The 60,645-nt window shown below is 46.7% G+C and overlaps 3 protein-coding genes and 1 non-coding gene across 4 annotated transcripts; 2 read left to right on the top strand and 2 right to left on the bottom strand.

Moving 5' to 3' along the window:
• Positions 1 to 3,358: 3,358 nt before the first annotated feature.
• Positions 3,359 to 10,860, bottom strand: Snip1 (Smad nuclear interacting protein 1). Its single transcript, XM_028885456.2, has 4 exons — positions 10,583 to 10,860; positions 9,340 to 9,442; positions 5,680 to 6,269; positions 3,359 to 4,789 (listed from the first exon to the last, which is right to left on the bottom strand). The coding sequence occupies exons 1-4, from the start codon at positions 10,792 to 10,794 to the stop codon at positions 4,525 to 4,527; spliced, it is 1,170 nt and encodes a 389-aa protein (XP_028741289.1). The 5' UTR covers positions 10,795 to 10,860; the 3' UTR covers positions 3,359 to 4,524.
• A 581-nt stretch (positions 10,861 to 11,441) lies between these two features.
• Dnali1 (dynein axonemal light intermediate chain 1) lies at positions 11,442 to 22,205 on the top strand. The gene is made up of 6 exons (XM_028885459.2): positions 11,442 to 12,045; positions 12,508 to 12,653; positions 14,366 to 14,535; positions 17,884 to 18,062; positions 18,370 to 18,534; positions 20,752 to 22,205. Exons 1-6 carry the CDS (start codon positions 11,965 to 11,967, stop codon positions 20,785 to 20,787), a joined length of 777 nt encoding a protein of 258 aa, XP_028741292.1. The 5' UTR covers positions 11,442 to 11,964; the 3' UTR covers positions 20,788 to 22,205.
• Gnl2 (G protein nucleolar 2) lies at positions 22,165 to 49,972 on the bottom strand. The gene is made up of 16 exons (XM_028885457.2): positions 49,778 to 49,972; positions 45,610 to 45,694; positions 44,590 to 44,684; positions 42,570 to 42,709; positions 38,871 to 39,055; positions 36,528 to 36,594; positions 35,566 to 35,724; positions 34,960 to 35,073; positions 32,745 to 32,873; positions 31,534 to 31,638; positions 30,621 to 30,779; positions 30,348 to 30,461; positions 25,600 to 26,063; positions 25,070 to 25,149; positions 23,886 to 23,971; positions 22,165 to 22,358 (listed from the first exon to the last, which is right to left on the bottom strand). Exons 1-16 carry the CDS (start codon positions 49,839 to 49,841, stop codon positions 22,206 to 22,208), a joined length of 2,199 nt encoding a protein of 732 aa, XP_028741290.1. The 5' UTR covers positions 49,842 to 49,972; the 3' UTR covers positions 22,165 to 22,205.
• LOC114704318 lies at positions 22,994 to 23,100 on the top strand. Its single transcript, XR_003736250.1, has one exon. It is a non-coding gene; the product is annotated as a U6 spliceosomal RNA (small nuclear RNA).
• Positions 49,973 to 60,645: the final 10,673 nt, after the last annotated feature.

Here is a 60,645-nt window from a genome sequence, read left to right as displayed (position 1 = left end):
CCACTGCTTCCCCGACGGTGCCAGCTGGTACAGGGCCCTCTCCTACCTGTTCAAAGTCCCTCTCTGCTTTCAGACAATTGTCACTCGTCACCCCTTCCAGGAGCATCCTGCTTCGGCCTTGCTGTGTCTAACCCACACTCGCAAGCCACACACTCGCAAGCCACACACTCGCAAGCCACACACTCGCAAGCCACACACTAGCATGCTGTGCTCATCATACAACTGAGCCGCTCCAACTTTTCAGTAAGTGAACTCAACTGGTGTCACTTTGTAAACTATATTGCTGTGGAGTAATCGTTCTGTACACTGTGAAGATGTGTTGCTCTCATTGTTAATAAAAAAAAAAAAAAAAGCTGATTGGTCAATGGCTAGGCAGGATTTTGGGGGCAGACAGGATGCTGGGGAGAAGCTTGGAGCCAGAGGAGACACCATGAGACGCAGAGCGAGCAGGATGGGAAGTATGTACATGAGGTAAATGAGCCTCGGGGCAGCACATAGAATAATAGAAATTGGGTAATTTAAGTTATAAGACCTAGCTAAAAACAAGCCTAAGCTATCAGCGAGCATTTATAATGAATAATAAGTCTCTGGTTATTTGGGGAGTGGCTGGCGGGACAGCGATTGGTGTCTAGGCAGAAAACTCTGCCTACACTACATTTTTGAAATTGTTACTTGAGACAGGGTCTTACACTGTAGCTCTGGCTGGCTTCAAACTCCTTATGTAGACCAGACTGATCTCCAACACATCTGTCTGCCTCTGCATCGCAAGTACTAATAGTGAAGGTGTGACCACCACACCCCGCTGTCTCACCATTTTTTTTTTAAAGTCTTCAGTGCTGGAAACTGAACTCATGCCAGGCAGGCACTCTATTAAACTAATCCCCAGCCACTTAAAATCACCCTCACACACAGGGGAGGCTGTTTAATGGGCTCAGGTCAAAATAAAAAACTTTCTCAGGACTGGCCATAAGAGGTGGCGGCGTGTAGCTGGGAGGTGGGGGCGCTTAGCCTGGGAGACATAGGGTTGGATACACCCTGGGATTCAAGGGGTGGACCCTAGCAGACTGGGACTGTATCCCTCGCAGCTGTATGTGGTCCAGGGGCTGGAGGGTACACTCCTGGGGCAGGAGGGGACTGAACGGCCAGCAGGTGTACTGGAGCCTTGGAGTGAATCCCAGCTGATGAGAGAGGGTGAACACCTGGGGCTAGTGGGCGACTCCTGGGTTTGATGGGTGGAACCCTGTTACTGGGAGGTGGACCTAGAACCAGTTGCAGCATTTGGAGAGGCACAGGGGGGCAAAGGAAGACGTGGAAGGAGAAGGAAAAGGCCACCAGACAGGGTGGGGACAAGGGCTTGGAGGTCAGGTAACCAGCAAGCAGCTCATGAGCATCAGTGGGAACTGCTTGACATGGGTGAGGCAGGGCAGCTCCACCTTAATGTGAAACTGGAGGTAGAACTGCTTAGTCTTAAAAGGTTGCAGTGGGTTTAAGACTCATTCTCGGCCTTGTCAATCTCCTAGCCAAGCTGTGGTCTCATAGGGCTTGACTCCATGGGCCTCGATCCTCTGCTACTAGGTGAACGTGAAGCAGCTGTGTAACATGTTTTCCATGTCACATTTTCGGGGTAGCTGATCTGAAATAGCAAGCTCTGCTGATCCATTTCCATGTCCCTTTGCTTGATCACTTGGTAGCCCTGCTGGTCAACTTTTATAAACTTCACCTCCACCCTGACCTAGGGTACAAGCCTCCTTGGCAACTTGCAGAGCCAAGTTGGTCTGATGTTTCTTTCCTTGGGTATGAGCCAGGTAGCTGTCCTCATTATGCAGCATCAAGCAGGGCTTGCATTCAAAGGATGCCACGTGTTTGTGCATGAAACACAGGACCTTGTTGATGTTGATGGTTTGTTTCTAGGGCCAGTTCCTTTGGGTGCACAGATTGACGCTGGAAGACCATAGTGAAGACCTGGAAGTGTTACCGGACGGGGAGACACTTGCTGAGACAGGACTGCCAATAGTTTAAGGATGGACTGGACTACAAGGTGAATTCCAGACCAGCTTGAGCTATCGTATCCTGTTTCAAATACCACTATCTCAACTGATTATTCCTGTTGTCCACATACCACCGAAACACACAGTACAAGTATCTGAAAGAGCCATCAGCATTTGCACTCAATGAGCTATCTCTGATATTGTCAGAACAAGGCAAACAACTGTAGCTGAGAACATCGGTGAGGACTTTTATATTATTTATCTTGTGTGCATACACAGATGTGGAGGGCTGAGGACAGCTTGTGAGAATTGCTTGTCCTTCCATCATGTGGGTTCTGGGGATCAATTTCAGGCCTGGTGGCAAGCGCCTTTACTAGCTGAGCCCTCTCAGTAGGCCACATCTAAAGTCTTTTTCCCACCTCTGCAAATCTGGGGACCACCAAGGAGAGATTAGTGCAGGAGCTCAATAGCAAAGAGCTGTTTTGCACACAGCTGTACTTCAACAGGGCACGGGAAGACAGATGAACAAGGACATCTTCCCAGATGTCTGACATGAAATTAACCTAGGACGCCATTGCTCCACTCAAGCAAACGTTCACAATCGATAGAATCGGGACATTTTTGTTGGCCAGCAGGTGTACTGGAGCCTGGGAGTGAATCCCAGCTGATGAGAGAGGGTGAACACCTGGGGCTCTAGATGAAAGATAGATGAAAGTCTCACTATGTAGACCAGGCTGCCTCACATTCCATGTCTCCTAACATTTGCAGCAATCCTCTTCAATCAGCCTCTCCAGGGCCATAATTACAGGCATGAGTCACCACTTCTGGTTACTGGGACCTCTTTACTAAAAGGTGTAGGCAAAGTGGTCATCTGCCAGTGTTTGTCAAGAAAGCAAATCCCCAGACTATGATTGGACAAGGAGGCCCTGGAGTAGGATGGCATTTTCTTGTGGAATCCCAGACAGAAAACCTTGTCTGGATTGAAAAAAGTCCATCCAAGTACAATCTGCTTTCTGGACACAGCAGGGACTGTGCTGCTCTCTCTGAATGCATTCCTGAGTTGCCCCTGCTGCACTAGCCAGCCTCTAGCCCTTCGTACGAGTGAGACGGCGACGGCGACGACGACGGGACGGGAAGCAAAGACAGTCTATTTATCGGCACCCTAAATTCTAACCCCAGGAGGAAGTTAAGAGGCACTGGCGATCCCACTGACCCATGCCCTCCTTGCTGATATGAGGTTCCTGTCCTCAGTACTTCTGGGTCTCTCTCCCCAATTCCCTACACACATACACTTGAACCTCAAACACTGATACAAAGATTCCTTTAGGAGCAAACACACCTATGAATAAAAGTCCTTTATGCTAGGAAAGTATTACCCTCTAAAATGGGGCTATATTTACAAATTTTATTTTTTTACATCTCAAAAATACATATAAATGAAAACCTGCTCTCCAAATGCAGACAGGCCTTTGCCTATCATGTGGTATTATTTCTATCACAAAACAGTGTCATATGAAGATCAGCACATAGCTCTGAAACACACCATTTACAAGCACACATACTGTAAGTAATGACTTTCTACTTACACAGACAGAGCCCAGATGGTAAGTTCATTCAGAAGCTGGGCTGCCCCTAGCTTTCCACCCTTGGGAAGTAAATACAAACACATGGTCAAAGATGAAACAGAAACGTAGAAGTACAAACCTCCTTTAGACACATACACAGGACCTTAGGCCACAGCAAGGCCCCTGCTACAAAGTCAACGTCAGTGTGTTTCTCAAAGGGAGAAAAGAGAGGTAACATCTGAATAAAAATGCAAAGCTGAAGAAAAAGACCAGGTGATCAAAACTGCCATGTCCGTGTTTCATGGGGAATCAGGAGTCCTCACAGGACGCAGCTGCACAACCCAGTGCATGTGACACCAGCACCCACTGGTAGAAGCCATGACCTCCCTACACAGTCATGTCTACACAGGCGTTGTAGAGTGTCTGTTTAGCTTAGACAGTCAATAATGAGGTCATGTGGTAAATTGTCACCCCCCAAAAACGAAGTGCAAAATCAGCTTCTATGACTCAAGAGCTGACCCGGGTCAAAGCTTTGGTATATGCTGGAGGTTGTTTTGGTGACACCCAAAGCTTACTGAGATTCTCTGCTCCAGGGTTTGTCCCCAAAACAAAACTCCTGGTCCACAAAGCTCAACGACGATATAAATAAGAAACTGTACAGAGAGAACAAGCCACAATCCCCTTTCCGAGGGCTTAATGTTCCTGTGCAGCAGTTCTGAAGGCGCCCACTACAGCCACACACTCTGACCGAAACTCGACATGCTGTAATTGGTGAGATTGTTCTGAAAACAAGCGCCAACAGGCAGGCGGCTGCTGTGCCAAGTTCAACAAAACACGAGGTGAGAGTTCTCATACTGCAAGACAGCTGGGCAGCAACAGGGGAAAGACTTAAGGCAAGAAGAGGCGCTGGAGAGTCAACCCCACGGCCTCCATTAGGAACGGTTTCTAACAGTGGGGGTGCTTCTCAGTTGCTAGCTGTCAGACACCATCTCCTCCTCCTCCTCATCTTCGTCTTCCTTCCTGTCTACTTCAGAGGTGTCTGAAGACTCATGGAGCAAGACATATTCTCTGCTGCTGAACCCAAATTTAAGGACATCTTTTTCCTTCAGTTCATAGTATCTCTGTGGCTCAATTCGCTTGTTGTTCAAGAAGGTTCCGTTGCCTGAGCCGAGGTCAATGATGTAGGGCTTGACCCTCCGACCAACTGTGCCATCAGCACGCGTGTGCTCCACAAGCCTAGAAGAGACCAGGGAGAGAAGCCCGTGAGCCAAGTCCTACCAGAGACCATCTCCTCTGAAGCTCTCTGCTACAGCTCTAGATGTCACCGACCTGGAAGGTCACAGGGAAGTACTGCCCTGGATAGGGAAACTGGGAGCAGTTTAAATATACCTAAGTGAAAGGTAGAGCTGGCTGGGAGTGGTAGGCGGGGTTGGAGGGCCATGAAAGATCCCAGTGTAGAGCTCGAGGCCTCTTGTTAGGTCTACTAATATACTTCCCCAATGCTGTACACCTATTTTAGCACCAGTCCAAATGGGGAAAAAACATCAGAATTAGGACTTGGGAGTCAAGGGCTAGATAGGATACCGAGTTCTGCTCTGAAGATCATTTACTGCCATTAGCTGACAGTCTTGGCTGTCAGATGAGGATGTTAACACTGGTCCTATTTCCTCAGGGAAGTGTTTAGGATCAGTTGGTAAAGGTGTAAGGTCCAAACAGCAGATTCAGCCAAGGTATACCTGGCATTCTGACTCTGGCTTCTACTGGTCCTCATTACAGTCCTGGGGGGCAGGTGGACACAGGTCCAGAGTGGGGCATGACTTTCTTTCTTTTTCTTTTGAGATGGGGTCTTGGTACATAGCCCATACCTAGAGGGTAGGCCAATCTTCCTGCTTGGCCTCCTAAGACCTGGATTACAGGCCTGCACCACCGCAATGGTAGGGGCTAATATCTGTGTTTCTGATCTCAAGTTCAAGACTCTCATACAAACGGTAAGAGATAACTCAAGGGCTGCCAGACTCTTTCAGCCCAGCTCATTAGATACAATGGTAATGGGCTCTTCTGCATTTCCACACACAGCGAGACACTCACTCCAGCTCCCTTTCCAGTTCTCCCTCTGGTCTACCTACCGGTACTGGAAGACTGCATGCTGCTTTGAGCAAGAGGGATGGTCGATGGGAATGTCGGCGATGCGGCGGTGTCGACCCAGAAGGTAAGCACTCTGCCGATGGATGTACATGACCGGAAGCACCTCATCGTTTTTAAAGGGGTAGAGACGCCACCGTTTTTTGGGGATCCGGGCTTCTGGGGGCTCACTATACTTAATAACCACACCCCGGAAAGTATTGGTGTCCTCAAGAAGTGCTCCAGAGAGTTCAAAGCTTGGTTTTTCTTTAACAGGCACCTCTTTGCCTCTATTACCAGCAGGACGAGGGATCACCTCGTGAGCCTCACCACCAGCACCTTCATTCTGCTGGCGATGCTCCCGGCGCCTGGCATTATGAAAGTCCCTCTCTTCTTCCTGGGCCTGGAGATTCTGGCTGTCTCGATCCCGACCCTGCCCACTGACAGGCCTCTCATCAGAGCTCCTCTTTTGGCGGGAATGGCCCCGGTGCCGGTCTCGCTCACGCTCACTGTTCCGAGCTCTCCTTTGCTCCTGTTCTGATGGCTCCCGATGCTGCCGATCCTCTCGTCCTCTCCTTGGATGGTCCTCCCGTTCCTGAAATTAAGATGTATTCAGTAAAGGAAAGATGGCTTCAACTCTATGAATAAGCTGCCAGGGCTGGGAGATGGCTCAGCAGTTAAGAGCACTGACTGCTATTCCAGAGGACCCAGGTTCAGTTCCCAGCATCCACATAGCAGTTCACAACCCTCTGTAACTACAGCTTCAAAGGGATCCAATGCCCTCTTGTGGCGTATGTGGACACTACATCTATATAGTACACAAACATCCATGCAGGCAAAACACCCACACATAAAATAATTAAATCTCCAAAACACAACACCACATCTGTGACCTGGATGCTGGTATTCAGAACAAATTCCTATCCACACAAAACTCTCTGTGGTAGTAGTTCTGTTCCCCTAGAGGGCCATTAAGACTCTATATTCTATGTTGTTCCTCAAATAAAGGCCTGATAGCCCAAGCCCACATCCAGAGCCCTCAAAACAAGAGGCTGACACAGATAGGAGAAGGAGAAATAATATTCCCTTCAGTCATCTGCAGGCAAACTCACAAGGCAGCATGTGTAGAAAATAGCAGAGTAGCTGGGCAGGCAGATCACCGAGTGTGAAGCCAGCCTGGTCTACAGAGTGAGTTTCAGGACAGCTTGGGCTACCTGAAACCCCGCCCCCCACAAAAAAAAAAAAAGGAATTAAAAAAAAAAAAGAAAGAAAGAAAACTTTAGAATGGTCACATTTAAGATATGTAAAGGAAAAAGTTAACTTCCTCATAAGTCAAAAAGGAAACTGAAATAATCTCAAAAGCTCCAACTTCAACAATTAGAAAGATTTTCAAACATCTAGGAATAAACTTCAGAAACATGAAAGCCTCAAGAAACCTACAAGAAGGTATTACTCGGCAGGTTCCAAACTTCTGACAAAATGGAGACACATTGAAAAATCAGCCTGGCAAAAACCACAATACACATCACACACCAGTAGATCAATGAGAGCCGGCCGGTAGTGGCACATGCTTTTGAACCCAGCACTCAGGAGGCAGAGGCAGGCAGGCCTCGGTGAGTTTGAGGCCAGCCTGGTCTACAGAGTTCCAGCAAGTTATTACACAGCAAAGACTATTACACAAAGAAACCCTGCCTGGAAAAAACAACAACAAAAATGGACCAATGAGAAATCAATCAGTAAGGCAAGCAGTCGCAGGCAAAGCCTATCAAGAGCAGTCTCCAGAAGCTAACACTTAGTAACACCCATCTTAACAGGAACCAGAGCATCAATGCTAAAAGAATACACATTTTCTCAGATTAGCAAAACTAAAAAGGTCAGGAATAGCTACTATCAAAAGAGAAGGGCCTGGGGCCGCACACCTTTAATCCCAGCACTCAGGAGGCAGAGACAGGGTTCCATGCCAACCAAGTGATCTAGCGAGGAAGAGAAATTATCTGCACAGGGGAGGGGACAGATCACTTGTGGAGTCTGATTGATGGTACACCCATAATATCAGCACTCAGGAGCCCAAGGCAGGAGAATCTAGTGTTCTAGGCCTAGCCAGGTGGTGGTGGCTCTCGGCTTTAATCCTAGCACTCGGAAGGTAGAGGTCAGAGTAAGTTCCAGGACAGCCAGGACTGCACAGAGAAACCCTGTCTCAAAAAACCAGAGTTCTAGGACTGGAGAGCTGGCTCAGGGGTTAAGAGCACTGGCTATTCTTCCAGAGGTCCTGAGTTCAATTCCCACAACCACATGATGGCTCACAACCATCTGTAATGAGATCTGGTGCCCTCTTCTGGCCTGCAGAGATACATGCAGGCAGAACACTGAATACGAAATAAATAAATAAACCACCCCTTTAATCCCAGCACTCGACGACAGAGCCAGGAGGATCTCTATGAGTTCAAGGCTAGCCTGGGCTACAAAGTGAGTTCCAGGAAAGGCGCAAAGCTACACAGAGAAATGCTGTCTTGGAAAAAAAAAAAAACAGAGTTCCAGGCCTGCCTATGCTGCCTACCAAGCAAGTTTCAGGGCAATCTGGCCTAGTTAGCAGCAGATCTACTGTCTCAACTACAAAGATGTGGAATCATACCATTTTTGTCTTTTTCCACCTGGTTTATTAAGCAAGTCATCAGGGTTCAGACATCTTGTAACATGTGTCAGAATTTTCTTCCTTTTATGGCTGAGTAATATTCCATTAATATAAATACATACGTAATGGTAATGGGACAGGAATTCAGGCCAGGTAAGCACTCTACTTCTAAACTTTAGCCCCAGCCCTCTTTACTTTTGAGACAGTGTCACTTTTTGAAAAGCTCACCAAGCTTTTAAAACAGTCCTGAACTTGTGATCCTCCTGACTCAGTGTAGGATTACATGCATACACCACCACACCTGCCTCGAACAAGATATATATATCACACACACACACACACACACACACACACACACACACACACACACATGACTGTTGTAACATTTACAGAGATGCAGACAAAGGAACTAGAGCAGCTAAGATCATTTTTGAAAGAATAAAGTGAAAGGAATCAGGACACTCAGTTCCAAGATTTACTATTTAAATGTGGTAATTGAGTCAGCATGGTATTGGCAGAATGACAGACATGCTGACTGATTTTTCAATGTGGAGTAAAATAACAATGCCCTTTGAAAAATGGTCCTGGAGTAGGTGGGCACTCACAGGTCAAAGCTGCGCCATCCAGGCTGCTTTAGAGAGGACCATAAACCATGTGCATCCAAGACATGAGAAACAGAGAAGAGGCCCGGAGGTAAGGAAGGATAAGGACAGACAGGAATAGCATCTCAATAGCTGTGAAATGTCTGGATCCTGGCTATGACACTGTCCACAGTTGGGTAAGTTACCATTGGGAGAAACAAGGAAATGTACATCTCTGTATTATTCCTGACAAAGAGTTATCAGAATCAAATCAATAATTTCCTCCATATTTAAATTTTCATGTAGAACAACCGCACACACATATCCAGTTTTTAGGAAAACCCACTGCCAGGACAAGGAAACACGTACACACATGGGTGCAGACCCTCTTTGGGTCCAGCAACAGCTCTAGATTTGAACTTCCTATCAGAGGCTCCTGCCCACTCACTCACCTGCTTCACCTTGACCGTGGAGTAGTGAGGACTCCGGCTTCTCTTAGTCCGTGGAGACTTGCTTCTTCTCCCTGAGGACTTGTTTTTCTTTTTGGCTGGGGACCTTTTTCAGAGCATGGTACACAGGATTTTACCTCAATGTCCCTTCCCCCAAATAAATTAGCTTCAAGGATCAGGCTCGCCTACTAAACACAACACATTTGTGAGATCACTAATGGAGTCAGGCCTCCACTTTCCTAGTCACTTCTCCCGAACTCACTCTCTCTCTCTCTCACACACACACACACACACACCTGCCTGCTTAAGCCTTCTCACTTAGATAACCTACTTCTTGAACCCCAAAGCCTCAAAAACCTTTCTTCTCTCAGTCTGTCATCCTACTAATTGGCACCACTGTCTAGGAAGTCAATCTTGCCTGGGTTTTTTTTCTCACTAATACACTCCCTTCTCCAACAACCACATCCAATCCCTGGACAGGTCCTAGGGTCCCACCCTGTCCTCCATCCCACGTCATTCCTACCAGCCTACAATGCTCCTCCTTCATCATTCAATTCCAGATACACTGGCTGTTTTGGTTCAACTTTTAAAATAAACACAATTCCACTCCGGTCTTTGTATACTTTTCTCTGTCATGATCTTGTGTGTGTGTGTGTGTGTGTGTCTCTACATAACCCAGCCTGCAACTCAAGATCCTCCCGCCTCAGCATCCCCACTAATGGATTACAAGCATGCCCGACGTACGACATTGGGTTCTCCCTGGATTGTTAAGATTCTTGACTCAAGAGGATGGGTCGATCTTACAGGTCAGGTCTCAGCTTCGATGGCACCTCTGTACGAGCCCTCTCCTCTTTCCACTCAACGTCTCACTACCACATTACTGTTTTAATTGCTCCTTAACACTAACTGATTCTACTTATTCTCCTTCTTAGGGTTAGAGCTTGCCCAATTTCGCCAGGGTCAAACCGTCTCTCTTCACCATGTGGCCCAATACCTCAACTGATCTTTAGCCCACACTATGCACTCAGTAAATCGATGCTGTACGGAGGCATCAGACAATGAGTGCTGCGAACAAGTCGCCAAGACCCAACGTTGAGGCACTCTTTGGCGGCAGGCAAGTGGAAAGACATTCCTACCGTCCACCATGGGCAGGCGGGGGAACCTCGTTTCAACTCAACAGGTGCTCTGCCCCCTGCGTCGCTCGCACCGCCCGGGCCCCGCGCCATCCCGGCCGCGTCCCTCTCACCGGCTCGCTCCCCGGGCTCGACTCCCGCGGTGGCCGGCGCGGCCCGGCTCAGCGGCGGGCGGGGACGAGCTAGCGGCTGGGGCATCGGGCCGGCGGTGCGCGACAGGTTCGGGGCTCAGACGCTCCTGCTTCACCACCACGGTCGCCAGCGCGTCGTCAGCCCGGTGTCGCCGCCGGCCGCTTCGCTCCCGCTCGCTCTTCCGCGCCTTCATCCTGCGGCCCGGCCGAGAGCCACTTGCACGGTCCGTTGAGCCACTCGAGCCGAAGGAAGTGACGGGCCGACCTTTGCACTTCTGCTTCCGGGCAGCCTGCTATCCCAGAAGCCCTCACGGCGAGGTTCCCCCACCCCCCGGTGGGCGGGGCCGCAGGCGATTGGGTTCACACGCTGGGGACCCCTGGGCTGGTGGTCCCGGGGATCCCGGCTGCTGGGGAAGTGAGGCTGGAGGACTGAAAAGTCAGGGCCAGACCTCGGATGGCTGAGGCAGGAGGATCGCTGTAAATTCGAGGCCAGCCTGGGCAATTTAGACTCGGTCTCAAAATTTGAAAAAGTTGTCTCTCGGGTAGAGCGATTGCCTAGCCGAGCCCGAAGCCCTAGATTCCACCCGCAGCACGGCCAAATAGAAATTAAAGTTAAAAGTGGCGGAAAGCCTGGGGATGTAGCTTAGTTGTAAAGTGAGCTTTTGCCTCGCTTGCGCAAAGCCCCAGGGCAATCCCCAGGGCCTCAAAAAATGACCAAATTTTTGTTTTGTTTTGTTTTTCTAAACAGGATTTTTATATGCAGCCCTGGCTGTCCTAGAACTCACTCACTCTGTAGACCAGGCTGATCTCAAACTCGGAGATCCGCTTGCCTCTACCTCCCAAGCGCTAGGATTAAAGGCGTGCGCTACCACGGCCCGGCTTTTAAAAAAAAAGAAAAGTCTTATGTGGGAAAGCTAATCCAACGCTGTTCGTGGCGGAATGTTGATAGTTAACAATACACAGACAAGTACTCAATAATAGGAAATTCTTTTTTGTTTCTTGAGACAGTGTCTTTATGTAGCCTTGGCTGCAGAGATCCACCAGCCTCGCCTTCCAAATGCCAATCGTTGCCAAACAATCTAAGGAGTCAGGAGATAACTTCCATTTTTAGGCTCAGGAAAGATGGTTTGCCCATGTCATCACATCCCTTATCAGACCTAGCGGTAGGGCTCCAATCTCGTTTACCAAGAAGCCTGGAGTTTGCGGAGCCAGCTCAGTAGAACAAAACTTGCACGCGGCCAGCTCCACCTCCCTACGAAGCCCCGCCCCATCCATGGGGCAAGGCGAGGAGGGGTTTCCATGGTGACCGCAAACAAGACCCCACCTGGAGGGACCGCTACAGAGTTGACACCCCTGCTGCCACCATGATACCCCCCGCAGACTCTCTGCTCAAATATGACACCCCGGTGTTGGTGAGCCGGAACACTGAAAAACGGAGCCCCAAGGTATGAACAGGTCTCAGGGGATGCGAGATCCTACAAATTCCCATGGGGAAAGACATCCCAGCTTTGAGGATCTCTGGAATTTCAGGAGACAGGCATTGCTGGGACTGACAGCCAAGGGAATTTGGACAAGGACGACGGAGGTTGGGAGAGGAGTCAGACAAGCCTAGCTGTGACCCTAAAGGACAGATTTAAGATGAGAAAGAAGTCACAGGGAAATGGATGGGGCTTGTGGTAGGCAGGTCCAAGTATAGGCCAGGTATGACTTCCCCATCTCTAGAGAGTCAGAGCAGAGGCCTGACCACTCGCTCTAGAAACACCAGTTCAAACACAGGGCCACCGCCAGATAGCCCTCTTGGTCTCTCATACTCTGTTGAGACCACAGATGAGGGAAGCCGGCTGGAAATGGGGAAGGCTGTACAAGAGCTGGAACAATCTGGGGGTCCTGTCTCACCTGTCTCTTAGGCTCGGCCCCTGAAAGTCAGCCTCCAGCAGCCTGGACCCTCAGGTCCAGTCCCACAGCCACCCAAGGCCAAGCTACCCTCGACTTCCTGCGTCCCAGATCCTGCAAAACAGGCAGAAGAAATCTTGAATGCCATCTTGCCTCCAAGGTAACAAATAAAAATAATAAAAATAAAAAAGGGGGTGGGGTGGGAGAAGCAGTTGCTGGGGAAAGGTCCAAGCTCTTGTCTCAAGAACTTGGGTGTGTGGGGCCAGGAAATTTGCCTGTATGGGGCCAGGAAGTCCACCTGTGTGGAGCCAGGAAGTTTACCTGTTTTCTGCCATGGGTTTTTGCTTAGCTTACTTGATTTCATGGAGTCTAGGTATGGCTGGATGCTCACAGCCAGGAAGGAAACCTCTAAATCCATCCTCATACCCTCCATGTTCTGAGCAGTCTCGTGACTTTAGATGGCAGCTATGCAGTCAGCTTTTAAATATGGGTCTCTAGTCCAGCCCTGTTCCTCCTAAACTCCATTCCCAGTATTCTGCTCCCTTGGAACATCCATCAAGATTCCCCCATGGAGATCCTGGTGTGGTGACATGTGCTTAATCCCAGCACTCTGCTGGACACAGGAAGGTTGCCTCAAAGTCAAGGCCAGCCTGGACCATAAAGGGAATGTCAGACGAGCTCGTGCTAAATAGCAAGGCTGTGTCTCAAAAAACCCACAAATAGGGCTGGAGAGATGGCTCAGCGGTTAAGAGCACCGACTGCCCTTCCAGAGGACCCCAGTTCAATTCGCAGCACCCACATGGTGGCTCACAACCATCTGTAATGAGATCTGGCTCCCTCTTCTTTATACGTAATTAATAAATAAATCTTTAAAAAAAAAAGATCTAGCGGGGCGGTGGTGGCACAGGCCTTTAATCCCAGCACTCAGGAGGCAGAGGCAGGCGGATCTCTGTGAGTTCGAGGCCAGCCTGGGCTACAAAGGTGAGTTCCAGGAAAGGCGCAAAGCTACACAGAGAAACCCTGTTTTGAAAAACCAAAACAAACAAACAAACAAACAAATCTATGTTTTTTTTAAAAAAAACCCACAAAGCTACACAGAGAAAAAAAAAAAACACAAATAAAGCAGGGCCCTGTGAATCTCACCTTTAATCCCAGAACTCAGGAGGCAGAGGCAGGAGGATAAAAATTTAAGGCCACCCTGGGCTACATAGCCCAGTTAGAATTCTCAAAAACCTCCACCTAATGGACATTTTTCTACCCAATGCAATAAAGCTTTCCCTCAGAATAAAGGAAACACGGAGAACCTGTGATCGCCTCCAGAGATGGAGATAAGAGAGGGGTGTCATTTTTTAGTGGATTCTCTCCTATCGACATAGACATCCTCCCTCCCTTGCTATCCTGCCTGCAAGTTCATCACTGCAGGAACTGGCTGTGCCTCCACAGCACAGAATTCATTATGGGCAGCCATCGCAAACACAGCCCTTCAAGAACCTTTATACTCCCAACATACACCAGTGCTTCCTAGTGGCTTGCATGAGGTTTATGATGTTCCGTGTCTCCACCATAAGCCAGTGTGGGGAATCCCCACTGCATCTTCTGTTCAAATCAAGCAGCAGGACCATGCATCTGTCCTCAACGTGCTAGGCAGGTATGACCTGGAGCAGAGGGTTGTGGTCTCATGGACAGTGCAGATTGCCCATCTAACCAACCCTGAGGTAGGTGTCCTGTAGCGCTGCACAGCAGCGGGTGTGACTTGGGAAAGAGAGGGAAGTGGATTCTGGTGGCGATGGCTATGCTGCCTCTCGCTCCCGCTCAGGCAGAGAGTGCCGAGGGCCCTTTGCTCACGTTGGGTGGCTTGTGTCTGTGTCATAGGGAATGGGTGGAAGACACACAGCTATGGATCCAGCAGGTGTCCAGCACACCCAGCACCAGAATGGATGTGGTGCATTTGCAGGAGCAGCTGGACCTGAAGCTTCAGCAGAGACAGGCCAGGGAGACAGGCATCTGCCCTGTGCGCAGGGAACTCTATTCTCAGTGTTTCGGTGAGTAGACTTGGTGGGGTGAGCACTGTACACTGTCTGCCTCCTTCTAGCAGAAAACCGTGCCCGGGTTACCCCCAAAGTACACCCCGCATTTAGAAATCACCTCTTCTTCTTCCTGATTCCCCCACAGCTGCTGAGTACATTCCCTTCCCTTCCCAGTCTCCACCTCAGCCAGCCATCCATGCGCCAGGCATTCATGGTTACTGAGGTTCCTTATCCCTCACAGATGTTTATTTGGTTTTTATGTAGATTGAGATTTATTTTGTGTGTGGGTGTGGGTGCACACACGTGCACATGCATGTTTTTATAGGGGCACATATGTGCCATGGCATGAGGGTGGAGGTCAGAGGAAAACTTGCAAGAATTGATTCTCTCCTTCTACCTTGTGTGTTCTGGTGATTGGCTCAGGTCATCAGGCATGGTGGCAAGTGCCTTTGCCCACTGAACCATTTTACTGGCCCCTTAATAGGTATTTGGAATAAGGTAAGAACTTCCATTTTAGCCAGGCATGGTGGTACATACCTTTAATACAAGCCCTTGAAAGGCAGAGGTAGGCAGATCTGTGGTTGGAGGTCAACCTGGTCTACATAGTGAATTCCAGGCCAGCCAAGGCTACATTAAAAAAAAAAAAAAAAAGAAAAGAAAAAGAAAGAAAAAAGACTTCTTATTTTGAGTCTTTGCTTTTTTTTTTTTCAAAGATTTCCATAACGAGCCTGTGCTATTTTTATTTTATTTATTTATTTATTTTAGTTAGGGTTTCAATATCTAGCCCTGGCGGGCCTGGATTCAAGATCTGCTGCCTCTGCCTCCTGAGTATTAGAGTTAAAGGTGTACGTCACTACTCTTAGTTTTAATTTTTTAAAATTGATTTTTCGAAACCAAATGATCATCCCTGGAAACATATGCACACAACTAACATGGTCTGGAGTGAACGGGTTGTATTTATATATTTAAGAATACAGCAGCTGGGCAGTGGTGGCTGCAGAGGCAGAGACAGGCAGATCTCTTAGTTCTGAGTTGGAGGCCACCCTGGCCTACAGAGAAAGTTCTGGGACAGCAGGGGCTACATAGAGAGACTCTATCTTGAAAAACAAAAAACAAGAAAAAGAAAACACACACACACACACACACACACACACACACACACACACACACGTAACAAGAAGAAAGTCTATGAATTTAAAAGAAACTGGGGGAGGCATACATGGGAAAAGGAGAGAGAGAAAAGGGAAGAGGGAAAATGATATAATTATTTAAAAACTCTCAAAAATAAAAATAATTTTTATTTTGTTTTTTTTTTTGAGAAAGGGTTTCTCTGTGTAGCCCTGGCTGTTCTGGAACTTGATCTGTAGATCAGGCTGAACTCAGATATCAGCCTGCCCTGCCTCCTAAGTGCTGGGAGTAAAGGTATGCACCACCGACACCTGGCTAATAAAAATAATTTTTTATATAGTTTATTTTTATTTAATGTTCATTGGTGTTTTGCCTGCACAGATGTCTGTGTGAGGGTGTCAGAAGCCCTGAAACTGGAGTTACAGACAGGTGTGAGCTGCCATGTGGGTGCTGGGAATTGAACCCAGGCCCTATGGAAGAGCAGCCAGTGCTCTTAACTCTCTAACCCCATAAAAATAATTTTAATACATCATTTATTTTATTTATTTTATGTGTGTGTGTGTGTGTGTGTGTGTGTGTGAGAGAGAGAGAGAGAGAGAGAGAGAGAGAGAGAGAGAGAGAGAGAAAGAGAGAGAGAGAGAGAGCTATGTGTATGCAGGTGCCCATGGAGGACAGAGAGGGCATTGGATGCCCTGGAGCTGGAGTTACAGGCAGTTGTGAACCACCAGACATGGGTGTTAGGAAACAAACTCTGGTCCTGTGGAAAAGTAGCAAGTGCTCTTAACCACTGAGCTAGCTCTCTAGCCCAATGTACAAATATTTTAATCACAAAATTGATATCTACCTTTATGTCTATCCATCCACACTCCGCCCACATTCCAGAAAAACACTTCAGTCATTTGTCATTTGTTGTTGGGATGACACAAGGATTTAAGATGTGCTCACTGAGCACTGATGTCAACTGCTGCCCTCTGCTCAGTCATCCTGGTCCTATGGGCTCTCAACTGCAAACTCCCTCCAAACTCTCAGGCAGCTGCAGATTCAGCAAGTAGGCCTTAGCCTGCCTTGTATGAGCGTGGTTTGCCCTCCAGTCTGGGTACTTACAGAGGGAGAGAAGCAAGTTCTATATAGACCTTGCTAGTCTTAATCACAAACCAGTCTAGCCAACAGGAACAATGTTTGTTTGTTTGTTTGTTTGTTTGTTTGTTTGTTTGTTTATGAAGTCAAGGTTTGTTCTGTGTAGCTCTGGCTGTCCTGGAACTCACTCTGTAGACCAGGCTGGCCTTGAACTCAGAGATCCACCTGCCTCTGCCTCCTGAGTGCTGGGATTAATGGTGTGCACTGCTGCTGCCTGGCCTAGCAGGAGTGTTTTTAAACACCACCATTTGGGAAGGCCCGTTCTTATGCCCACTTTGTGCTTGAACATGAAAGTGAGGGGCCAGCCACCACAAACAAACCTGGGGCTCTAGTCTCTCTCTTTCCACGCTAAGCTTGCTGACAGAATGCTTCTTCCAGGAGTCAGGTTCAGAGGAGTGACTGTATGGCCAGTTCCTTGGGTCATGGAAAACGCCCTCTCATAGTGCCTTCTTATAGACCATATTTTATTTTGTGTGTGTGCTGTATGCATGTGTATGTGTGCACATACGTGTTTGTGCATGAATGTGTGTGCATGTGTTAAGACCAGAAGTCAATGACTTCTTCTATCATTCTCCACTTTTTTCTTTTGAGATCTTTTGAAAAACTTTGTGTGAGTGGGTGTTTTACCTCCAAGTATGTCTGTGCACATCTATGCAGTGCCCAAGGAGGCTGGAAGAGAGTATTGGATACCCTGGAACCTGAGTTACAGGTGCTTGTTAGCTGCTAAACATGGATTTTTCTGGAAAAGCAGTCAGTGATCTTAACTGCTGAATCATCCCTCCAGCCCCTCTACCTTAGTTTTTGAGACAGGGTCTTTCACTGAACCTGGTGCTCTTTGATTTAGCAAGATTAACTGGCCAGCAAGCTCCAGTGGATTTTCTGTCTCCTCTTCCCCAGGGCTAGAATTACATGTGTGCCCCTGGGCCTGGCTTTTTTATTTGGCTATTGGGAATCCTCCTTTTACCAGCTGTCATTTCCCCAGATCCATGCCTCTGAGAACACATCCTAAGTCCTTCCCGAGAGGAAGGGTGGCTTGCCATAGACCAAGCGCCTGTCCCCTCACCACTGCCTTTTATCTCCCTGTGTGCATACTGGAAGACGAGCTGATCCGGGAGGTCACCATCAACTGTGCAGAGAGGGGGCTGCTGCTGCTGCGGGTCCGGGACGAGATCCGCATGACCATCGCCGCCTACCAGACTCTGTATGAGAGCAGCGTGGCATTTGGCATGAGGAAGGCACTGCAGGCCGAACAGGGGAAGTCAGACATGGAGAGGAAAGTGAGTGGGGTTCACCATGTCCCCATGGCTCCCAGACTTTTCTGTTAGTCTTGACTTGCAGTTGTTATTGCAGCCCGAATTCTGGTCCTGAGGGTGTCCTCCACACTGATAGTGCAAGGCCTCAGTGCAAAGGTGGTCTTCTTGTCTGAGGACACTCCATGTTAATCACTGACTTCCCCACTGGGTGGCAGTACACACCCTGGCATCATCTTAGGTTGGACCGTTGTGTCCTAAGTCTCCCCACCCAGGCTCTCATAACACTCATGCACGTGGGGATGTCCCAGGATGACAGCCATTCTATCTTCAGATTGCAGACCTGGAGACAGAGAAGAGAGATTTGGAGAGGCAAGTGAATGAACAGAAGGCAAAATGTGAGGCCACTGAGAAGCGGGAGAGCGAGAGGCGACAGGTGGAGGAGAAGAAACACAATGAGGAGATCCAGTTCCTGAAGCGGACCAATCAGCAGCTGAAGGTAAAGGAGCGCATTGGAGTCTTCGGGTTTTTTTTTTTTTTTTTTTTTTTTTTTTTTTTTTGTAGTAGTGGAGATTCAGTGTCATGAAGGACATTGGGCAAGTGTTAGACCCTAAACTCTATCTCCAGCCCTCCTTTTCACTTTTTTTTTTTTTGTTTAGAGTTTTGAGACAGGATCTCATGTAGCCCAGGCTAGCCTTAAACTCACATTTTCCTTCACAGCCTCTGTACTGCCAGGATTACAGGCATGTGCCACCATGCCCAACTCTTTAATTTTCTTTTAAAGAGTTGTTTGTTTTGGTTTTTTTTTTAAGACAGGGTTTCTCTGTGTAACAGTCCTGGCTGTAAAGAGTTTTTTAAAAAGCTGGGAGGTGGTGGTGCACGCCTTTAATCCCACCACTTGGGAGTCAGGGGCAGGCGGATCTCTTTGAGTTCAAGGCCAGCCTGGTCTACAGAGTTCCAGGACAGGCTCCAAAGCTACACAGAGAAACCCTGTCTCAAAAAAGGTGAGCGTCCCCCAGACATTACCCATCTCAGAATACTCATTATCATACAGGCTCAATCGTGTGTGAGCTGCAGAGTTAACTGCTGCCACAGATCTCAAAGTGGCGCTGGGCTTGCAATCTGAAAAGACCAACAGAAGTCCTAACCCACCCACAGCCAGTAGGCTAAAGGCAACTGAGCCATTCCCTTCTTTAATGACCCTTACTGCAAATTGGAGTCCTTGTAAGATGGTATCCCAAAAGCAAATGGAACTTGAGTTTATAAATGTATAACTTTCAAAGCCAATCGAAATGTATGTAACTATTGAATTAAATTTATCATGCCCAACAGAATGAAAGATTAACTAACTATGGTAGCTACTTTTGCTCACCCTGGCATCTTGATGCACTGTGGCAAAAGCAGAGAAAGCTTTTGAAATAGGAGTATGTGGGAAGCCCCACTAGGTGCGTGGCAGAGGAAGCCAGCTAGAGGTAGTTTTCCTCAGTCCAAGTGAGGTGCTGGCAAAGAGGGCTGAGTGAGAAGGAGGCCAGGCCACTGGCTGCAAAGGCTGAGCCCCAGACAAGCATCACCCTTTCACAGGGCAACTTTTATAAGGAATTATTAGACACCCTAGATGTGCCAAATAGAAACTATGGGGCTGGTGCCCAACAGCGCAGCTTTACAAGGCCTCGGAAGGTTCTGGAGCTTGCTGAGGTTTAAGCATCACTCTTCTAAATATGGCGCCTATGTGTATCTCTGAGAGTTCGAGGACAGCCTGGTCTACAGAGCGAGATCCAGGACAGGCACCAAAGCTACACAGAGAAACCCTGTCTGGGGGTGGGGGGGGAACCCAACCAAACAACAACAACAACAACAAAAATGGTGCCTATAAAGCAGCGCTCTCCTACTTCCCTAACTTAAAGCCAAAAGGTCTGGCCCCTGAGATAAGGAAGGCTTTGTATGAGTCATCAGCAGAGGATGAGAGATCTTGTTTAGTTGCTCGAGTCTATTAGAAGAAAAGCTGGAGACTTCCCCAGCCAGATGTAAATGTTGACACAGCAGATTCCAAAGCTGGTTCCTTAGTTCCAACAAGAGCAAAGCTGAATACCTTAGCATCCTTCTGACATCCAAAGGCAGCCTTGAAATCCCCAGGGCGAAGGATTCTTTACCCGAAAGCTCTTTTTATTGGCTCAAAGCTGCACTACAAAGAAAGCAGTGTTTCCAGTCCCCAGGATGGACCTTAAGGGTCTGTTCACTTATCACCGCAGTAAATCACTGTGCTGGCTGCTAGAGGAACTCAGTAAATAAGCCCCAAGTGTCTTATGCTTTCCCTACTCACTGGCAGCATTTTCTTCTAATTGAGTGTCTAGTTGTCTCCGTTTCGCAGACCTCTGGTCCAACAGAGCTCCACTGTACTAAGCCAGGGAGCCCAATGTTTAACTTAGGGGACACACTCAGGCTTAAAGCAGGAGCGATGGGAAACCACTGTTTCAACAACTTTTATTCCATTTCCCCTTCTGTGCTTCCTATTATACACTGAACTATTATTGTATGGAAACCAGGACAGCTCTGCTTTCTGCTCATGTAACAAAAGCATGCCAAGCTTGAATCTAGCTAATCTAGAAAATGTGGAGCTGAGTCAGAAGTGGGGGGGGGGGCGCTCAGAGTGGCAGCCTTTGGGCTATTCCTCCAGGCAAGATGCACATATTAATGGAGTTTTGTTTTTGTTTTTCAGGCCCAACTGGAAGGCATTATCGCACCAAAGAAGTGATAATTTCCATATGGGTCTCAGCAGGCACTCCGCCCCATCGTAAGCCAGTTGTAATAAAAAGCCAGTTTCCTGAGTGAACAACCCATCCCCTCCCCTGATCACCACTCCTGTAATTGTTAGAACTGTTGCCCAGTGCATGAAACACCTATGGTCTAGCAGCAGCCAGGCTCCTGGTTGGGCAATGGAAGGTGGTGTAACTCGGTGTCCATGTGCAGCTTACAGATTGGCCTGGGGATGTCATCTCAACAACTCAGGAAGCAAGTGTTTCCCCAGAGAAACTCCTCTTGCACCAAGTTCAGTTCAGTTCTCCTTGTCTCTTGGGCTTCCCTGGGACATCCTTCCTCTTCATCACTTCTCTAGTGTAACCTAGCAACTTAGTTCCGAGTTTGCTTTTCGTCTCCTAAGACCCTGTCCTCAGTCTGCCTGGCTCCGTGAGGAAACAGACAACCCATGCTCACTGAGAGGTATCCAAGTCCCAGTATCCTGAGAGCTGTCTGCACCCAGGTCCTCCCCATTGCACCTTCTGACTCCACACTCCCAACTAGTCATAATGAACAGCCAAGGAGGTAGCCACATCTCACACGCAGTTCTAGTCAGGTTGTGGCCTAGACAGTTTGTAGATCCAGAAGACTCAAATTACAGACAAATTTCCATTCAGGGAAGCCCAAAGTGGGAGCGGACAGTGAACTTGGTGACACCCATCATTCAGTCAAGTGTCAGGACAGTTCTTAAGGCAGCACTAACATTTCCTCCTCCCTTTTGGTGGGACTGCCTCAAGTACACAGCACCCGTGAAGGGGTGCCAGAAAGGACTCACTCCCTGGAGGCTTTGCCCTCCAGCCCAGTCCAGGCTTACTGCAAGGCTTCTGATCCTAAGAGCTGTTCTGAGTTGACTATATCCCAACACTCTGACCTTATAGAAGTCACATCTTTGACTCGCACCCAGTATCCTGAGGAACTAGGTCTGCATTAGAGCAAGCTGCCGTGCCGCCACCTTCCCGGAAGAGCCCGGCCCCTGTGGTGTGCTGGCGTTGTGGCCTGCACAGGAAAGCACCAAGCGAACTCAGCGCAGTTATCGAGCACTCGCCATTCCTGCCAGCCTCACCACGAACGTCTCTGAAGCACTTGTGCCCTTCCCGCCCTGGAGGCTCGGTTCCCAGCGCTGTGAGTAGAGCAAGAGAAGAACCCACGTCCGTAGGAGACACACACTTCTGTGTGTCCCACTCTGGAGGAATGAAGGCCAGGTCAAGTGTTGGAAAACTCTGGCTGAGGATTTACTCTCACTAGCACTGGGGTACAGCCCCACCTGATAAGCTTCCCAAGTGTGTTGTGTCTTACAGATGCCAACTGGGCACGAGAAAAATGAACACAATTCCTATGGCACATTTTTGTATAATTTAATAAACAACTTTCTAGATGTTACTGCTTCTGTCTGAATTTCTTGTGTTTGTGTTTCTGTCCCTCCGAGTCGTTCGTCTTCTTTTTGTTCCTGTTTCTATTTTTCACATTGTGTGTTTCATAGTAGCGCACACCAACTTTTTTGGATTGTTGCTGCCGGGCTGCTCTCCTCCGCTGCAAAACACAAGAGCAAAGCAAACCCGTCAGACACTGGAGGTCGAGACACAGGAGCCCACTTCCCAGCCTCTCCATCCTGTGCAGCACGGGAGGGGCCAAGCAAGGGAGGTCAGCCCCAGACTGACGGCCAGCAGCACTCACCGGGCCCAGCCCTCAGCCTCTACCCGGGAGGGAGTCTGCTTCAGCCATGCAAAGCTGTCCTTCCCAGAGGTCAGGCACCTGCCTGCCTCATCAGCTGTCCTCTTTCTGTGTCACCTCCCTGGAACCCCACAAACCATCCAATTCTTCTGGCCAACAGGACACAGGTCTGAAGATGGTAACCTAGAACTCCTGAAACTAAGACTCAGCAGACTCAAGGACCTTTATTTAGTGGGCCACTTCTTGACCCAAATTAAATTACATCAGGTCTGCTGTGGAATAATCCTTCAGTACACTGTGAATGTGTTTTCCTCTCTGGTTAATAAAGAAGCTGATTGGCCTATAGCAAGGCAGGATAAAGTTAGGTGGGACAATCAAACTCAGGATGCTTGGATGAAGAAGGGAAGAGTCAGGAGAGATGCCAGGCAGCAGGCAGTGTAGAAAATGAGGTAAGAAGCCATGAGCCACATGGCAAAGCATAGATAAAAAATATGGTGCTCGCTTCCGCAGCACATATACTAAAATTGGAATGATACAGAGAAGATTAGCATGGCCCCTGCGCAAGGATGACACACAAATTCGTGAAGCGTTCCATATTTTAAAAAAAGAAAAAGAAATATGGGTTAATTTAAGTGTAAGAGTTAGCTAGTAACAAGTCTGAGCTATTGGCCAAGCATTTATAAATACTATTAAGCCTCTGTATTGGTTATTTTTGAAACTGGTGGGCGGGAGAGAAATGTCCAACTACACAGGTCACTAAAAAGTTGGGTTTCTAGAACTCCCAGCTCTAAATTCTTATTTGTTTCAGAAAGAATGTGTCTTGAGAACTGGACTTCTAGTTGGGTGTGATAGCTGTAACTTCAGCATTTGAGAGACTTAGATAAGGGGCCTGCCTGAGTTTGAGGGTAACCAGGGCCTGCATACCATGACCCTGCCTCAAAGGAAAGAATAATAATTAAGGAAAAAAAAAAAAAAGCCGAAGGGATGCCTCAGGGGTAAAGGTGTTGCTGCCAAGCCTGACTAAAGCTCCATTCCCAGGATCTATGTGATGGAGAACAGACAAGTTGTCCTCTGATCTCCAGGTGCTCACCATGTCATGAGGTGCCAGCACACATGCATGCATACAAAATAAATATAAAAAACAAACCTCAAAATGAACTTCTACTGATTTTTGTTTTTTCCCGTGAGAGGGTTTCACTATGCAGCTCTGGCTGTCCAAGAACTCACTATGAAAGCCAGGCTGACCTCCAACTCAGATATCCACCTGCTTCTGCCTCCCAATGCTGAGACTAAAGGCATAGTGGGCATGGTGGGGGTGTGCCACCACGCCCGGCTGGACCTCTGCTGTCTCTGCCCCTGTCTCATTAAAAGAAGCAGAATACTTACTTCCTTACATGTCAGCATCCTCTGAGTTTTATTTGAAGGTTCTTCTTCCATCTGTGCATTCCGCTTCCTTCCCCTTTTGGTGGGTGCTGGATACAAATGATACATAAAACACAGAGGAGATTAAAAATAGAGCATTTCAAAATCTGGAAGACTACAGTGGGTACAAGCCCTGTGTAAGGAGGCAGAGAGAAGCAGGGTCACAGCAGGAGTCCAGGGTCACAGTGGGGTCTGACTTGCATCACTTAGAAACTATCGTTAAGTTTGTGAGACATCTGTGGTGGTCTGAATGAGAATGGCCCCCATGGGCTCATAATGTTTGAATTCTTGATCCCCAATTGGTGGAACAGCTTGGGAAAGGTGACATGTGTCACAGAGGTGAACTCTGAGGTTAAAAAAGCCTCCAGCCATCCTCAATGTGGTATCTGCTTCCTGTTTGTGGGATGGGATATGAATTCTCAGCTGTTGCTCCAGTAAGTGTCATGCCTGCCTGCCTGCTGCTATGGTCCCTTCCACAATGGACTCCTATCCTCTGGAACTGTAAGCCCCAATTAAGTCCTCCTTTCTATTAGTTGCTTTGGTCATGTGCTTTATCACAGCAATAGAAAAGTAACTAAGACAGACCTCCTGCCTCAATTTGTCTGCAGACTCTTCTTCGACTGTGAAGTTATTAATGTGCACTTTTTGTTTGAGACAGGGTTTCTCTATGTTGCTGTGGCTGTCTTGGAACTAGCTCTGTAAACAAGGCTGGCCTCAAACTCACAGAGATCTGCTTGCCTCTACTTTCCAAGTGCTGGGATTAAAGGCATACACTACCATTGCCTGGCAAAAATGAGGCTTTCTCTCTTTTTTTGTTTTTGTTTTTTTTCAAGACAGGGTTTCTTTGTGTAACAGCTCTAGATACCCTGGAACTCACTTTGTAGACTAGGCTGGCCTTGAACTCACAGATATGCTGCCCGAATGTTGGGATTAAAGGCATGCACCACCACTGTCTGTAATATGCACTTTTGAAAAGCAATTTTCTCTATCTATCAACTTTTATATTAACAAATGTGCAGATTTCAAGTGGAGAGTCCAATTTGCATGGTAAGTAGGATATGGAACCAGACACCTAGCATCTACCTGGATGGAGGAAATGATCCTAAAGCTACAAAACATGTCTAAATGGTTCAAAGAATTGACCTTACCTGCATCACTGACTTCTGCAGACTTTTTCTTTTCCTCTTCATATTTTGCAAAAACCTTTTCACTTAAGTCCTTGGATATTCTGAAAAATAAAAGCAAAGTCACAAAGCTGCCCAGCACTCCCTTTAACTGCTCTAAGCAGGCTGCCTTGGAGAGGTGCAACACTCTGGAAGAAAAGTCAATTCCACAATGTTTGGTCATCATGGCTGGGTGACATAGCCAGAGCCTAGCAGTTTGCAGCTCCTGGCTAAAATACTAGATCACCAAGGTCTTTGTACTTCAAGTGGCTGAAAACGTCAAATTACAGCTTGTTTGTTTTCAAACAAGATTCTTCAGATTGGGATTGCAGCTAAGTGGTAGAGCACCTGCCTGGCAGACACAGGCCCTGGCTTCCACCCTGAGTACTTTCAAACTCTAATAGCAAAGCCAGTGTTCACCGCAAGTGGGAAAGGAACAGGTACACTAATTAGGAAGAGGAAAGAAGAGAGAGGAGAGAAGAAGACGAAGAGGATGATGACGAAGATGATCTCACCTGATGGCTGAGAACTTTTTAGCTTTGGCTTTATTTAGAAACTTTTGGTACTTGGCGATCTTTTCATCTAAGGCTCTAATCACAGCTTTGGTGTCTTTCTCTTTGGCGTCAGGTTCTTCCTGAGAGTCCTGGGAAAGCTCTTCCTCAGCATCCTCTCTTGGCTGCTCCTGCTCCTGGTCCTCCTCTTCTGCAGAAAGGCTTTCCAGATCTTCCTCCATGTCCGACAGCTCCACAGGAACCAGGTCATCAGCAGAAAACTGAGGCCCCACATTGATTTTGCCAAAGTTCTGGCGAACACGTGCGAGGATCTGTTGCATCTCTGAGTTTGAGTCCTGGCAACGGTCTGCTTCTGGTTCCTTTTCACTGACGGAGTCTGACTTTTCAACAACGGCTTCCGAGATCTCTTCTTCTGGGTTGTTCTGGGTTGTTTCTGTGGGAACTTCCAATGGTGAGGAAGGTGGAAGCTAGTGAGGACAAAAGAGGCATGAGAAGGAGACAAGGGAACCAGAAGAGGAGCCCATGCTTTAGTTCCTACCCAGCTCTCAGGCAAGCAGTCTTCCTCTCAGATCTAAGCAAAGTAGGGAAGACCCTCACACTGGAACTGCGTCGTCCATCTACTCTGAGCCAGCGTAACTTAACAGGCAGCACTATAAAGGACCAAAGGGACAGAGCTGTGGTTCCAGAGGGAAGGCACCAAGCCGAGGAAACCAACTAACCAGTGAGTGTCCTCCTTGCGTATCAGGAACAGGGAGCAGAGGAGGCACATAGAAAAATCGAAGACACAAGTCCAAGGAAGTGGAAGCCAGGTTAAATGAGGACCAGGAAGTGTAAGGAGAGATGTGAGGAGGCATCTTTTCAAAGAAGAACCCCAAGCCAAATTCCAAATGAGCACTGAGTCTAGAAACACTGAGATGACTGGACTATTATGGGTATCCATACACAGACAGCATGTGCCAAGCTTTCCACAGCATTTCTCATGTGGATCATTTTATCTCTGTGACTAGACTCATATAATGACTCTCCAAAGCCAAGAGTAGCTGGGTAAAATGCTAAACAAGTCCAGAATCCATGAAACAGAAGAAACTGTATAAAAGCTTGCACGTTTTGAGCTGGCAAGTTGGCACAGCAGGTAAAGCACTTGCTCTCCAACCCGACGACCTGAGTTCAATGCCCAGAACCTACACGGCAAAGGCAAGAACTAGCTCCCCAAAGTAGTTCTTAGATCTCCACATGTATACCATGGTACATGTATGTACAAGCATGTGCATATTAAATTAAAGGTATGAGCCATCACATCTGTCAATTTCTAGCCTTCAGACCTTCAAGAAATTACTACTTCACCAACAGGAAAAGGAGGATGAACCAAAAAAAAAATAAAAAGGAGAAACACAGAGTAGGGGATTGTGTTTCTGAGTTAGATCTCTGCAACTATCAGTTTTAAATAACTTACATTGGTATGGATTCTTATATATTGATACAAATTCAAAGTTATTTTTGTTATACTGTATATATGTTTCTTTTTCTGTTTAAGATAATTTTATATATTGATACAAATTCAAAATTATTTTGGTTACAATGTATATAAGTTCCCACTTCTGTTTAAGACATTTCTGTATATTGATACAAATGTAGTTATTTTTGTTATACTGTATATATTTCTATTTCTGTTTAAGATAATTTTGCATATTGATACAAATTAAGGTTATTTTTGTCATACTGTATATACTTTTCTACTTCCATTTAATGTATTTTTGTATAGTCACAATGTTAAGGTTATTGTCCTTATACTGTACATCTGTTTGCATTTTTGCATAAGGTATTACCTATACAGCTTGTTTATTTATATAAGGTGAAGTTTTAGTCCTTAAAGTTATATAGGTTTATAAAGAATTACAGGTTAATAGTCACCTATATTTGTCAAACTTATAAGTATGTTAGTTATGTTTTCTAGATGTGCAGAGATATGTTCCAAATAGATAGGTAATCTTCAAACACTTCAAAGGCCTACAGAATATGGCATTTAAAATGTTTTGTTTTTGTTTGTTTGTGGTTTTTCAAGAAAGGGTCTCTCTGTGTAACTTTGGAGTCTGTCGTGGAACTCACTCTGTAGCCCAGGCTGGCCTTGTACTCACAGAGATCCACTTGCCTCTGCCTCCTAAGTGCTGGGATTAAAGGCATGCACCACCACACCTGGGTAAAATGTTTTAATAACTTAGAATGTTTTTGATGTGGACATGTCTGCTCCTGGCAGCACCAATCTTCTCCAGAAAGGATGATGGGCACCAAAGACACTCGATATGGAGTTTGTTTTCCTTTTGGCAAAACTATTGGGCAAGAAACTGACCTTGCCTTGAGTGCTGACAGGAAGTATGCTGTCCAATCTGGACAAGTAGGGCACACAAAAAAGCAACTGTCAAACTTTGCCAAGACAAGGTAGGACAGTCCTTCATTTCTTGCTTCTGAAAAAGGTCTATCAGATAGTCTAGGCCTGTAGGCCAAAGATGGATGTCTCAATGTTGCAGAGGAACCTTGGGTGACTGTCTAGGCAGCCAGCTGTTTCTGTCATTTCTTACATTTTTTGGAAGTCACTTGCTTGCACTTCCTGCTTACTCAGGTAATATTACTTTCCTTTTCAGGTCTTGGATGGGGTTGAAGACAAGATAGTTACAGTTACAATCCTCCTGAATCTTAGCTAAGAAACTTAGATTCTTCAGGGAAGGACAAATATTGGAGTAATCTCTATATATTTGCCAATTACCTATGGTCTGGACATCTACAATGTGTGTCTTACTTGATAATTGTTCTTGTTATATGTAGTTTCACTTTGTTTAGGTTATTAACTTTTCTTCTGGATAATACTTGATTATGTTCTTATTATATAGTTGTATTATGTTAGAATTAGTTCCTTCTTTTTTTTTTCTTTTCTTTTTGAGACAGGGTTTCTCTGTGTAGTTTGGTGCCTGTCCTGGATCTCACTCTGTAGACCAGGCTGGCCTGGAACTCACAAACATCCAGGTGTCTCTGCCTCCTGAGTGCTGGGATTAGCTCCTTCTTAATTAGACAAAAAGTGGGAAATGTTACAGGAATCCTGTCATTTGGTCCAATAGCCAACAGTAAGGAGCGGCTTAGCCCAAAAGGAAGAGTTTTTATTAGAGGGTATGTGACCTGAATACCCAAATAAAAAGCCTAGGTGGAAGCACTTGTCTTTGGAAGGTGGAGGAGCTGGCTCCAGGCTATGGAACAAGTGGCTGCAGCTTGGTTCAGGGTCCCTACCCCCTACTAGAATGAAGAGGCGGTAGCAGCTGGACCTGCAGCAGTGTGGCAGCTTCGTTCTGTCTTGTGAGTGTGATGCACTGATTTTGATTGTTAATAAACTGTAAAGTGACCCTGGACTTCCTTCAACACTAAGGTACCACGTCCTAGAAGTCCTCTCTAACCCCCACTCACAAGTCCTCCTCTGACTCCTTCAACACTCATCCTGGTCCAGCTCTCACAGTACCCACAACTCTCTGAGTACTTGGCTGTATTCAAGCATAAAAACCATGTTCTTGCCTCAGAGCTCCTAAACCCTCTGGATGCTTTTGAGGGATGTGTGTCTTCTGGTATCCCTGAGGAACACCTTTCCAACACACTTGAATAAAGCTAGCTGGCTTCAGGTAGGACTAGTCACCACAAAGACTCAGGTAACACTCATAGTTCTGCCTCCAATCTCTGGGAGAGAAGAGGGACCAGAGACTGAGCTGAATCCCCTATAGCCACTGATTCCTCTGCATAATGAGAAACTCCTCCAGGATGGTAAAGACACTGATGTGCCCACCCAGCTCAAGAACACAAGGTGCTGCCTCTTCCTACCTGGCCTTGGGCTCTTCTGACCATTAGCCTCTGTAATGAACTAGTAATCACAGATGAAGTATTTTCCTGAGTTGTGTTATTCCTCTAGCAAATCACACCCCAGAGCCCTGAATTTGTAGTTGGCTGAGTGTAACTATGACGCTACAGCCCCATACCAGGCTGTGGGACTCCAACTTGACTTGTGGGGTCTCCACTAATTCAGAAGTTAAAATCAGAACTTCAATAGTCGGAGAACTGCAGAAGTGGAGTGGAAACAGAGCACATACTTGGCACCCACTGCAAACATACACATGCCCTTACATACCTGAACTCCACCCCCACCACTAGAATCTAAGCACACCAGAGAAGAGACCCTCCTGATTCTCACTGAAGCCCTCTGGTACCCTAGAAACATGAAAGTCAAGTGGTAAGGTTGAGCCAAGCCACTGTCAGGGTAAGATCCATGGGCAGCAGGGAGCTTCCTGTTCATGTCTCAGTGCAGTCCCCAAGCCCAAGGCCTCCTGGCCAGATCGTCCCCACCTCTAGGGCTTCCTTTCCCGTGTGCTCTCAGCACTCAAGGGCTCCTATTCACTCCCTTGTTCCTGAGGCTGGGGCTGATGTGCATAAAGGTTTCTTCATGAATGAACTTTGGCAACGCCTATGCTCCCACAGAAGACAGACATGTAAGAGTAGTAATGTTTTCTTCCAGCCCCAAGGCTGGTATCTGCACTCATTGCTCTGTCTTACTTCTGTTTTTGTTTCTAATGCTCCTCAACAAGTCCACCCAATGGCTCTCTGGAATGACACACACACAGCAGAATGAAGATGATGCTCCACGAAGGGAGACAACCGAAAGTTACACCACAGCGAGGTCATTCGAACCCACTTCCCAGGTGCTGTGTTCACCCTGTTCTTACCTGGGGAGCTGTCGGGGGCTCCGCATTGGGCGGCTTGACAAAGAAAGGGATCCGACCTCTCTGCCAGTCGTTGAGAACCATCTTACCCACAGTCTGCAAGTCAGGCTCTCCGCCCTGAGAAGACAGGATAGACTCCAAGTTAAACCAAAAGAGCAAGAGTACTTCCCCACGAGGACCATTCAGCTGTCCTGGCTGCTCACCACCAGCTGACACAGTTCCTACTGCTCTCGTGATGGCAGGTCTGTGTCCCAGTCACCAAAGATACCAGCTCACCTTCAGTAACTTCCCAGTGCGGAAAGCTAGCTTCTCAAGAAAGTCCTCAGCATTCTCCCAGGAGTCAATTTTGTATGTTTTGCTGATATATTCTGGCTTTGCTCGTTCAAGGACAGCACTAATGTGGTCTTGAGGAGCCTTAATTTTTTCAACTTGAACCTAGAGAGTAATAGAAATGCTCTGTTCAACTCTTCTGAACAGACAGGAAAACTCAGTAATCTTTATAAAGTGAAATGGACTTCAATGTCACAGGGTGAGTGGGGCCTTGCTGGAGTCCGTGTCTGAGCTAGCTAGGCAGGAGCTAGGAGCACCACTGAGAGCTGACCACAGCCATGGAGCCCAGAGATCAACTCTAATCCTACTTTACCACAAACTGACTGTGGCCTCCACAGGCAGCTTGAAGTTGGAATGCTTTGTGTTGCCCACTGGCAGGAATGGTTAAAATGCCTGCAAACTGCCAAGCCAGAACACAAAAATGAATCTAAGAATTTCAGAAGGAAGGGGAGGAATGTGCCAAGGATGTATGCTAGAAGCATGATTATGGTTAAGGGGAATCATTTAGAGTTTTCAGTCATATTCAGAAACAAGTGAGGAAATGACTGGGTTCCAGGATGACTCAATCCATAAACCCACAGAGATGAATTATCACTAAGCATAAACAAGCCCTGCTTCCCTTTGGATCCCATGTGGAAACTACATACTGCTGTAGGAGGACACTGACCAGATAGCCCACAGCCCCTCGAAGACCCCCTGAGGCAGGCTGAGTGGAAAGGAGTCTGTTCTGTTCAGCATCATGTTTCTGCATCTGGCTAGACAGGCTGACCCCAGACTGCCTTCTGAATGAGGAGTGGCAAAGGCTCTCGGGGTTCCCCCCAAAAGAAAACAGGATTGTTAAGAAAGACCCAATACTCACCACTCCTTTGAGCACTATGTCGGTCTCTGAGTCCTCAGAGGGGTAAACCACGCCAGGGCAGTCAATCAGGAATATACGACGCATCAAGGTAATATACTGCCAGACCTGCAGACAGAAAATTCTATGTGTTGCCAGAGTCAAATACTGGAAGCTTAACTTCACTCATCTGTGATGTTACAGTATTAAGCTAGAAAGGGAAGAAGGGAGGGCCGAAGAAAAGCAGCCTGCTGACCAACAGGGCCAGATTCTATCCTTTACCTAAGCCAAGCGAGACATATTCCCACCAAGCACAAACTCGAACTCAATCACTAAGAGTCTAAGAAGAAGGCCGAGGCAGATTTCCATTCAGTACTGTGTAAAACCGCCAGTGAACCACTCTGAGTCTTAAAAGTGCTCAGAAGCACGGAGCTGTTAGCCGCTTTGCCACTGACTTCCAAATACCAGAATCCACCTAAAGACTAAGTTTTCTGCCGGGCGGTGGTGGCATCCTCCTTTAATCCCAGCACTTAGGAGACAGAGCCAGGTGCATCTCTGTGAGTTCCAGGTCAGCCTGGTCTACAGAGTGAGATCCAGAACAGGCATCAAAACTACATGGAGAAACCCTGTCCCGAAAAACCAAAAATAAATAAATAGATAAGTTTTCTTTCCTTTTTAACCCAGACACCAAATATTCTTGGGTTGATTATATCAAAGCAACAGGCTGGAGATGGGGCTGGAGGGATGACTGTGGTTTGGAGCACTGGCTGCTCCTATAGATGACCCAGGGTCAGTTCCCAGCATCCACATGGCAGTTCACAAGCATCAGTCACTCTAGTTCTAGGGAATCTGGTGCTCTCTCTGGCCTCTGTTGGTGAACATGTACACATGTAGGCCAAACACTTATACACATAAAAATAAATCAATCTTAAAAAAACTAAAAAAAGGTCGGGTGGCAATTTATAGAAGACTTAAATATGAAGGACAACATCAACCAAACCACACCACAGCCACTTAGTAGCTAGCACACAAGGCACGCTCAGTCTTGAGAAGTGGACAAGGACTGGGTGCCAAGTTCACTACAGGACACTTGCCTAGCATGTGTGTGATGTCCTGGGTTTGATCCCCAGCACTGTTAGAGAAAGAAAGAGGACAGGAGCAAGGGAAGGAAGACCTCCATATCTTAAACAGTCAAGTCTCCACAGAAATCAAACCAGAGCGGAGTCCATACGCACCTTTGTTTCTCCTGCAATGGGGGCCACATTGCAAACTTTTTTGGATCGTAATGTGTTTATCACAGAGCTCTTGCCTACATTTGGATAGCCAATGAACCCAACACTGATTTGTTTCTTGTCTGTGTGCAACTGTGGAAAGAAAAGACAAGACAAGACTATCCATCACATACATGCAGCTATAAAATCCCCTTGGGTCAGACTGTGTTACTTGGCTAATGGGAAGATTATTTACTACAGTGCAGAGCACAACACACCTTGATGTGAAGCCTATACACAAGCCAGCTACACAGCCCGAGTGAGTGAGTGAGCCACACGTGCATTTACAGGTCATGAGTGAGCCATGTCCTCGGGCACCCAGATAAAGCATCCTTGCTTTCGGTTAACAGCATGGAGAGCAAAACTGGGAAGAGGTAGCTTGGGCACCTTGTCATCTCAGTGCATCACCAGCCACTGGAGAGACAACTTCAGGGAAGGAAACTCACAGCTCCTCACCCCAGATATGCATGTCTGACCACAGTCCCATCCAACCCAGATGGTGAAACCAGCCCTCTAGCACCCTGCTCCCCCAGGGTTCCCAGAGCTAAATCTAGAAACTGGAAGACTCTCTTCTGGAGACACTCACAAACCCAAGGAAACTTCCCGTGTCCCTAATTAATAGTATTATCGTTCAGTGAAATCTGCCACCCAACAATCCAGCAGTCCCCACACCAAAAGAGACACCAAGAGTCTATCAAGGCTGTGGGGACTTTTGCTTTCAATCTGATACCAGTTCTATGTTACCCACATCAGTTTCAAACTCTAGAGCTAAAGTGATTTTTGTGTGTGTGTGGGGGGGGGTGGGTGGTCCCTGTCTTTGAGTAGCTGAGATTACAAGCCTATGCCATTGTGCCCAGCAGAGTACTTGAAGGCAGACCACAGGCTGGGAGCAGCCGGGTCCCATGGGAGAGGGCTGGCTGCAAAATGAACTACCTACCCGCCTGCCCGCATACTCTCTATCAGGGGTCTGCCCACATATCGAACCCACAAAGAAACAACCAAGCAAATCAGCAGGAGAGGAGACAAACACCTCTGTCAGAGAGCTGTGGTGCCAGCACCCGGGCGGGCTGCTGGGAACGGCACTTCAGTCACAACACTGTGACGAGCAAGTATAATCAGCCCAACCCTGCTGCCCACGGTACAGGGGAAGCAGAGGGAGTGAAAGGTGTGTGCAGGGAACATGAACAGATGCCACCCAAGTGTGCCCAGCATCAGGAGACAACAGGATGCTGAAGCAGGAAGACTGCTGCAAATTCCAGGCCAGCCTTAGTCACACAGTGAATAGGAAGCCAGCCTGGATCACACTGAGAGCTGGTCTCAAATGCCACAAAATAAAACAGCCCTCCCCCATAAAACAAGGAGCTCGAGAGAGAAAGAGACAGGGAGCACTACTTCTAACCGAGCTTGTAGCTCAGTAGTAACAAGTACTTATTAGAATGTTCAAGGCTCTGGGTTCAACGCCTAGCTCGTGTCTCTCTCTTTCTCTCTCTCTCTCTCTCTCTCTCTCTCTCACACACACACACACACACACACACACACACACACACACACACACACACACACCAAATCAAAAAACAAAGACACACCCAACAAAAAACTTAGCCCTAAATTTTTAAAGCAGGAAACATTTAATAAGTATGTAAAACTATGGGGAAGAATTGGGGAAATAAAGAAATAAATCATAAGTATGTTCTAACAGCATGTAGGAAATACCAGAAATGATTGCTAAGAGTCAAAAATTGCTTCTGGGAAATGAGGAAGGGTGGGACAGGAGTCTTTTGTGAGAGCCAGGGAGAAAGAGGGGGATCTGGTTCCAGGATGTCCCTGAAGTGATGGGGATTACAGAGTGTGAGGCTGGGGATATATCCTCTGGCAAAGGCTGAATCAGTAGGTGTCAGGGATAAGGCAGAAAGAAGGGCCAAAGAGAAATGAGAGAACATTTCAGATTCCCCAGACTCCAGAGGGCCTAAGAGTTTTATACCTTTAGAAATCAGTGAGAAGGTAAAGTCAACAAGTTGTTTTGAGACAGATATCATTATGAAGTCCATACTGGCTTCAAACTTTTGGTCCTCCTGCCTCAACCTCCCAGGTGCTGACCTGAAGTTAGCAGCTTTGGACACCCAAGCCAGCCCCTTATATAAACTCAGCTCCACAACTCCAGCAGAAGCAGCCTCCTTACCTTCCCAAACTGCCGCAGAAGCTGAATGAACGCTCCTTTTCCAAAGGGGTTAGTGAGACTCGCGTGGAAAGCCAGGGTTGGGTAGTCCTGGGAAAGCACAGCAACCCATCGCTTCTAAAGGAGAGAAGAAAACATGCTGGTAATTTACAGCTTTTTTTGTTTACAATATTCAGAAGACTCTGAGTTGGAATTACTGGATGGTTTCAAATAGTGTTGCCTAAGGGAAACACCAGCTGTAATTCTTTGAGATGTTCTTTCAAGTGTGACAGTTAGTGCTTTGTTTTTTGTCTAATAACTGACTGCAAAACAATATTCTAAAAAAAGCTGTCATGACTGCTAACTGCAGTTAATGGGACACAATGGAGAAGCAGCTAGTGATGGGCAGCTGCCTCCACAGGGGACACAAAATCCTGCAGTTGTCCCCAGCCGAGGACAGAAGGTGTCTGCCCACCATCAGTGCACACAATGCCAGTGTGCAGTGCCAGTGACTACAATCCCAAGAGTGTGACACTTCGATGCTGTGTTGAGAACCTATGCACTGATGTGCAGTCAAAGGTTTGTCCCAGTGGCCTCCACAGTGGGTTTTAGGTCATATGCTGAACTTACTGTTGCCCAAGTTGGAACAAGATCACACTTATTGAGTACAAAAATGAGGTGTTTCCAGGGTTTTTCCTTTTTCAAGTAAGCTTCGATGTGAGGGGAACGAGTACCCATTGGATCTCTAGCGTCAAGAACTTGAACTACGACGTCTGATGAGTCTATCACCTGCAAACCGAAGAGGCAGAAACAGTTTGCTACAGCACATACAAAATGAAGGAGACATTTAAGGGAGCTCAAAGGAACAAAATGGCATTTAGAGGCAACTGCCAACAGTCTAGTGAGGAGAGTGGGTGTGTAGCATCCAGTCTCAATGCCCAATAATCAGAATTCCAAAGCTTTTCATTCCAAGAATATAGAAAACTCGTCAGATTTCAAATAGAAAGGCTAGCTTACAGCACAGCCACCAGATTCCTAGGTACTAGATATTACACATGGGTTTGTGTATTTTACAGAAAATTAAACCTGCCTAGTTTACCTTTAGGGTACTAGTTTCCTATTGTGACTGTTTAATTACATGGCTGTGTTTGGAACTCCTAATGATTTTATCCCGCACAGACATAAAGCTCAGCCAGTTCAAAAGCAGCAGGCCAGCACTCAGGAGTGTACAGAAAACCCTCCTTCCTTTCCCCATGGAGCTAGGCAGCTGGGTAAGTAGGAGTCCATCCCAGACATGTGCTCTCGTTCACAGAAGGAGACAGCGAGGCTGAATACCCTGCAGTTCTTACGCAGCACTACCACATGGGCATCACCCTAACAGGTGCTCTACCCAGGACTCACAGGCAACACAGCACACAAGTGCTCTTCCTTTCAAGCACTGTGGCAGCATGCACGAGGCTCCATCAGTTCCTCCATGGAGTAAAGGGATGAAGCCAGGAGCAGAGTGTTATGTCATCTGAGAGTTTCAGTTGGTTACTGCCTCCAAGTTCATAAAGTCAGAGGAGCTGCTCAGTGGACGCCATGAGTCTTACCTTGTAGAGCTCTCCCCATATTCTTTTCGATTGCCCCTTTTTATATATCTCTTCTTGAGCTTCATTTCTAAGTAAGAAAGAACCAGAAATGAGCAACTGAAGCACTATCAAGATTAAAAGGAAATGATGGCGGTTCACGCCTATAATCCCAGCACTCAAGAGCCAGTAGATGGAGCTCTGTGAGTTAGAAAGCATGGTCTACACAGTTTAAGTTCCAAGCCAGCAAGGACTATATAATAAGACTCTGTCTCAAAAAATGAAAAGACACACACACACAAATGTATCAAAGGGAAGGATATTTGTTGTGTGGTATTTTGTTTGTGATCAGAGGATGGAGCTAGCCACTAGTTAACCATAGAGGCCCGGCAGTGGTGGCACATACCTTTAATCCCAGCACGTGGAGAGGGAAGCAGGAAGATCAGTTCAAGGCCACCCTGGGCTATACAAGATTGAACCAGTCTAAAAGAGGAACAGAGCCAGGCAGTGGTGGTGCACACCTTTACCCCCAGCACTGGGCTCTGCTTCTCTCTTTCAGCTTTCACCTTCGATATCTGACTCCGGGTTTTTTACTGTTAAAATGAATTAGGATCATGCTTCAAATAGCTAAGTGAATTTGCAAAGTCAGCTTTAAAAAGGAAGGACATTGCCGGGAGTGGTGGCCCATGCCTTTAATTCTAGCACCATGAAAGCAGAGGCAGGCGGATCTCCAAATTTCAGGTCAGCCAGGGTTACACAGTGAGACCCTGCATCAAAAAGTGGGGAGAGGTAGGGGGCTGGAGATGACACAACAGTTAAGAGAGCTTTCTGCTCTTGCAGAGGACCTAAGTTCATTTCCTAACACTCACATGGCTGGTTCACAACTGTCTCAAGTGATAAGCGCTCTCGTCTCCAGTGAGATGGGGTGGCATTAGCAATGAGGAGGTTAACACCACTGTGGTCTTCAGTCTAAACGTTTCTGTAAGACAGTCTAACCTGCCTGCACGTTGTTAACTGAATGTGGGAGAACAGGAGTTCCAGCACTGCCCAAGAGAAGCTAAGCCTTTCTGCAGGACAGGGTAGCAGCTGCCTATCTAAAGTAGGCAGACCCTTTGGTTGGGTATCATGACTTGCCTCTTAGTAATCCTTTCTTGTTTTTGTTTGTTTGTTTGTTTTGTGAGACAGGGTCTCACTATGCAGCTCTGGCTGTTCTGGAACTCATTATACAGACCAGACAGCCTCAAACTCACAGAGATCCACCTGCCTCTGCCTCCCAGGTACTGGGATTAAAGGTGTACGACACTGCCCAGCTTGCCTCTCAGTAATTCCTGAGGATGAGGACGATTCAGTGATACTGATAAACACAGGAAAACCTACAAAGAGTACAACTATTCAATAGCAAAGCTCACCACAATGAAAGTCTACTGAAAAAGGTGTATTTGTAATAAAAAAATCACTATAGCTAGGTGTGGTGGTGCACGCCTTTAAGCCTAGCGCTTAGGAGGCAGAGACAGGAGGATCTCTGTGAGTCTGAGGCTACGCAATAACTCTACATAGCGAGTTCCAGGCCAGCCAGAGCTCAATAGTAGACCCTATCTCACAAGAGAGGGGTTGCAGGGAACCCTACTGGCAATCTGTCATCTTCAGCATATGAATCCCCACAAGAATGAAGAAAGCTTATGATCCTTCCTCTCCCTTTCCAACATTATAAAATGAAAATAAAACTGCCTACATGAAGTAGGACACACACATTTGAAAATGCCACAATGAAAACTATCCCTCTGTGTGCTCATTTAAAAAAGAAGCTGAGGGCGGCAAGATGGCTTAGTGTGTAAAGATGTTTGCTCGAAGCCCAACAACCTGAGTCAGATCCCAGGACCCATGTGGGAGAAGGAGGGAATCAACTGCTCTGACCTCCATATAAGCACAGTGGCCCTCATGTACCCCACATATACAGACACAAAATAAAATGATACAAATTTTAACAGACAACCAACCCCATAACCTTTATGCAGGTCCATCACTTTTTCATATTGTCTTTGGAGGGTCATAGAAAAAGATCAGCCATAAACCGCAGTGGTCTAGAGACCCAGGAAGCCAGTGTCAATTTCCGACTTAACTACATTCTGTAATTTTCGAATGACTGTACACCACTGACATACAGAAGAAGAAAACATCACTCCCTTTTCTTTAGGAATGAAGAGAGGTATGCGGTGATGAAGCCATGTCGAATTATTTTTGGTCTGTCCTCCACTGCACCGATGCCTCTAGTCTGAGTGCAATCACTATGCCCCACATCAGCACAAAGGACTCAGAGAACATTCTGTAGCACAGCAGCAAAGATGAGAACCTCAGATGCGTGCGTACCTTACACCAGTGTCCTCCGTCACCAAATCACGGTCCTTGCCCTGGTCATAGCTCTCAGTGGACATTTCAGCGTTTTCCAGAAGGGACTGCATATCACTTGCAAACAAGTTTGGCCGCTTTCTCTGTGACTTTGGGCCAAATGTACTTTCAAAACTTTCGGTATCAAGAATGTGGACCTTTGCATTCTAAAGAAAGGAGAAGTGTAGGTAAGACTTAGGACAGGAAAACATTGAGGCAAAGTAAAAAAGCTACAACCACCTGGGGAAAGGTGTCTGTACTTATTTTTTCCAGACCACACCAAACCCACGAGAGCACGAACCAAGACTTGTTTCACAGCTGCAATGTATGTTTAAATTGCACAAGGGCTTCTTCTTTTCTGCAACGCTATGAGCTTCACTGCAGGAATCTCAAGGTAATACAGACACCAAGTAGGAACAGCCATGTGAGACTTGCCAAACTCTGCTTTCCTTCACCCATCGTAGATTCCAGTCAAATGTAATCAGGACTACAAGGATGCAAATTAACCTATCTTTTCTGACCCTTCTTGGGAGCTTTCAAACAAAGTGCATAAAATTTGCCAAATTCACAGGTTTTGTCAAGGACAATCAGTCAAATGTGTGTGTGCTTTTTTTCTTTTTTAAACCAACTGTAAATGCCAACTTTTTCTTGGAAGTTAATTTCTCTCATGGCTAAAAGGAATTGCTTGTTTTATAAGATGCATTTTAGTTTCAGATAACATTCTCCCTAATTTAGGTAACGTTTTTATTAAATGCACATGGAAACTCTTCAGATGAAAAACATCTAGCAAAAGTCCAAAATAATAGGTTAGATGTGATAAAGGAACCTGATACTAACTAGAACTTGATGCGCCTGTAAAGGAGTTACAGGCATAGGAATTCTTGAAGCAGGATAAAAGTCAAAGTTTGAGTTAGGATCTACCACGTAACAGAATGTTAAGAGTCTGCAGAGACTCCTTTAAAACAAAACAAAACAAAAACCACACCTTCCTCCCCTTAGCACAGAGCCCTGGGTAAGTACCAGCTAGGAAAGCCGTGAGTGATGGATGGGGCAGCCCCATGCCTTCCCAACGTCCACTGCTCCTCCAACTTCCTGGGGTCTTTAAGTGGCCATCATTTACTTGGACTCACTACGGTCTTAGTTCATTTTCCCTTGCTATCGTCTAACTGAGGGAACATCCACAAGGAAACTGTGTTCTGAAGTCAGGAAGTATGCCTGGGCTGGGGCGATGGCTCAGTGAAGGCCAGTTTATCCCCGAAAGGCGTGTAAAACATACATGAAAAGAGGCAGTGGTGTGAATCTGTAATCCCAGGGAGATGGCAGGTGGAGACAAGTGACTTGCCTGGGAAGTTTGTAGGTCAGCTAGCCTAGAGTACACAGTACAGAGAAACAAGAGACCCCGCTTCAGCAAGGCTAAAAGAAAGTGAGACTCCATTTCTAAAAGTTGCCTGACTGCACATGTGCAAGTACACACAAACACACACAAAATCAATCTGTCAATTTTACAAATCAAGTATGAGAAAAAATTACCCTTGGAAATCTCAGAACTGGGCTGGAGAGATGGCTCAGCAATTAAGAACATATACTACTCTTCCAGAGGACCTGGGTTCAATTTCCAGCACCCATATCACATGGCTCAGAACTCCAATACCAAGGGATATGACACCTCTAGCCTCAGAGGGCGCGCGCGCGCACACACACACACACACACACACACACACTTAAAATAAAATCTTTTAAAAAAAATCTCATAACCTATGAAGCGCATGATTTTGAACCTATAAACTTACTATCATACTACACACAGTGTACATGCAAAGTTAGTTAACTACTTTGACTACATTGCTACAGAAATACATCTAACACACAGAACTGAATGAGCAAAAGTTAAAACATATTTGACTTGACTTCCCTGTGCAGAACCATTTCAGAACTGGATTCCACACCATGCCACAGCCACCAGATTCAAATAGGAAGGGTTTTCAAAGACAAAGCAGAAAGCCCACCAATTATTCTGAGTATTTTCCTGCATTAAAACACAAGCTAGAGCCGGGCGTTGGTGGCGCACGCCTTTAATCCCAGCACTCGGGAGGCAGAGCCAGGCGGATCTCTGTGAGTTCGAGGCCAACCTGGGCTACCAAGTGAGCTCCAGGAAAGGCGCAAAGCTACAGAGAAACCCTGTCTTGAAAAAAAAAAAACAAAAAAAAAAAAACAAAAAAAAAAAAAACACAAGCTAGGCTGCGTGGTGGTGTCACACACCTTTAATCCTAGCACTTGGAAGGCAAAGGCAGGAGGATCTCTGTGAGTCCAAGGCCAGCCTGGTCTATAGAGCGAGTTCCAGGACAGCCAGGGCTACACAGAAAAACCCTGCCTTAAAAAACAAAAACAAAAATCCAACAACAACCCAAGCTGACTCCTGCGACTGGAGGTTCCTTCACTCCACACATCAGATGGCTGAGCTAAACTGGGAGAGGCAACAAAGCAATAAATCCACAATGGAGGAGCCTCTGTTCTTCCCAGAAACGCATGCAATAGTCGGCCAGAGGATGGCTTTAGGGAGAAGACACAAAGGGAAGAAGGGAAATGAGCAACTTGTCTGTGGTTCAGGAATGACGCTCATGCTTCCCTGAAAGAAAACAGTCTCGGCACTAATAGGTGCCATTCTTCTAGTCTGTCATAAAACAGGACATAATTGACAAAACCTGAGGCAATGGGCAGCTTTGCTTTTGATTTCTGTTCTCTAAGTAAACACTTGTCTTTGAACTGTTTAATTTTTGTATGCTTGTCAGTGTCTCCTCCCCTCCTCAGACTGGCACTGAAGCCCTGCACTGGTGCTCCTGGGAATTCTTCAATGCAAGTTAAAAACGTGCAGGCAGACATTAGGGCACGTCTTTGTTCCGTGTGAACTCTTTTCGCTCTAGCCAGTCAGCTCTTACTGCACTGCACAACTCCAGCCATCGACAACCTCAACAGCACCTTTCCTTCAGCTCACACCCTCCAAGCAGTCCCCAGAGCCTGGGGTAATACAACACTGAAGGGCTCCTTCCATCTCAACCTTCACTCTCCTCTCCCGGGGGCTTCCTAGCCAGTCTGGCCTCCTTAATAGGTTCCAGGCCAGTGAGAGAACCTGCCTCAAAAAGAAAAGAAGAAGGGAAGGTAGACAGTGCCCAGAGAAGGACAGCAGAGAAGGACAGCAAGGCTGTCCTCCTGTCTATACACACACACACACACACACACACACACACACACACACACACACACCACGTGAAGACATGCATGCTCACACAGAAATGACATTCCAAAGAGCTATCATCTCTTTAGCCTTAATAGGCAGGGTGCTGCATGCTTACTGGGCCCAGCATGCACAGGTGCTTCAGCTGTATCCAACACGAAGAGGAAAGTTCTCTTTACATCAGGGAAGTCATGAATCATGGAGAAAGCCAACTAAGGACAGAGGAGGGGAGGAGTGAAGACTAGAACTCAGGTCTCACTGTAAAGCTTTGTCGGATCCACACAGTGCTGCACCTCCTGAGCCAAACTCAATTCACACAAAGGGTGACAAAGGAGAGAACCAAGTCTCATAAAACTCCCACTGCTACTTATGAAAGCCAAAGGCAAACAATGGTATCTGCCCAGAGCTGGTCCCCAGACCCCTACCACCAACGCGGCGCTTCCCCTTACATGAGGCTGGATTCGATCGTGCAGAAGAGACATGGGTAACTTGCTTTGTTTCATGACAACTTTGTATGGGTCCTTCATCACTTTATCCATTTCCTCTTGAAACTTCTGTAATGATGCCTGCTTGATTACTCGAGTGTTTCCTATTTCACAGATAAAGAACATTGCCATTCAATAAGGGACTGGTTTTGTAATGATGCCTGCTTGACCACACAAGTGTTTCCTATTTCACAGATAAAGAACACTGCCATTCAATAAGGGACTGGCTTGGCTTCTGCACTCATCTTCTCACTGACAGGGAAGGCAAGGTCACTCTCCACTCCCTAAGCGCCTGCACATCCCTCCCCTCCTTGTAGCTCTGCAAACTTAGGGAAAGGGGACACGTGCCTCTCTTGTACTCACACACTACCATTCACCCACCAACTCAGACACATAACGGCTTTCAACAGTTCTCTGAGCCCAACTTCCTGATTAGATAAAACAAAAAATTAAACATCACTGAATAGAACTGAGATGTGACAAATATCTTAGTTCCTGCCAGTCCCAGCAAAGAAACATGGAGCCAATCACAACTGATCATTCAGAGAGGGAAGCCCAAAACTCCGAGTTAAGAGGGCTTGAAGGGACTCCTAAGGTATTCAGGACACCGAGAAGAAGATAACTGCACCTGAGAGCGTCAGACTTCTGATGCTAAGAAAGCATTCAAGTCAACAAGAGCGCGTGCCAAGGACGCACACCCACTACTCGCCAGGCACAATGCTAAGCACTTCACATACACGGATTTCTTTTCAAATTTCCTTCCGACAGGGAGCACCATAGCCCTTGGGTGGAGGTCAGAGGACAACTTGCAGGAGTGATAGCCTTTCCTCCTCCCACTATGTGGGTTCCAGAGACAAAACTCAAGTAAACCATCTTGGAGGGTGACCATCTTTACCACTGAGCTAACTATGTCACTGGTCGTCTTTGTTTTTGGAGACAAGGTTTCACACAGTCCTGGCTGCCTTGAATTTCTGATTCTCCTGCCTCCATCTCCAAGCGCCAGGAGTACAAGTGGGCTCCACCACGATCATCTTGAAACTACACCATTCATTTTTTTTTTTTCTTCCGGTTTTTCGAGACAGGGTTTCTCTGTGTAGCTTTGCACCTTTCCTGGGACTCACTTGGTAGCCCAGGCTGGCCTTGAACTCACAGAGATCTGCCTGGCTCTGCCTCCCGAGTGCTGGGATGAAAGGCGTGCGCCACCACCGCCCGGAGAAACTACACCATTCTTATTCCCACTTTAGAAATTAGGAAACTAAGGGACGGAGCCTTAATAACTTGCTTCTAGTCACACACACAACTTGCTTCCAAATTCAGATACTCTAGACCTGGAGTCCCACCTCCTTGGTAAAGAAGCCCCAATTCCCTCTGTGACTGGAGAAACTCTCTTCACTCCTGCAAAGACCAATAAAGGACATCCAACCTGCTGCAAGGTAAAGGGACCAGAGCACCTGCAAGGCCACTTCTCGTACAACCATCTCCGCAGCCAACTAGAAATGAAGAGGTAAACGGTCCAAGGTCTGTAGATGCTTTTATGAGGAAGGTCCTGTCTGCCTCTGTGGACATGATGGCTCACTTCCAACTAAGAATGAGCTCTCTTCCAAAGGAACAGTGTGAGGAGCCCACCACTTTTGCAGCCCCTTTCTTTCCCACTGTGGGTACTTTGCATTTCCTTTTCATAACCCTTGGCAGTCTCACTCACCAAAACCTTCTTTTGGATATATCAACATCTGAGTCTTTCCATTCAACATACATGTGCAGAGAAGATACAGGATGCCGGGCGGTAGTGGCGCACGCCTTTCATCCCAGCACTCGGGAGGCAGAGGCAGGCGGATCTCTGTGAGTTCGAGGCCAGCCTGGGCTAAAGAGTGAGTTCCAGGACAGGCTCCAAAGCTACACAGAAAAACCCTGTCTCGAAAAACCAAAAAAAAAAAAAAAAAAAAAAAGGGAAGATACAGAAAGGAAGATACAGGACAATACTCACCAAACCATTTGATATTCGGCTCTACTCTCGCCACTGTGCCAGAAGCCACAGTTGACTGATACTGCAGCGGCTTAATCACTTTACCACGACTGTTCCTGAGTTGAGGAAATAACAGATTTGGGTTGACGACAGAAGAAAGGCAGCACCAGCCCAGGGTGCGTACAGAGCATGCTTTCCATCAAAAGGACTTTGGGGGATTTAAGATGATCATGAAATACAGACTTCAGTAAACAAAAAGTCCTTCTACATTTGAAACAGATTGCCCCAAAGCCGTTTAACCTCTTGCAACAGAGCACGTAATGATTTCTGCTAGATGAGTAACAATGCTGATGTTTAAAAATCCATTTACTGTTTGTTTGCTTTTTTAAAAAAATCACATACTTGAGTTTTTTTGGTAATTATTTAAAGGCTGGTTTAAATGAATTTTAAGTAGAGGGTGATTTATCCTGGAACTCAAAATTCTAAAACAAACTGCAAAGTAGGCGACCAAGGCAGGTTAGGTTACTGACGTTTGTGTTTTACACACAACTTTTAGAAGAAATGAATCTAATTACCAAACAAATTAAAACCAGCTAGCAAAATGCCACTCTTTGAAGCAAGTCCCTGGAGTGGAGGCTGCCTCAGCAGAACTCCGGGCTGTGATGAGCATCCTAGTGCCACAACGCTGAGATCTGAAGTCTGGCTCTCAAAGTCAAGTTTCCTGGCAGTTTTCATGAGTGGTCTATACACTTTGTACTTGAATCTGATGGGGATTTAATTGAGTTTGACAGGACACTGTTGGAGATCAGTGTGTGCGAAATAGGATGATCACTTGCTGGGAAGTGTTAGGGAACACTCACTGCTTCACCATCTACTGGCCAGCCTTGAACTGTATTCGCTGTATTACCACAGCACCCCCGACAGGAAATGGCATCCTACTCCCACTGGGAGAAAGTAGGGGTGGGAACAAGGAATAACCAAGTCTCAGTTTTAAATCCAGGGCATGAAGGAAAGGGAAGGCTGGCTGTGTCCAACGCTCACCTGCGCTCCTTTTGCCTGTACATATTCAGGCGCCGAATTGTGGCCCGGTCCCGCATGTTTTGGCCTCCAGCTCCCTGTACTCGATCTAGAAACAGACAATAAACCATTTGATAATCAACAATTGGTAAGTACAGTCACTGTTTAAAATGCACCAACCAGCTTACTCAACTAGCCAAGCTAACCAAAGAATGTCTGCTCTCTCCATATGCTGCTCCAACAAATGACTATGAGAATGTGCTATGACAAAGCTGGAGTCCACCACCCAACTTCCAAAAGAATGGGATTGACAACGGGATGCTAACATCACCAGTTCGAACTCCAGCACCGGCACCATCTCAATTCACACAACAGTCATATATGCCTACGTTATGTGCTACAGACTAAGAAACTGAGACACACTGAGTGGTCATATTGTGCCAGTCATATGGTTGCTAATCGGCAGAGCCAGAATTTAAACACAAGCATTTGATCACAGTCTGTGTTCTCAACCACAAAGGATACCAATCTAGGTCTCAGTTTAACAAATAAATAAAACAGAACAACAACAACAGAACAATAAGGAAGCTGTCTCATAGTTAAGAACACTGGCTTTTCTTACACAGGACTAGGGGTCAGTTCCCAACACCCAAGTGACAATTGACACTGTCTGTAACTCCAGTTCTAGGGGATCCAACACCCTCTTCTGGCTTCTGTAGGCACCAGGCACACAATGATTATTTGTGTGTGTATGTATATGTATACATACACACACACATACACACACGCAGGCAAAACACAAATACACATAAAATAATTTTAGAAAACAGAGTTGCAATATTGGCAAAACTGAAAAAAGAAAAAGAGCAAAAAACTACACAGAGCCAATCCTCAAAGGATCGTCTTGCAGCTAGCATGCATTCTTCAGACCCTCTGTCTTTTTGATTGTTTGAAACAGGGTCTCACAAGGTAGCCTCGCTGTAGCCTCAGCCTGCCTCTGTCTCTCAAGTACAGGAATTAAAATAGTGTACTACCAGACCCCTAGACCTCCCCCGCCCCCTTTTTTTTCAAGACTGGGCTTCTCTGTCCTGGAACTCTGTAGACTAGGCTGGTCTCAAAATCACAGAGATCCTCCTGCCTCTGCCTCCTCTGCTGGGATTAAAAGCATACACCATAACACTCAGCTCCACCTCTCTTAAATAAGGACCTCAAGGACCAAATGAGCAGCAGCATAGAGCAGCCCCACCAGGCAACTTTACAGCATGCTCAGGCACACGCATCTAGACACTTCATAACTCAAGACTTCAATCTGGGAATTTTATTCCTCCTGTTTTACCTTGCCTTGCCCCAGAATAAAGAAAACATCTGTGATAAAAGGGACTATCAAACATCAAAGCTCTCATTCAGCTTTATACAAACTATTTTTTCCAGAATTTTTTAAAAATTTCTCTAAAGAAAAGAATATGTAAGTGGAAATGAAAAAATTGACAAGAACTTGGGAAGCACCACTGTGGGAGGAACTGATTGTGTTGGTCATTTGATTTGGTTTTTTGAGACATGGTTAGCATGCACTCTCTAGACACTCTGTCTTCTTAATAAGGGTCTCACAATTTAACACTGGCTGACCTTCAACTCACAGAGATCTGCTTTGCTGCTGCTGAGTGCTGAGATCAAAGGTATGCACCAGCATGCCCTGGCAGCCGTTTGATCCTCAATCACACTCTACACTGGTGGCATAAAGTCAGTACCCACCTTTAACAAGTCTGACCAAACACTACCATGTCCACAACAGATATGTAGCTCAACTGGTAAAATGGTTGCCTAGCACACACAAAGCCCTGGGTTTGATCCCTAGTACTGCTCAAACCGGCCATCGTGGCACAGCCTGGAATTCCAGCACTAGGAAACGAGGTGAACTAATCGTTCAGAGACATCCTTGGCTACACAGTGAGTCAGTGATGATGCACAGAGATTCTGTCTAAAAATAAATAAATAAAGGAGCTAGGTCAGAGAGAGAGAGAGAGAGTTCAGCAGTTAAGAGAACTTGATATTTTTTACACAGGACCTGGGTTTAGTTCCCAGTACCCACAAGCATCTATAGGGATAAACAAGGTGTTACAGGTATATGTAGGCAAAACTCATACATAAAGTAAATAATTTTTCTTTCTATTTATTTATTTTTTTGAGACAGTTTCTCTGTGTAGTACTGGCTGTGCTGTCCTGGAATTCGCTCTGTAGACCAAGCTGCCCTGGAACTCAAGAGATTCACCCGCCTCTGCCTCCCAAATGCTGGGCTTAAAGGCGTGCCACCACTGCCCAGTGTAAATAAGTTTTTTTGTTTTTTTGTTTTTTTTTACCTTTTTAGAGCTTTATTAGGAAAAGGAGAGAGAGAGAGAGAGAGAGAGAGAGAGAGAGAGAGAGACGCAGAGGGAGACAGAGAGGCCGCATGGAGGGAAAGTGTAGAGAGAGTGTACATAAGTATTTTTAAAGCAACTATTAGGACTGGAGAGATGGCTCAGCGCTTAAGAGCACTGACTGCTCTTCTAGAGGACCAGGTTCAATTCCCAGCACCCACATGGCAGCTCACACATGTCTGTAACTCTAAGATCTGACACCCTCACACAGATATACATGCAGCCAAAACACCAATGCTCATAAAATAAAAACAAATAAATTTAAAAAAAGAAACTATTTGTAGTTTTGACTTTGAAGAAATGATGCTTTTTAAAAATTGAGTTAAATTCCACACAAATTATGGCTTATATGCTGATACCTGAAGCTTCTGAGTTTAGAAGCAGCATATCTAGAAACCCTCTTTGTGAACTCATAACTAGTTCTCCTATTCTAAATTTTTAGTAATTCTATTTATTTATTTATATTTTATGTATGGGTATCCTGACCAAATGTCTGTGTAACAAATGCACAGAATGTCCGGTGTTAGATCCCTTGGAACTGGAGTTACAGAAGGCTGTCTGCACCACGGGTGCTGGAAATCACACCCAGGTCCTTTGCAAGAGCAGCCAGCACTTAACCCCTAAGCCATCTTTCCAGCCCCTCATAATCTAAATTTTAAAACACAAAATAAAACTAAATTACTGGAACTCTTCATTGAGAAATACATGCACACCTGTGTCCTTTTCCTGTGTCCTTTTCCTGACTATCTCTTTCTACTAATCCCCAAAACTTACATCTGCATTTTAAAACTGCTGACAAACTTAAACTCCGCTTAAAAACATCAAACTAATTACCAACCAATCCTAAGTATATTTTCCAAATAAATGGTATTATATGACTAAATACTGTTATGAAAGATAGCAAAATAATGCAGCAACTTTTAAATTTTGGTATCGTCTCATTTAGCATTGCTACCTAAACAGTGTGCCTGAGGTTTGTTTGTTGTTTTGTTTTTAATTATATGGATGTATGTTAGCGTAGCTGCCTTGAAGGGCGAAGGCATCACCTTGGAAACCCCTTGGAGGTGGGGTTACAGGTAGTCGAGAGCCAATTGAACTGGGTGCTGAGAATTGAACTCTGAGAATTGAACTCCTGCAAGAACAGTGTGAGTGAGCTCTTAATCTCCAAGTGGTCTCTCCAGCCTCCTTGAGTGTTTTTATAAATCTAATTAAAAACTTAATTATGCAAATTAAAAAAAAAAACTGAGATCAGCTATCCTTGCAGCTTCATGGAGACAAGAGCATATCTCAAGTTTTTGTGTGTGTTTTTGTCTTTGAGACAGCCTCACTATGTTGACCAGGCTGACTGCTCTAACTCACCAGTGTTCAACACCTGTACTGAAATCGTATTTACCTACAGGGTTGCCTATACATCTGATTCCAAGGGCCAGTGCTCACCACTCACTTACATGGTCAGAGCTAGAGTATGGTCAAGAGTAAAAGGTCCCCTGGGTCAACTACTCCACTTTGTGTTTTCCGAGTCTGTGGCCTGTAGCCCTGGTGACCTCGAACTCGCGATCCTCCTGCCTCAGTTTCCCCAGTGCTGGGATGACAGGCGTGTGCCAGGACTCCAGGATCCTAGTTCACTTTTTACCTGCCTTTCTCTAGGCCTGGGCCTGAGACGCGCCCTCACCCCCGACCCCGACATGAGAGTAGGTGCCTACACCCCGGGCTCGCCGCACAGGCCGGGCCTTCCTCCCCCAGGTTCCCGCGGCCTAGTTCCGCCCAACCCGCCGTACCCGGGTTGGTGCTGGCTGCCGACCGGTTGATGGTGCTCCGTCCTTTGTACCTGGGCTTCACCATCCTGGCGACAGTACCGACACCGCTCTGCTACACGCAAAGTAAACCACTTCAGAACTTCCCGGCCGGGAAAGCGACCTGCGCGAAACACGTTGGACCCCCCAAACGCCGGTGACGTCACTTCCGCTCGCGCCACGCGCGGCCCAGAACGACTTCCTGAGAGCGCGCGGCGCTTTCCTCGAGCTGGCCCAGCCCCGCCTCCGCCCCGCTGTCTCCTCCTCCTCCGGGCCTAGCAACCGCCAAGCGTCCCTTCCATAGCAACATCCAGGTCACCAGGCAGCCCTGGGCTCTTCTCTGGTCAGTGCGTGAGCTGATCGGAATTTTACTCTCTGAACCCTTCCAAAAGCTGCCCAGCAGCAGCAGGCAAATATCAGTACAGACCATCCCCGACCTTCAAATTTTAGGCTGGGGTAGAGCACGCCATCTAGTACACCAGGTTCTGCATTCAAGCCTCAGCTCAAAATTAATTAGTTAATTAAAAAAAAAAGAGAGAGAGAACCTTTTTTTTTTTTTTTTTTTTTTTTTTTTGGTTTTTCGAGACAGGGTTTCTCTGTGTAGCTTTGCGCCTTTCCTGGAACTCACTCTGTGGCCTCCAATTCGCAGAGATCCACCTGGCTCTGCCTCCCAGTGCTGGGATTAAAGGCGTGTGCCACCACCGCCCGGCTGAGACAATCCTTTAATAACTTATTATCACAAAGAGAGAGAGAGAGAGAGAAAGAGAGAGAGAGAGAGAGAGAGAGAGAGAGAGAGAGAGATTCAAACTCCTTTTTATCCCTACAAAACTTGTGATCTGCCAGGCAGTGGTGGCACACGCCTTTAATCCCAGCACTCGGGAGGCAGAGCCAGGCGGATCTCAGTGAGTTCGAGGCCAGCCTGGTCCACAGAGCGAGATCCAGGACAGGCTGCAAAGCTACACAGAGAAACCCTGTCTCAAAAAAACAAACAAACAAAAACTTGTGATCTGGCTCTGTTTTCTCTGATCTCTCTTGTCCCTCCTGACATTTGTACTGGATATTCTTCTGTTTGAATCACTCTTTCCAAGAATCTGCATAGTAGATTCCTTCTGGCCAGTTCCTTGATCAAATATCTATCCATAGAATTGCAAACCCTAGCAAATAAATCAGTATGATGGCCCACACCTGCAATACCAGCACTCCAGAGACAGAGGAAGGAAGATTGCCATGAGTTCCAGGCCAGTCCGGATTATACAGCAAGACCTTGTCTCAAAAAACAAAAGAAGAAGAAGGAGAAGGAGGAAGGAGGAGGAGGAGGAGGAGGAGGAGAGGAGAAGGAGAAGAAGAAGAAGAAGAAGAAGAAGAAGAAGAAGAAGAAGAAGAAGAAGAAGAAGAAGAAGAAGAAGAAGAAGAAGAAGAAGAAGCCGGGTGGTGATGACGCACGCCTTTAATCCCAGCACTTGGAAGGCAGAGACACCTGGATCTCTGTGAGTTCGAGGCCAGCCTGGTCTACAGTGCAAAATCCAGGACAGGCACCAAAACTACACAGAGAAACCCTGTTTCAAAAAAACCAAAAAACAAACAAACAAAAAATTATCAAGAAAAATACAGTACACACTGAAATTTGAATTTCAGATTAGAAAAAAAAACATACTTTCTAGTTTATGTTTCAAGCATTGTTCAGAACAACTTAAAGAGTCTAAGGAATCATGATACACTTGAGAGGCTAAGGCAGATGGATTGTCACAAGTTCAAAGACAGCCTGAGTTACATAGAGAGACTCTACCTCAAAAAAAAATTTTTTTTTTCATTGCTCACTTGTCACTTTTAAATCGAGCTACATGCCCTTGATTTATTTGGCAACTTATCCTATTGGTAGACGTCTTTCCTGATTTATTGTTTTAAACGAACCACTTCCTTCCTGCTCTTCCATCCCCCCCATACTTCACGGCACCTGCCACTAGTTGAAGTGGTCTTACGAGAGTATTGGCTGCTTACTCAAATCTAGACCAGACGCCGCGGGAAAGAGGAATCCTTGCACATTAATTCACCTCTGTGCTTCAGAACCCGGAACAAAGCTGAATATGGTGATTCGAGTCTGTAATCTCAGCATTTGAGAGGCTGAGGCAGGATTGCCATGAGTTCACGACTAGTCTAGCTTGGGCTATATAAGGAAATAAAAGCCAGGCTATAGAAGGAGACATGATCTTTTTTGTTGTTTGTTTGTTTGTTTTTCAAGAGTTTCTCTGTGTAGCCTTGGCTGTCCTGGAACTCACTCTGTAGACCAGGCTGGCCTCAAACTCAGAGATCTGACTGCCTCTGCCTCCCGAGTGCTGGGCTGGGAAGAAAGGCGTGCGCCACCACCCAGCTCCCTTCTCCTTATGTTTTGCTTTTCTTGCCTCAAGGGCAAGTGTCACAAACCCTCAACTTTGCTAGGAAGGCTCTACCCCTGAACCTAAGGGAACTCTGAGAACCAATCAAAGAAAACTGCACGTTCAGTGAGGAGCTGAATGAAGATGGTCTTTTCTGCTATACTCTGTCCCTTTGATCCCCAAATGAGGGTACAAGAGCCTCCTCCTCCTCCCAGAGAGAAGATTAGATTAATGTGTTTCTGATGCCTCAACTTGGTGCAAACCAGAATAAACACGAATGGCAGAGATCAGCCCATGAGCTCATGCAGGCTTTGATCAGAGACATAATTTCATTATGAAATTTTGAATCAGGCTGTTGTGAAGTCTTGCCAGAGAGTTTCATTTTCCCAGATGATATGGTGTGTTGTTTCTCCCCTACTCTCTTCCCCTGCTTATGTTGACTGTACAAATTTCCCATCTACTTTTACAGTCTGACCTATCAACCCCTTCCAACAATATTCGCCGGGCCTGACAAGCACCCTCGGTTCGGCCAGCAGATGAAGAGCCTGATGATGGAGGTGAGTTAAGCTCAAGTTACCGGGGCGTTTTTGTTTGTCCCGCTTCCCACAGTTGTAATGCAGTGACTGTTCCTTCGCTCTTCCCTGCCCCCCACCCCCTTAATGCATGGCAGCCAGAGGAGGCAAGACCCCTCCAGGAGTACGATTCCTCAGCTTTACAGCAGACAGAATGATTTAACTCCCCTGAAAACTTGCAGGGTGATTCCATGACTTATGGTACATGAGCACGTCGCAGACGCAGTTCATCTGTGCAGATACAATGCCCTCTCTCTTTCTCCAGACCCAGGGTTAGCGCCTCATCACCAGCAGCCCTGTTGCTCCTAGCCACGGCTCTGTGTGGAGGGGGAGAGTCCCCCAGAGACCAGCTAGAAATGCCTCATTTCTGGAAAAAGCTTGTGCTGTATACTAAACTGATGTCTTCACAGGAAGCAGAGAATCCTGACCTCATTTTCATCTTGTCATGGGTGTCAGATGGGTAAGCAGCACTTGATCCCAAAGAAGAATTTTTCAGTGTGGTCTGAGGACCACGAGCATCAGACTCACGTGGCGGAGTGGGTCTAAAACGCAGCCTCCTGAGCCTCTCCCAGCCCTTCCCTTCCACCTGATTGGAGATAGAAGCTCAAATGTAAAACAATCTACCTTTTTTCTTCTTTTTGGTTTTTGGTTTTTTTTTGAGACAGGGTTTCTCTGCGAAAACAGCTATGGAACTGTCCTGGAACTCACTTTGTAGACCAAGGTGGCCTAGAACTCGCAGAGATCGATTGCCTCTACCTCCCAAGTGCTGGGGTTAAAAGCGTGCGCCACCACACCCAGCAATAATCTACCTTTTAATGATTTATTTTCCCTTCCAGCACTAGGATTAAACTAGGATCATCTGCATGTTAGGAAAGCGCTCCACCACTGAGCTACATGCTCATATCTTAGTGACCCTAGTGATTGTTTTGGTGGCCCCAGAGATTGAACCTAGGAGCTCTCCCATGCTAGGTAAACACTCTACTACTAAGCTATATTCCCAGATCCCCTAGTCATTCTTGTATACATAGAAATGTTAGTCTCTTTGCTGTTATTGTTTTACTGATCCTGGATCTCATAAAGCCCAGGCTGGCCTCAAACTTGGTGTGTCGCTGAGGGTGGCCCGGAACTGAAGATGACCTGCAACTTCTGGTTCTCCTGCCTCTCCACCTCCCAAGCTCTGTGATGAAGCATGCAGTGGTGTATGCAGTGCCTGGAATCAAAGGCAGGACTTGCTGTGTGCTGGTCAAGCACTCTGCTAACAGTTACATCTCCAGCCCCACACACAAGTTTTAGCTCTGAAAATGCAGCTCTTCCCTAAAAGTCACCCTGCTGCTCTCTGATGATCCGACCGGAAGCTAGCCCATGAAACCCTGGTTTCCTTTTCGCCAGTCTTGCATCCTCTCATTTTCTCCAGCAGAGCCGAGGTGAGAAAAGGCTGGAGTGGGCTCTGTTGCTCTCTGAAACCATGTCTGGGCTCTGCCCACCCCCACCCCCACCCCCCACCCCCCACCCCCGGTGTCCCGGTGTGTCCGTATCTAAGCTGCAGCCCAGGGCCCTCATCCTTTGGCAGTGCTCCATTCTCAGGCCATTAGCTCTTAATTCGTGCCAGCTTGCTGGCTTCTGCTCCTCAGCTGAACGGCCACAGAGACTCCTCACTTGTTCTCTTTAGGTCCCTCACCGACATCAGATTCCCATCTGCTGGGGCAAAAGTTACCCGCTGAGAAGAGCCGAGTGCCATAGGTCTCTAACCCCAGAAGTCAGAAGAAGGCTGAAGCAGGAAGATTGCTGTAAATTCATAGCCAGCCTGAGCTACGCAGGGAGACCTTACCTTCAGTCAAACAAACACAGGGAAGAGAACTAGAGACATACATAGTTCAGGTAGTAGAGGGTTTGCTTAGCGTGTGCAAAGCCCCAGGCTCCGCCCCCAGCACACGTAAAACCTGGCGTGGCACTGTAGGCCTGTGATCTCACACTTAGGAGGTGGAGAAAGGAGAGGAGGAGTTCAAGGCATACATAAGACTCTGCTTAAAAACAAACCAACACGGGCGGTGGTGGCGCACACCTTTAGTCCCAGCACTCGGGAGGCAGAACCAGGCGGATCTCTGTGAGTTCGAGGCCAGCCTGGGCTACAGAGCAAGATCCAGGACAGGCTCCAAAGCTACACAGAGAAACCCTGTCTCGGAAAAACCAAAACCAAAACCAAACAAACAAATAAAAGCCAGACTCTAGAGTGACTCCACTCCCATGCCAAACAGTCCAAGTGCCAAAGCAGGAGGTGCTGAACATCGAAGGATTCTTCATGTGTCTTCAAGGGTTTGGTTGCTTTGTTTCATCTGTGGAAAACAGACAAACAAAACTCCATTAAATACAATCTAAGCAGTTAACCAGAAAATAGAAGAACAGGCTGTGTTAAAGTTAGGGGTTCACTGGTCAAACCACCCTCCATTTCTTACTTTAAAAAAAGATAGGATTTATAGCTGGGTGTGGTGGCGCATGCCTTTAATCCCAGCACTCGGGTGGCAGACACAGGCTGATCTCTGTGAGTTCGAGGCCAGCCTGGTATGTATGAATATTTAACCACATGTACATATCCAGTGCATGCAGTGCCCATGAAGACCAGAAGGGGCATCAGATCTGCAATTACAGATGGTTGTGAGCTATCTGATGTGGCTGCTGGGAACCGAACCCCAGCCCCCTGCCAGAGTACCAAGGGCTCTTATTAACCAACTGCTGGCCCATCTCTCCAGCTCCATGCCTCCATTTTCAATTTAAATGCCCAGGAAGTTTTTAGACAAGGGCACAGCAAGCTGCCAGGCTGGCTCCCTATGAAATGTGATGGAGAGACTACTCTCTTGGTATTGCTCAAATTTCAGGGTTAAGAAGGTCTTCAGAAAGGTCCCTAGATTAAGCTTTGGAAAAACAAACAGAGGCCTTTTGCTCCTTCCTGCTGCTGGGTCCCTGTACTCCCCGCTGTCATTAACAGCCTCTCATTTTCAGCCTAGTTTAGATAGCTCATTGTCGCTGCCTGCATCCTGAGAAGTGCATCCAGAATGCACACTGATGTGGGAATTGAAAGTCCAATTCCAAATTGGAGATAACTGTTAAGCTCCAAGGAGGCTGGAGGCCCATATTAAGTCATCTCCCCAGGATCAGTGTGTTTCTTATTATATTTGGTATCTATCTGTCCAGTGATCCTTTTTATTTTTAAGCTGTTAGACTAATCTTTGTGTAATTCTTCCCCTCCCCTGCCTACCTCCCCCCTTTTCCTTAGGAAAACATATTTTAAAAATGTCCACCAGGTCCCTTGGCTTGTTTCCAGAAGAATACTGTCACACTGAAGAGTAGGAGGAGTCAACTCTTAAGATATTGTGTCCCAGGAAACTATCAGATGGTCAATTTTACCCATAGGTCAGCTTCTCCCCAAGAAGACACTGAGATTTCTGTGACCTCCTCCATCCTTCTTGCTCCTGTGTCTGGCCTGGTCTAGATGAGGGACAAAACCTTAGTGCAAAGTAGAAATTGATGTCAATGTGTAGACGAAACGTTAAGGTGAACAACTTCTCAAGCAGTGGATGAAAAAGTGGTCCAACCCTCATCTGTATTGTCTTCACTTATTTTTCCCGTGTGTATGTGTGGTGTGGGGATGGGGTAGGATGTTTGCATATGTAGGGGTGGGTGCCCATGCACACGTGTGCACATGCATTGTGGAGACCCTCGGGTTGACCTTAGGAAAAAGCCTGGACAAAGGCCTAACTGGGGTGCCTATGTATCAAAATGGATGTTGGCCAGGTCCCCTGGCATCACCTGTGGCTCCTCCCAGCACTTCTCACTCCACACCCTACCCTGAACCTCTCCCTTCCTGGGGCTGAGCTTCCGGTTCCCTTCTCCCAGAGCTGATCCCTGTATAACTCAGCCATTTTGGCTCCACCGGTCTCTGGCCTCTTGTCCTGAGCCGCCTCTCTTGGTCTCCCTCCCCCGCTGCCCTCTCATGGTCCAGTTCAGTCTGCCAGCCATGTTCAGCCAGGACTCTTCCTTCTGCCTACTTTCTCCATTACGTCTACAATAAACATCTTCTCCCTACTCCAGGAGCAGTCCTGTCCTCCTCCTTTTATTTCATTTTTTTTTTCATTCATTATCTATCTTACATACTGAGGCAGGATCTCTCCGTTGAACCCAGAGCTCACCAAAATTGTGCGGCTAGCCAGCTTGTTCAAGAGGCTTCACCTCCACCTTCTGAGAGCTGGAATTACACGCAGGCTACCATCCTGCCTAGCTTTCAGGGGGGTGCTGGGATCTAAACTCTGGCCCTCACCGTTGCAATGAAATCTCTCTATCTCCTGTGTCACATCTCCGCAGCCCTCATGTAATTTTTTTTTTTTTTTTTTTTTTTTTGTCAGACAGTTTCTCTATGTAGCCCTGGCTGTCCTGGATCTCGCTCTATAGACCAGGCTGGCCTTGAACTCACAGAGATCTGCCTGCCTCTGCATCCCAGGTGCTGGAATAAAATACATGCACCACAGCTTCCAGCCCTGTGTAACTTGGGTAAAGATCCATCATTAGAAAATGATCACTCCTTCATCTTTGGAAAAAAGCTATCCAACGTATCCTACAAACCAGGATAGCAGAGCTTTCTAGTTACTTTTAATAAACTGGAAGGATTGAGAGTTGTCTGTGATCCTAGGATGCCTCTCCGCTCTGTCCAGGACTGGAGACTTGGATTTCCACCATGCTTCCCGCCTCCCACACCATCAGTGCCCATAAAAAAACACGAACCAAACTATTTAGCTTATTTCCCAGCACAGGGATAGGCAGACTTACACCCCACTGGCCAAATCCCACCCACTGCCTATTTTTATATGGCCCTAAAGCTAAGAATGGATTTTAGTTTCTTAAATGGTCGAAAAAGTCAAAATAAAAATAAGGTTTTATGACGCATGAAAGTGATATGAAATTCAAATTTCAGGGTTCATAAATAAAGTTTTACTGGAACACAGCCACACCATTTGTTTACATATGGCCTTTGGCTGCTTTGGCACTACAAGGGAGAGATGAATTGCTGCAACAGATAACATATGGTCGGCAGAGCCTAAAAATAGTTTTACTCCTTGGTCCTTTACAAGATCACTTGCCCACATCCGCGTCCAAGGACACTGGTGTGCATTCCCAGGGTTGACTAGGCATGTAACAGACAGATGGTGCAGCTGCCATCATCCTCTGAGAGTGTTCCCCATTCCAATATGGAATACTCTCCACGCCCCCCCACCCCCCACACACACCCACACACCCCACCACACACCCCGCAGGCCCTGGAAATTCAAACCAGGCACCCCTGTACATCTGAGTGTAGCTGATGCTTTCGTGGGCCAGCAGAGGGCTCTTTGCAGAGGTCTAGCTTTCCTGGGGAAGGGTAGAGAAGCTGCCTGAGGTCAAATAGGGTCTGTCAGGTGTGTGCCCCACCCCCCAAGGAGACCCAGGATTTTCCCCTCTGATCTCAGAGACAACAGGAACTTCACGAAGGGACTCGACTCAAAAAGTCCTTTTAGCTGGATTCTGAGACTGACTTTGATGACCTTGAGTCAAAGCATGAGGCTGAGAGACTTTTACCTAACATGGTCCTGGCACATTGGGGTCTTCAGGTCAAGACAGCCACTGGGACATGACACTGGGATACATCCTGTCAGCTACAGCTGTGGTGAGCCCATCTGGAGCAGCCATGAGCGGTGGGCTTGAGTGGAGAGGTGGAGGCTGGTAGAAGGCCCTGTGAACTGTGGGCATTGTTTATGAACATGTGCAATCCAACCCCTGGAAGCCCTCTTCCTGTAAAGGAGTGAGACTCTAGACAAGTAGGATACTAACACATGCAGACAGGGAGACAGGCAGAGCAAGCATATCACCTCCAGCTAGGCAAGAGCAGGGCCAAGCTAACTGGGCTCCAGTCCTGACCTCTCCATTCCTTGGCTGTGTGCCTTTGGTTCCCTCCTTTGCACCCTCTGTGTCTCAGTGCCCTCATCTATAAAACAGGCCTAACAACAGTGGTCCACCTCACAAGGCTGAGTTGAGGGTTAAGCGAAGCATTGTAGAGCCAGGTTGAGCAGGAATAACCACCATAAAAATGTTAGTTGGACTTACGTTACATATCCTTGGGAGTCCTGGGCAGCAAAGAATACCTCAAGTACTTTTTCCTTCCTTCCTTCCTTCCTTCCTTCCTTCCTTCCTTCCTTCCTTCCTTCCTTCCTCCCTCCCTCCCTCCCTCCCTCCCTCCTCCCTCCTTCCTTCTTTCTTTCTTTCTTTCTTTCTTTTTTTCATGACTAACAATTTTATTCTCTAACAGGTAATTTTTCTACTGCTTTGGTAGCTTCCTCTCAGACAGCGTGTTCTATGCATTCTAGAACTGATCACTTAGCTCTTTCTCTACCTGTCTCTTCCAACTTCAAAATGCTTGCACCTCTTAAGGGTCAGCAACATCTTGGGATCTTCAGTTAGATTTGGCACACTCACCCTGAGCACCATCTTTTTTTTTTTTTTTTTTTTTTTTTTTTGGCTTTCTTTTGGAAACTTGGCTTTGTTGGCCGTGATAGCCTCTCTGCTTCCGATGGTAGCGCTGCTTTCCTTGGGTGTACAGGGAACCCTAGCCCTTCTTATATTGGGTCATTAGAGGATGCTTGCCACAGTTCTTACATGAAGTCCTTTGGGTTTTAGGTATATTGGCAATCTTTGCAGTAGAGGTGTCCATGCCATGAAAGCAGGAGATGGGGTGTCTGAGACCGCCCCCTCAAGCCACTCCCACCAAACAGGAATTGGCTCAAGCACTGATTTCTGGAAGGGACATTCAACTGGAGGGTGACGCTATAGATTAATTGACAATGGATGGATGATCCACAGCAATGCAGAGGGGACTAATCTCTAGGGCAGGAGTATTTCACAGAGGACAATCATTTGTTCCATGTTAAAAAGGAATGAACTAGCTGGGCGGTGTTTAACCCCAGCACTCGGGAGGCAGAACCAGGCGGATCTCTGTGAGTTCAAGGCCAGCCTGGTCTACAGAGCGAGATCCAGGACAGGCACCAAAAACTACACAGAGAAACCCTGTCTCAAAAAATAAAAAATAAAAGGAGTGAACTAGCTACAGATGTGTATGGAATGGAAACATATGGACATGTGATGTTCCCTGTCTTAATTTGTTTTCTATTGCTATGCTAAACACCATGATCAAAACCAACTTGGAAAGGAAAGGTTTATTTGGCTTACATGTCCTGATCACAGTCCATTGAGGGAAATCAAGGCAGGAACTCAAACAGGGCAGGAACCTGGAGGCAGAAACTGAAGCAAAAGTCACGAAGGAGTATTGCATACTGCCTTAGTCTCCATGGCTTGCTCCGCCTGCTTTCTTATGCACCCAGGACCACCCGCCCAGGGGTGGCATCACTCACAGTGGACTAGACCTGCCCCACATCAATCATTAATCAAGAGAATGCCCCCACAGACCTGTGTGTAGGCCCATCTGATGGAACCTCTCAACTGACGTCCTCTTCCCAGATAATTCTAGTTTGTGTTGGTCAAGTTGACAAAAAAAACACTAAACAAACAAAAACCCAACCAGTACAGTCCCTTTGTCCTGGGCACCAGCGAGTAACAGGAAGAGGAGAAGATGGGGCAGGGGATGGGAGCAGCAGGCAGTACCCCTGGAAAGGTGGCTTGTCAGGACCAGCACTGGCCAAAGGACAGGGAGATGGAAAGTCAGGTTGCTTTGGGATCAGTGTTCCAACAGTCTTCAGTACTGAGCCCGTTCCTTCCCCTCCCCTTTATTCCCAGAAGGGAAAAGGAGTCTGAACCACCAACCATTATCATCTCCGGTGACAGATGATAAAAGAAAAAGAACTCTGGCCAGAGAGGTAGCTCAGCCAATAAA

The sequence above is a fragment of the Peromyscus leucopus genome, chromosome 2 (assembly GCF_004664715.2).
Source record: "Peromyscus leucopus breed LL Stock chromosome 2, UCI_PerLeu_2.1, whole genome shotgun sequence".
Taxonomy (NCBI): domain Eukaryota; kingdom Metazoa; phylum Chordata; class Mammalia; order Rodentia; family Cricetidae; genus Peromyscus; species Peromyscus leucopus.
The sequence above is the reverse complement of the archived record's forward strand: the minus strand, read 5'-3'. Positions and strand labels throughout refer to the sequence as shown.

Bases quoted from the DNA above. Each gene is read 5' to 3' on its own strand.
- Snip1 (XM_028885456.2), bottom strand. From the start codon at position 10,794: ATGAAGGCGCGGAAGAGCGAGCGGGAGCGAAGCGGCCGGCGGCGACAC. The intron at 6,270-9,339 runs GTGAGTGAGTGG...TCTTAATTTCAG, and splicing joins CCACGGTCAAGGTGAAGCAG to GAACGGGAGGACCATCCAAG. The intron at 4,790-5,679 runs GTAGGTAGACCA...GGTCTCTTCTAG, and splicing joins CATGCAGTCTTCCAGTACCG to GCTTGTGGAGCACACGCGTG.
- Gnl2 (XM_028885457.2), bottom strand. From the start codon at position 49,841: ATGGTGAAGCCCAGGTACAAAGGACGGAGCACCATCAACCGGTCGGCA. The intron at 31,639-32,744 runs GTGCGTATGGAC...TTCTGTCTGCAG, and splicing joins CCATTGCAGGAGAAACAAAG to GTCTGGCAGTATATTACCTT. The intron at 26,064-30,347 runs GTAAGAACAGGG...TGTCCTCACTAG, and splicing joins AGCCCCCGACAGCTCCCCAG to CTTCCACCTTCCTCACCATT.
- Dnali1 (XM_028885459.2), top strand. From the start codon at position 11,965: ATGATACCCCCCGCAGACTCTCTGCTCAAATATGACACCCCGGTGTTG. The intron at 12,046-12,507 runs GTATGAACAGGT...CCTGTCTCTTAG, and splicing joins CTGAAAAACGGAGCCCCAAG to GCTCGGCCCCTGAAAGTCAG. The intron at 18,535-20,751 runs GTAAAGGAGCGC...TTTGTTTTTCAG, and splicing joins GGACCAATCAGCAGCTGAAG to GCCCAACTGGAAGGCATTAT.